The sequence below is a fragment of the Barbus barbus genome (genome assembly GCF_936440315.1).
Source record: "Barbus barbus genome assembly, chromosome: 13".
Classification (NCBI taxonomy): Eukaryota; Metazoa; Chordata; class Actinopteri; order Cypriniformes; family Cyprinidae; genus Barbus; species Barbus barbus.
Window position 1 is genome coordinate 11742311 of NC_136741.1, and position 72089 is coordinate 11814399.

At 39.0% G+C, this 72089-nt stretch overlaps 2 protein-coding genes across 3 annotated transcripts in view; one reads left to right on the plus strand and one right to left on the minus strand.

Annotated features, from left to right (window-relative positions):
* Positions 1-37884: 37884 nt before the first annotated feature.
* LOC306878983 (neuronal pentraxin-1-like) lies at positions 37885-41598 on the minus strand. Its single transcript, XM_079431628.1, has 5 exons — positions 41116-41598; positions 40575-40782; positions 39551-39795; positions 39174-39353; positions 37885-39022 (listed from the first exon to the last, which is right to left on the minus strand). Exons 1-5 carry the CDS (start codon positions 41530-41532, stop codon positions 38801-38803), a joined length of 1272 nt encoding a protein of 423 aa, XP_079287754.1. The 5' UTR covers positions 41533-41598; the 3' UTR covers positions 37885-38800.
* A 12904-nt stretch (positions 41599-54502) lies between these two features.
* Positions 54503-72089, plus strand: part of LOC306878679 (regulatory-associated protein of mTOR-like) — a 273686-nt gene continuing 256099 nt past the window's right edge. The window contains exon 1 of one of the 2 annotated variants that reach the window (XM_079431159.1): positions 54503-54911. The gene's annotated coding sequence lies outside the window, so the exon portion shown is untranslated. The remainder of the gene's footprint in view (positions 54912-72089) is intronic. The other variant, XM_079431160.1, reaches the window with a different exon arrangement.

Genomic DNA, 72089 nt, shown 5'->3' on the forward strand with positions numbered 1-72089 from the left:
ACAATAAAAGATGTGACTTTGGGTTTTTGAAAATATGGTTAACCTACGGTAGTCAATTTTGTTCATATCTTTGCTGATAATTATGCTTTTCCTGTTTGTGTCCCTTGAAAAGGTAATCAGTCCAGAAATTCTCAGAAAATAGAAGTGGAGGCTGAACCTGCAAATTGTGGATGGCAGTGATGTGAATGATGGAGCATCTACCCAGAAAAGGTTACATATTTTACTGAAACCAAAACTAACATCTGCAATATACTGTACATGTAAACAAATCAACTACCCTTTTTAATTTCTTTTCTCCAGGCCAAAACGATGTCCTCATTAGTTATTATAAAACGTCTACTGTTTATTTCATTGATGCTAAATAGCAAACAAAATTGTAACCTTAGTTGTGAACTCTGTCATTGAAAACTGAAAAATGTCTCTAGAGGCATTTTATTTGCATGGGCATGTAGGCTGTGCTTTGTTGCTGTTCTGTCTTGTCCTTAAGAAGGTGGAGCTCAGATCAAGTGGTATCTGGGAATATTTTACAACTACAACTTATAATTATTGCATAATTAGTATTATACAGTCTTTTAAATAAAAACTTTTTGAATCTTTTAAATTTTGTTTTAATACTCAATATACACTACTCACACAAAGTTATTTATGGAAAATGTAAAACGTTCACGCTACAGTGAAATTATATCATGAAAGTAGGGCATTTAAGTAGAAGCATGCAGTGGTAATTTCTTCATCTCAAACAAATGGTGGTGGCTATACCACAACAAACATATCAATGTCTCAATATCTTGTCATGTGTCCTTGAGCATCAATTACAGCTTGACAACGATGTCTCATGCTGTTCACAAGTCGACTTATTGTATGCTGAGGCATGGCATCCCACTCTTCTTGAAGGGCTGCCCTCAGGTCACTGAGGTTCTGGGGTGCAGGGCGCCCTCTGCATGACGACTCAGCTGATCCCACAGGTTTTTTATGGGATTCAGGTCTGGAGAAAGTGCAGTCCACTTGAGGTACCCCAGCCTCCAGCAGCCGTTCCCTGATGATGTGACCTCAATGAGCTGGGGCATTGTCATACAGAATACAGAACTGCCCTACACCTTGTGAATGGTAGTGTGACAAGCCAATACTACCTAAATAACATCATTAATCCAGTCATTGTGCCTCTGCATGAGCAACACAGGCCTGATTTCAACTTCATGGACGACAATGCCCCAGCTCATCGAGGTTGCATCATCAGGGAACGGCTGCTGGAGGCTGGGGTACCTCAAATGGAGTGGCCTGCACGTTTTCTACACCTGAATCCCATAGAAAACCTCGTAGAAGTCGTTGTGCAGAGGGTCGTAACCCTGCACCCCAGAACCTCAGTGACCTGAGGGCAGCCCTTCAAGAAGAGTGGGATGCCATGCCTCATGCCACATTTTTTGTTGTGGTATACCCACCACTGTTTTTAGCTTTTGTTTCAATAAATTCTTTGAGATTAAAAAAATTACCACTCCATGCTTCTTCTTAAATGCCCTACTTTTATATAATATCACTGTAGCATGAACTTTTTACATTTTTCATAAATTTCAGCTGAAAGTCAAATATCTCTAATTTAAGTCAAATACTCTTTTTGTGAGTAGTGTATTTCTCATATGTAGTTAACACTTTAAGACATAGGCACAGTTCTAATTTAAAAGCAAAATTAAACTGGTACAGTGTTGGATTGCAAGACTTAAACAGATTAAATGTATATATTTTAACACCATATTGACTAAAGTCAAATTTAGTTTACTGTACGACCCAACACTACCAATGTTAAAAATTGTTTTTAAATGTTGAGCACTTCCTGAAATACATATAGGGTTCAGACAATTAGATTTTTAATATTATACATTTAAGTGTAAATGTAATTCTGGGCCTAGTAAATCAATTTATTGTTATTATATTATAAAAACCTAACTTTTACTAATTTCTTCCAGATGCAGTGATCCAGAAATTTCTTCACCGGGGGCCTCTTTGGGATGGCAATAAACCAAAAACTACCCAAGCTGTGGGAATACAAATCTGTAGACCTTTAGCTGAACCACTACAATTGGTTGATGTTCTGTTTCTTATGCCTGTTCAGTGTTTTGATCAGTTATATATGTAAATGTTTCTTTTTTTTTTTTTTTTTTTTTTGATTGTGCTGCTCAATAAGATTGTTTAATTTGTTAAAGATTGTTCTAATTAAATAAAGACTTGAAATAGATGTTACTTTTTGTATCTTATTGCACCATTTAACATTTTAGGCTTAAGGCATGAAATGTGCAATGCACTGCAACTTTGTAGATGCATACAACCTGTATTAAAATATAATTTTAAAGATCACATATTAAAAGATCAAATATGAAACCATATATTTCATAATTAAAAGATTGTCATATATAAGTGACACGTCACATATGTAAATAATTTGTATGCATATGTCCAATTTGTATATAACGCATAATTACAAAAGACATATATCTCACATATATTAATAATTTTATACATTCCATATATGGCAATAAATATATTATACATAAACATATATTTTTGTATGGGGTAGACTTATATGTCAATATATGAAATTGTCCCATTTTCTAATATGATTCATATATGAATAGGGCATATATAACGCATGTATTGCTTATAAGGGAATTTCGTATATGCACATATATTACATTTCCGTATGGGACTTCATAACACATGGTAAAACAAAATGGCCGAACCACATCCTGATCACAATATGGCCACTGCCACAAACAGGGTGTCATAAACATCAGGAACAGGAGGTCAGAGGTGTCAATTTTGACAGATAGTCCCTTATATTTTCTTCTGGCGGGCTCCCATACCCAGAGAGCGGGCGCTGGATCTGATGGGAAAGGAAGAAGATAGGGGCTCGCCCGTCTTCATTCCCTCCACCTGATCCATCTGTGATTCCCACGAGTGCAGCCGCCGCTCGCCTCGGCAGTAGGCAGTAGGCCACCGCGAGGAACGCTGGTGAAAGCTCCCTCCTCAAAGAGAGCCTTCCGAGAGCAAGCAGACGCAGTGAAAAACGCTCACAAAGTGGGCAGTCAGGTCCCTCAAGAACTGACTCTGCGTGCTGTGCTCTCAAGCAGACCACACACAGTCCATGTGTATTCCCAGCAGTGATATTTTGCAGGGAGGAACACACAGCCTGTAATGCGATCTGCTCTCGCCCCAAGTGCTTAGTTTTTTCTGCACTTTTAGACATTATGGAGCTTATTCAAGTGATTGTGAGGGACAAACAACATTAAATAAGACTCACAACACAGATCGACAGACACACACACAGAGTAGTGGTTGCTGAATGACAAAAAGCTGACGCCGGCTCCACCGCATGTGCTTTTATGCTTCCTGGTCGATTACGTCACCCGCCCGTGACGTCTCGCCCTTCCATTGGACAGATTACACGTGATTCAGAGCACGGTCACGCTGGAGGCGTTCCCCTAGCGTTTTCGACGCAGCTCGAGTTTCTGAAGGGGAACTGAGAAATATTTAGTGTTCAGACGCCTTTTGATCCTGTTCATGTTCACATATGTATTTGTGCTTGCAAATACACTGCTCAAAAAATTAAAGGAACACTTAAATCACAGATCTCAATGAATGAAAAATTTTAAATAAAAATGTTTAATTATATAGACGTTTTTCCTGAACGCGGAAGTCACACCTGACTCTTAACCGGAAGGATGCTTTGCATTTCTGGTCTCCAGTGTTTCTAGTCAAATTAGCTTATATTCCGAGCTGATAATCTAATTTTAAACCCATTAAAATGTTTTTAAAAAGCACATAGTGCTATCACTTTACAGTGTTGCAATGACCGTCATTTCTCAGTGCCTCACACCTCAAGTATAATGAGTGTGTAGATGACACGAATCTGCCGACGTTAGCTACATTAAAAACAAATGGGCACTATTTGAATGGATTCCTATGGAGACCTGAACAGAAGAGCATCCAATCGGAAGTTAGAATTTTTAATGGCGGCACTCCTCATTTACTCAGGAAAAAGGTCTATACAGTCTATATGTGACAACAGTCAAAAATCAATCACACCAAAAATCAATGTAAAAAATTAAAGTTACAGGCTGATCCAACTAGCATAACGTTCATCACAGCAGCATTGGATGCTCTGATATATTAAGCGTAGCGTTAGTTCTGGCAGGTCACGTGAGTCAAGCTTGCATCAGCTGACCCTCAGCTGATCACATCTACCTATAGCAATACGACACCTATCGCGGCATTCCTATATAAGCGCTATTCAGTATTATTCAGCAGCTTGCTTGCTCGGGAGCAAATTACCCTCCTCCATCCACAACTCCTCCTTTCGCCACAGTCAGAACTTGGCTTCTGACATTTATGTGGAAGCATACTCCCTAATCTTGGAATAATGTGTTACACTAAATGTAATTAAGTACATTAATGATATCTGCTTGGTTCTGTTCTGTTAACCCTTGGGGGGGGTTATTATTGCTGCTCTCCCTGCTCATTCATGACAGGCTGCATGGATGGGCAGGGAGTTTTTGCCCAGAACAGAACCATACCGCCAAACCAAACTGTATGGCAAGTGTCTATCATTGACTATAGTGGTCCTGATAGAAATAATATCTAAGAGGTTCTCAATTGGATTCAAGTCTGGGGAACGTGAGGACCAGTCAATGGCATCAATAGCCACTGAGACCGGGCATTATCATGCACCAGGAGGAACTCAGGGCCCACTGCAGCAGCGTAACGTCTGACAGCGGCTCTGATTATTTCATCCCGGTACCTAACAGCAGTAAGGGAACCATTGGCTAACATGAGGAGGTCTGTGCCATCCTCCACAGATATTCCTTCCCAGACCATTACTGACCCAAACCAGTCATGCTGGATGATGTTGCACGCAACATAATGTTCCCCACGGCATCTCCAGACTCTTTCACATCTGACACATCTGCTCAGTGTGAACCTGCTCTCATCAGTGAAGAGAACAGGATACCAATAGCGAACCTACCAATTCTGGTGTTCTCTGGCAAATGCCAATCGAGCTGTATGGTGCTGAGCTGTAAGCACAGGTCCCACTACAGGCCATTGGGCCCTTATACCACCCTAATAAAGTCTGATTCTGACAGTTTGGCCTGAAACATGCACACCTATAGTCTGCTGGAGATCATTCTGTAGGGCTCTGGCAGTGCTCCTCCTATTCCTCCCCATACAAAGTTGCAGATACTGGTCCTGCTGCTGGGTTGTTGCCCTTCTACTTGCCTGTCCAGCTCTCCTCATGTAATGGCCAGTCTCCTGGTATCTCCTGCATGCTCTTGAAACTGTGCTGGGAGACACAACAAACTTTCTTGTGATGGCACGTATGGATGTGCCATCCTGGAGGAGCTGGACTACCTGTGCAACCTGACTGGGTTACAGGTACTGCCTCATGCTACAAGAACCCTAACCCTAGGCTCAGATCTATGAGGCCTGCAATAAATCAGTTCCAAAAATAAACACAAAACCAGTCCTAATTGAAAGAAATGAAGCTGACAAAAATATAGATAACAATATTAGGTGATAATATAGCATAACAAGAGATTTTTAAGATATTTTTGTAGGCCAGTCCGTTTTTGCTATTTGTTTGCAATTTTGTACAAAATAAAAGCTTTTCCAAAAAATGTTTTTACACATTTACACACATTTACACTTAAACATTAGAGAATGCTAGTATGATAAACAGTACATTTTTTTCATAGTTTACTTAACCCCCCTGTTACCGTAAAATCTGTAATCCTGTAATCCTAAAACCAACACCTTTTCCCCATTGGGTCTTGATTTGACCCCAGCAATTTAAACCTCCAGAATATATATGTGTGTGTATATATATATATATATATATATATATTTATAATGAATTGTTATTCTTTCCTAATGTTATAAATAAATAAAAAATGATATATATATATATATATATATATATATATATATATATATATATACTAGTGGTGTCAAAATTAGCGTGTTAACGCAGGCGATTAATTTTTTCAGATTAACGCGTTAAAAATATTTAACGCAATTAACGCAGGGGCGGGGCTAGGGTTGGCTACCCCATTCACAACTGCTGCCTCTGTCACTTTTTTCTTGAAAATTATTGAGTTTATTTAGATGCAGAACGTCTTTATGACCACACCAAACAGGAGACGTTTCAGACGCGTGCTCTAATGTCGCCTCCGAGTCAAACGAGCGCGTAAAAGATACTGTGCTCGTAGTGCGCTCTTCAAATACACGCACAAAGGTGCTGGCGCGGTGTAGCCTGTATCATTTCATATTAAACAGCAAAAGAAACTATGTGCATGCAATGTCGTAGTGATGCCGTCAGTTAAAGACACATTTCTTTAACCTGGCTTACACATAACACACTAATACACTTCTATTATTCAAATCCGTTAAAGGATTGTGTTATGTCTTGAGACGTATTGTGTATATGTCTTGCTTTGCTGGTCCTTTCTCTCTCTCTCTCTTTCTCTCTCTCTCTTTTTCTCTTTTGTCCCACCCTTTCCTTCATAGGATTGGATCCTACCAAAGTGATCTCCAGATCTGATTGGTGCTAATGGGACCAAGGAGAGGCAATAAAAGGATCTGCAGTTACTGAGGGGGGAGCTCTGCTCAACTTGTGATTTCCTGTTGTTGTATTGTACATGTGCTTTTGTGTGTTTGCTACAGTGTGTTGTTGCTGTTAGCTTGTCTGTTGATCTGCCTGTTGTGTGCAGTGTGAATTTTGGTTTTGAGTCGATGAGTGGTTGTCAATCTCATTTCTATTTTTGTATATTTTGTAAAGTATTGTAGATACTCTTAATCACACTTGGAAGCTGTAGGGGTTGAGTGCCATTTTCTTTGTAAATGTTTTCTCCTGTTTTTCATTAGATAGGGAGTAAGGGTAACATTGTATTTTTATTTAGTTTTCCTTTTGTTAGGGAATTTAGTCTTTTCTGTTAGGAGCTAGCTTGGTGTTTGTTTGTTGTTTTGGCCTTTGCTCACCCCTGAAGTTGTGCTTTCACTTGTAGTTCTGTAAATAAATGTATAAAGGATCTTTGATTGTTGATTCCAGTTTACCTACAGCTCAACCTGGCAAAGACGGAGCTTCTGGTCTTCCCTGCCACTCCGACTCTACAGCATGACTTCACGATTCAGTTAGGCTCATCAATGATTACCCCATCAACTTCGGTCAGAAATCTTGGTGTAATCTTTGACCTTCAAAGCTGACCAGCTGACCTTCAAAGAGCACATTGCAAAGACTGCTCGATCCTGCAGGTTTGCACTACACAACATCAGAAAGATCAGGACCTTTCTGACAAAGCATGCTGCACAACTTCTTGTCCAGGCCCTTGTCATTTCTAGGCTGGAGTACTGCAATGCTCTTCTGGCTGGTCTGCCATCAAACACAATCTAACCTCTACAAATGATTCAGAATGCAGTGGCACGACTGATCTTCAACGAGCCCAAAAGAGCGCATGTTACACCTCTCTTCATCTCCTTGCATTGGCTACCAGTGGCAGCTCGCATCAAGTTCAAGACACTGATGCTTGCATACAGAACTACCACAGGCTCAGCACCCTCCTACTTCCACTCACTATTACGAACCTACATCACCTCCAGAAGTCTGAGATCTGCTAGTGAGCGACGCCTTGTGGTACCATCACAGAGAGGCTCAAAATCACTCTCCAGAACATTCTCGTTCACCATTCCTGGCTGGTGGAATAATCTTTCCACCCCTATCCGGAATGCTGGATCCCTGTCAATCTTCAAGCAACAACTGAAAACTCATCTCTTTCGGCAGTACTTGACTTCATCCTAAACTCAAAAAAAAAAGAAAGAAAAAACCTTAATCTTTCCCTCTATCCTTCTCTCCCTCCCTTACTAGCTTGTACTTATTTGAACAATGTCTGAGACTTGGTGTTACGAGCACTTCCTCTGTCTGATTGCCTCTTCAAGATGAATCGGTTTTTGTATTCCCCAATTGTAAGTCGCTTTGGATAAAAGCGTCTGCCAAATGACTAAATGTAAATGTAATTGCTCTCTGCCGAGTTCAGGGTCCTAGACGCAAAGGCGATTGGCCTTTCTTCACCAGATGGCATAACGAGCGAAAGTACTGTGCTGACACAATACGGTGAAGCATCACATGCCAGCTGTATCGGTAGTGAAGGGTTGTAATGCGTGAGGAACTTGGGTTGTGTTAATACACATTTCAGATCCCTGAATGCCTTCTCACATCTGTCGGAACATTTCCATTGTTTGGACTTGTTCAGCAGTTCATGTAGGGGACGAAGCCTGCTGGCCAGGTTTGGGATGAACTTTGCATAGTATGTTAGTAGCCCTAGGAATGATCTCAGCTGGCTTACGTTCTTTGGAGATAAATTTAAGCTATTATTTCAGCTTTTAGGGAATCAAGTCTTAAGACTCGGGTGATTTGATTGAATTGATATTAATCCAAAACGTATAATTTATACATTATTAACGACTCATCCAGCGAACGTTAAAATCAGTATATCTTAACAATTTTGTTTATCTTTCTTCGTGGCCACCTATAAAACAAACAAAATAGTACTTTATCAAATTTTGAGCGAGGTAACACGATCTTTGGCAAATGGTTTAGATTTGAAAATCACACAGCCCAAGACACCATTCTTTATCAATGAAACAAGAGTTTATTTGCTAATCTACGCTAAAATACTAAACAAAACAACACATACACACACATTCAGGAAATGAGTTATTGCGATTTGAAGAAAGTTTAAATCTAGCACTCTTTTGCTATTGCGTAAATTCTACCAGAAGCAGATCATAAGCAGAGATTCGGCTATCTGGATTGTATAAAGATCATTTCACCAGGTTCAGCAAAATAATGGAGATAATTGTCTACTTGCTTTTGTCCAAGTTGAGTTTGAAAGCTGATCTGTTGTTTTCCGCGTGGTCGAGGGGAACCTCCGGGGCTGCTGAAGTAGTCGTTGCGTGACGCATTTCGAGGGATGCCCTTCGGTGGTCGGTTGCCTTCGCTGTAACGTGATGAACTCTTAGTTCTGGAAACTCTTAGGAAGTCGGTTTGCCACGACACAGCTTTGAAAGTCTCTTCAGTCAGAACTTTGACGCCATGTGTGGATTCTTTGTGTTCGCAATCAATGACGAAGCCAAAGTTTTTCAGCAAGCAAGCACCGAGCAGAGATGGGTGTCCGTTTTTAGCAGGCTGATTTCAGTCCATCCCATTCGCTGTTTGATCCAATCAAATTGTCCCTGTAGGCGGAGCTCCGCCCCAGACGCTCATTATCCGTGCGTACATCACCTGCTTATCAGTTTATCACATGAAGGAAATATCCTAGCAGATTTCTATACGTGTTGTAATCATACATTATGATGCTAAAAGTAAACTTTCATCCACACCAAATTATTGCTAACGCAACTAGCTTTCGTTCAACATCAAACATCAAGTATTTGGCATACACAAAGTACATACACTAATTTAATCTACTACACGGTTAAGGCATAGATTAAAAACATCCTACATTCTAAGTAATCACACTAAGCATATAAGAAACATTAAGCACGTTCTTCGTGGATATATTTGCTCTAATAGCGATGGGAATAAATGAATGTCTTTTCTTAGAAGTTTTCTATGTCAGTTTGAGTTTCTTTGTTCTGCCAAATAAGACGAAAAGTCGCATTTCTTTTTTGGAATGCATGGAGAGAAAGGGGGGTGGGTGTTTTGAGATTATGAGACTGTCAGTTGTGTGGATCTGGTGATTTTCTTAGCTCAGACGTCTCCTCGTAAAACAGTCTTCCCTTGATGATAAAATCTTTGAATTATGTTTAAGTGATAAGGAGCCAGTCCGGACCAACACTGAAGTTCTGTTCTTAAGTACATCCAGATTTTAATCTCCTACAAAAATAAATTGAGAGAACTCAAAAATCTGCTGAAGCTGGTTGCCTTAAAATTTTAAGTTGGCGGTGCGAATGACGCGGCGCGAATTAATTTTGGGTTTTTGACGCACATATCGTACAAATTGAAAAATCTGAACATTGGCGGATATTCACGCCACGTTAACCAATCAGGAGCTTGCTCTAGTAGTGACGTGATTACAACGTAGCGAGCGGATGGAGAAATCCGAAACAACAATGGAGGACAAAATAATCATTGCTGTATGTGGACACCCGGAGCTGTTATATCCTATTGCAAATACACTTACAATAGTATAGTAAAATAATTGTTATTTATATGTCAGCCATTTCACAACGAGACTGGAGCTGCCTGGCAGACAATTTGCATCTGTTGTGAAGTGAATTTCATGCACGAATGAAGCGAGTAAACTAAAATGTTCAAGCGTCCAACTATGCGCGAATAGCGCAATTTATTCACGCAAGTCGCGTCTGGTGTGAACGCACAGTAAGGAATGTGCTGTCCTGCACTTATTTTGTGTGTCCGTTCAATAAGGTTCTACAATCCACAATAGCTTTTACCTTTGATGCTGTGTGGAGACCAGCACTGTCAATTACATGCCCAAGATATTCGATTGTGGATTGGAAGAATTCACACTTGTTTTTCTTTACCCGGAGACCATACTCCTTTAGCCGCTGCAGTGTTGTATTCAAGTATTCTCATTATCTTTTCCTGTGATTAACATATCGAGATAACACTGTACTCCATTCAAGCCAATCAGGATCTGGTCCATGGCATGCTGGAACAATGCTGGAGCCGAAATTATCCCGAAAGGTAGCTGCTGATATCTATATAGGCCCTTGTGGGTCACGATGGTCAACAGCTCTTGGGAAACAGGATCTACCTGCATTTGAAGGCAAGCATGACATAAGTCTATTTTGCTGAATTTCTGGCCGCTTGATAATCCAGCAAAAAGATCTTCGATTAGTGGCAAGGGATACTGTTCCACAGTTAAAATGGGGTTGAAAGTAACCTTGAAATCGCCACAAATTTGGACTTTTCCATCTTTTTTTAATACAGGAACAATGGGCGTGGCCCACTCACTCACACTTACTTTAAGTACTCCAGTTTTCTCCAGGCGGTCTAGTTCTGCTTCCACCTTCGGCTTTATCGCATAAGGAACAGGGCATGCTTTTAGGCACTTAGGTTTACTGTCAGGTTTAATGGCCAGCTTTACCGTAATATCTTTCATGTTCCCCAGTTCGTCTCCGAACACCTCTGCATGTTTCCTCAGGATGTTTTGCAAACTGGTAGACTCTTTTGCTACTAAGTGCACTTCCTGCCAATTTAACAGAATTTTCTCTAGCCACGCTCGGCCCATTAGAGCTGTGTGACTACTACCTTTCACAATATACAGTGGTAATTTTAATTTCTGTTTGTTCAGCTCCACAGTGACATCCACAACCCCTGAAAGAGGTACAAGCTCTCCTGTGTATGATTTCAGGGTCAAGTTCGCTTCCCTGGGACAGAGGTGTGGCCACTTCCCTAGATAAGTTGACTCTGCCTCGAGCAATACAGTTGCGCCTGTGTCCACTTGCATAGGGACGGCCTCTCCATCCAGCAGTGGTGTCACCCAGTAGCCATCAGAATTTGAAGACACAGACATAACATGTGAGAACTCATTTTCATCAGATTCATCGTCTTGTTTCCCTGCATATTCCACTTGATTTACACGTTTCTTTAGTTTTCGTGACATTACTGTCAGCTTTTTGTTTTGACATGCACGTTCAATGTGCCCTTTTCTTCCACAGTTTCTGCAGTCTTTGTCTTTACCAGCATTCCTGTGCCGGATGACCACTCTTTCCACAGCGGTAACATGCTTTACATGCTTATCCTGTTTCATTTTCTCACTGTATACTTTGTGAACTTGACTGGATACGCTTAACTCTTGCACCTCATTCGCAGCCATTTCCATGGATACACTGATTTCTATTGCTCGCTCTAAGGTAGGATTACTTTCGCATAGGAGTTGTTTCTGACTTGTCTCACTACGCAGTCCACAGACGAATCTGTCTCTTATTGTGTCGTTCAACGCTGTGCCAAATTCACAGTGTTCCGACAGACACTTCAATACAGCAACAAACTATGCAATCGATTCTCCCTCTACCTGATTGTGTTTATGAAAGCGAAATCTTTTAGCAATGATGAGGGGTTTTGGTGCATAACGTTCTTGGAGCAATGTTACAATGTCCTTAAACAAGCAATCACCAGGGGCCTCATTTATAAAATGCTGTGCAGAAACCATCCTAAATTTGATCTTACAATCATTTCTAAGATATGCGTACGTGCGATTCATAGAATGAACATACGAACAAAAAACGTGCGTACTCTTTCAGATGTGAAATCTATGAATCGCAAATGATCTTGAGCTTGCGCGCAATTGACTGGTTTCAGCTCTCTGCCTTGTAAACAACTCCTGATTAATATCATTAACATATAAAAGATCACCAATCATCATAGTTTAGAACAGCGAGCTGCAAAAAGCTTATATTTAAAAAAAACCTGCAATACTCCGACAATAAAAAGTGCGTACGTCGGCTCAGACCCTGACATGACGTTAAGCACTTTTCAACGTCAAAGACCGTTTTTACAAATATGAACGTTGGCATGACGGAATATTCAAACCACTCAGTATATGAGCTCCATTGCTCAACAGTTTCATCATATGGTCCGATTTGCCCCACTAGACCCGCCATTTTGATCCGTTTTCAAGTTTATTTTTCCACTCACTCTTTTGTGGGCAACACTTTCCTCCCACGCCGGATTGTCATCTTCGTGATGTGCAGTCGTTGTCTCTCTTCTGTTTGCACTATTCTATAAGCGCAATTGGCTACGCGCGTTTTGCCTGTTAGCTTCCGACGAACGCGTGCAATCGCGTGCAGCCATTGTAAGCTGAATAACACTACATCCAGAAGTGTCAAGGAAGATAAGAGGCCGTTTATCCTTATCGCCAGTTTTGTTACATCTTCGTTAGATGAACATGTACTGCGTTAAACGATGACACTGACTCGAGCCTTTGTAGAACGCAACTTTTACAATCTGTTCAGTGGTTTACAGGTGACATTCAGTGCATACTGCGCATGTGCCATACGACAGAGCACCGGTACGGGAAGTCGTAAGGACAAAATCCGCAATGCTTAAAATGCAATACACAACGGGGACAGTCGTGGCCTAATGGTTAGAGTCGGAATTGTAACCCGAAGGTTGTTGTCTCAGGTCCTGCAGGGATTGTGGGTGTGGGAAGTGAATGACCAGCGCTTTCTTCCACCCTCAATACTACAACTGAGATGAGACCCTTGAACAAGCCACCGAACCCTCAACTGCTTCTCTGGGCACTGCAGCAAAAATGGCTGTGTACTGCTCCGGGTGTGTATTCACAGTGTTCAGGCACGTGCACACATAGACATCAAAGGGGGCTTGAGCACCTGCCCTATTTCTTGGATGGAGCGCAACTGAAAGAAAACAAAAGTAGAGGTGTTTCATATTGCATGGCAGGAAAGTACATCTGCTTATAGAAAAGCCCCTAAAAACGGCTAGATGTGCTTACTTTTCATCTCTTTTAGAAGAAAACATACACAACCCCAGGCATTTATTCAACACAGTGGCTATATTAAAGAAAAATAAAGGATAAACAGACAGACATTTCCCAACAGCACAGCAGTATTGACTTTATGGACTACTTTACTTCCATGATCTATACTATTAGAAAATTCTAACCATGCAGCCGACAGCTACAGTTTCACTTCAGATAGCAGTATAGATCCTCTGAGGAACAATTCCACTCATTCTCTGCTATAGGAGAGGAAGAATTGTATATAGTGAAAGTGAAGTGTGGCCAAGTATGGTGTCCCATACTCTGAATTTGTGCTCTGTATTTAACCCATCCAAGTGCACACACGCAGTAGTGAACACACACACATCGTGAACACACACCCGGAGAAGTGGGCAGCCAATGCTGCGGGACCTGGGGAAAAGTTGGGGGTTCGGTGTCTTGCTTCGGTGTCTTGGTATTGAAGGTGGAGAGAACACTGGTTATTCACTACCCCCACCTACAACCCCTGCCGGACCTGAAACTCAAACCCACAACCTTCGGGTTAGAAGTTCGACTCTCTATCCATTAGGCCATGACTGCCCCGAAAAAATAATTTGACCCCGGCGTGATTTGAACACGCAACATTCTGATCTGGAGTCAGACGCGCTACCATTGTACCACAAGCTCCCAAAAACTGGTTGAATCATCAAAACCTATGTGTAGGGGTTTATTACATTTTATAATATTAATACGTAATTTAAAGAAATAGTTTAATTTAGCTCAAAGGGAATCATTTATGATTTTATAGGGATTTGAACAGAATCAGTGTTACGGCGATTCACTGAACGAGCCGTATGACAAACTCTGTACTGGATATTAAAATCCAAAATATAGTGAAAACACTATTAAATAGCACAGTAACGAAATCGACAGATTAAGGCATTAACTTGTGAGCAGAAAACACAAGATACTTCTCTTTTAAAATATAAATCAGATTTTATTTATATAAACCTAAGACATAAACTAATCTAACACATGAACACAAGCATTCACACATTCACACGTTGCAGAAAGAGACAGAGTGAGGAAAGGATGAGTTTAAGAGAATGGAAATGTGAAATCCCAAGTTTACAGCAATATGTTCAATTGCATAGACCTGAACAACCATCAATCACTTATTTAACCCTCGCTTTGAGTTTCTCAATGAGGCTAAAATTTACATTAAAGTCACCAATTCAGAACTTGGAGGCGTTGCTTGCTTGCCTGTGTTACGGGGTTTCCTTTGTGTCGTCGTTGCAGACAGGGGGGTTCCCCGAAGTGTCTGATTGGCTGGAAGTTCAGTAGTCTTTGAAGTGACGTCTTTGGGCGTTGGCTTGCTGGACGTTTGAAGAAGTGCAGTCGAAGCTGGACTTTGTATCAAACTTACATTAACACACGAAACTCCACGGAAAGAAAAGATACTAAAGTAAAATAATAAAAATAAAATGATGTAACGAGACTAAGTTGTCTTCCTTCTCATTATGGCACATGAGGCCAGAGCATGCTCAAAGGGCAGCACGCGGTGAGAGGGACAAGGGTACGAGAGTCAGAGAGAGAGAGCGTAAAAAGTAAGAGAGAGAGAATGGAGGAGGGACAACAGTCTTAAACTCGCTTCTGGACACATCCCCTCTGGATGTCTTGACCAATCAGATACTGTCCTTGCTTGGGGTGTTGGTCTGTTTCTCCACCAAATCATAAATCAACTTGTTATTGTTCAGTCAGAGGTCCAAACTTTACAGGCTTTGGCAAAGTATACCTTTTTGAACATGATTTCATAATAAGACTATGATGCATTTGACAAAGAATTGATTGGAAGAAACATTCACAGCATGAATTTTCGAGCTCATACATACTAAATATGCAATATTTATCTTTAAGGCTCGAGCTATTCAATAATGATTAAAAAGACATACATATTATTTGATTAAAACATGATATGTGGGTACAACATAAAAATGTCCTTTTAGGATGATTTTATGTGCATATGGAGAAGAAAGTTTTTGTATAGTTCTAAGGAGGACGAATGCATGTTCTTTAGAGAAGGAATGTTGGTTTGGACGGTCTTTTATGTGGAGACACTCCCCAGAGAGAGTCTGTAGTTCGTGATTTTCTATCATAGGTTTAGATGTGAACATCAGTCTTGATTACTTGCAACAAATTTGACAGTCTCCTTCTTGAATTGGAATTATCAATAAGTGTTCGTTTGTTTCAGTGTTGCAAGTTGTTTGGTGAAAGAGGCTCGCTGGTTAGGAGGCAGGAATCCGATTTATGGCGTCATGTTCCTTAAGGCCTCTCTGCATTCCAGCTCCTCAGGTTTCAGTGTTCTGATGCATCTTAAAATTGTCTGATTCAGTCTCTGATATCCTACATATGTTAGACTCTATTCCATCTAAGCTATTAAAAGAGGTGCTTCCAGAAGTCATAGATCCTTTTCTGAATATTATTAATTCATCATTGTCATTAGGATATGTCCCCAAAACCTTCAAATTGGCTGTTATCAGGCCTCTCATTAAAAACCACAACTTGATCCTAGAGAATTAGTTAATTACAGACCGATCTCAAATCTCCCTTTTCTGTCAAAAATACTAGAAAAGGCAGTATCCTATCAGCTATGTAGAGAGAAATTGTATCTGTGAGGACTTCCAGTCAGGATTTAGACCATTTCATATTACTGAGACTGCTCTCATCAGAGTTACAAATTACCTGCTCTTATCATCCAATCGTGGTTCTATTTCTTTATTAGTGCTACTGGGTCTTAGCACTGCATTTGCCACTATCGACCACAACATTCTTTTGAGTAGAATACAAAATTATATTGGCATTAGTGGAATTGCACTGGCATGGTTCAAATCTTACTTATCTGACCGCCGTCTATTCCCAGTAGTGAATGACGAGGTATCATATCAATCACAAGTACAGTATAGAGTACCTCAAGGCTCAGTACTAGGACTGTTTTTCACGCTTGTTACACTTGTGAGGTATCATCAGGAAATGCTTTCACTGTTAAGCTGATGATACTCAGCTCTATATTTCTTCGCGGCCTGATGAAACATACCAATTCACAATAAAAATGAAATGCATAGTTGAAATAAAAAACTGGATGACGAGTTATTTCTTACTCATAAATTCTGAAAAAAAGAGGTGTTAATTATCGGACATAAAACCTCCGCATAATAACCTAGAACACTGTGTAACACTTGATGGCTGCTTAGTCAATTCTTCATCATCAGTTAGGAACCTAGGTGTGCTATTTGGTAGCAGTCTTTCCTTTGAAAGCCACATTTCTAGCATTTGTAAAACATGCTTGCATTTTTCCATCTCAAAAATAAATCTAAATTACGACCTATGCTCTCAATGTCAAATGCAGAAACGTTAATTAATGCGTTCAGGACCTCAAGGTTAGATTATTGTAATGCTTTATTGGGTGGTTGTTCTGCACGCTTAATAAACAACTCCAGCTGGTCCAAAATACAGCAGCTAAAGTTCTTACTAGCACCAGGAAGTATTACCGTATTAGCCCGATTCTTTCAACACTGCACTGGCTCCCTATTAAACATCATATAGATTTTAAAATCTTGCTAATTACTTATAAAGCCCTGAATGGTTTAGCACCTCAGTACTTGAGTGAGCTCTTATCGCATTATAGTCCTCCACATCCACTGTGTTCTCAAAACTGGCAATTTAATAATATTGGGCGGCAGATACTTTTCCTATTTAGCACCCAAACTCTAGAATAATCTACCAGACATTGTTCGGGAGGCAGACATACTCTGTCAGTTGAAATCTAGATTAAAGACCCATCTCTTTAACCTGGCTTACACATAATACACTAACACATTTCTAATATTCAAATCAGTTAAAGGATTGTTAGGATGCATTAATTAGGTAATGCAGCCTTACTGCTTTGACACACTCTGTATTGTTAAAAGCGTCATATAAATAAAGGTGACTTGACTTGACTTCAGTCACTTGGAACCAGTCCAGATGGTGGCTACAGCCCTGAATGTCAGCGGAGACTGTCTCAACTAGATGAGCCCCAGAGACAGATCCCCAGCTAAGACTGCGTCAACTAGATAGCCATCGGGACAAGACCACGGGAAACAAGCGAATTCTCTGCTCAATCTGACCTGTGTTGCTGCCTGGAATCTAGCCAGAGGAGAACTGGCCCCCCGACTGAGCCTGGTTTCTCCCAAGGTTTTTTCTCCATTTCTGTCACCGATGGAGTTTTGGTTCCTTGCAAGTGTCGCCTTTGGCTTGCTTAGTTGGGGAAGCTTGACTGATTGTACAAACACTATTGGACGAGAGCTAAACTGGATGATGACATCACTGAATCGACTTTAGCTGGAAAAATTACTCTGTTATTGTTCTCTTGCATTACTGACAAACTATTTTCCTGCTTAATACTGTAAAGCTGCTGGGAGTCACGTGACATGCTCATGAACCTAGTCGCACTTGAGTAGAGTACGTTTGGCCTCTTTTTGCAGATTTTTTTTTCGTTTTGTTTTAAGTTTTATTCATTGGTGGTGCTTTACCTGATGGCATGCAGTCGTAAACATCAGGAGTTGTCTACATCGGCTTCTCCAATTAAGAAGAAACCCAAGCCACCGACCGTGAGCGATATGGACAAGATGGCGAACACTGTTACACACCTTGAGGACATTCTAAGAACCGAGTTGACGGATATGTGGAACGAGTTCGCTTCTCACATGTCAGTTGTTCAGTCGCTATGCTCTAAACTGGCTCTTCTTACAGGGGAGATGAGAGAACAAAAAGTCGTCACAGATCACGATAAGACGCGTTGCCGCGCTCGAGCGACAGGTTGTGGTCTTGCAGGATCGCAATAGGTGCAGCAATCTGCAGCAAATCTGGTCGGATTGTCTGAAGGTTCGGAAAAGGACGACCCTATGGGCTTTTTGAAAAGATCGCTACCGACGTGCCTCCCGTCTCTGGCGGGCAAAGAGATTGAAGTGGAGCGCGTGCATCGCATGTACACGAGGCTCTCCTCAGATTTCGCTAAACCACGGGTTTTCATCTTTAAACTGCTGTGGTACACGGACAGGGAGCTCATTCTGCGGGCCGCCAGACTTCATGGCCCGGTGAAAACATTCGACGGAGCAACGCTGTCTTTCTTTCCAGATTTTTCTCCAGTCACCGCAAGTGCATTTGTGCCAATTAGGAAGGAGATGAGAGACGCTGGCATCCAGAATTTTCTCCTTTATCCTGCAACGCTGAAGGTCATTCTCAATCAAGGTTAACCTAAAATGCTATATTCCCCAGAAGAAGCAAGAGATTTTCTCAGATCCCATTCATCCACCAACTCTCAGTGAACTTAAGCTGGACATTTGCTGTCTAATCGGAGAAGAGATGCTCTAAATGGTTAGGTGAGAGATGGCATCGTCCGTAGATCTGTTTGGGCAAACTGAAGAGGGTCCAAAGTATCAGGTATGGAGGAGCAGATGTGGCTCTTTACAAGTCTCTCAAAAACCTTCATGACTATAGATGTGTGGACAACTGGGCGATAGTCATTCAGGCAAGAGGGTTTATTGTTCTTAGACACAGGGATAATGACAGATTTTTTGAATGAGGTGGGAACCACGGAGGTAGCAAGGGACTCATTAAAGATAGACGTGAACAAACCAGCAAGTTGATCGGCGCAGGACCTCAGAACATGGCCGGTTATCCCATCAGGTCCGGCTGCTTTCCTGACGTTCACTTTCTTTAGCGCCCTCCGAACCTCATCCTCTGACACGGTGATTACAGGATCAGCGCTGCTCTGCCTGCTGCATCCTGACGCGCTGGTAGGCAGAGACGCGCCGCCGCTGTTGCAATCGAAGCGGCCGAAGATGTTTAACTCGTCGGCCAGCAGCGGATCTGCTCTCATCTCCGCGGAGGATTTGTTTCCAAAGGCACAGATGGTCCTCAGTCCCTGCCACATGCGTCGAGAGTCATTGAGTTGGAAATGAGACTCAATGTCATCAAGAGCCGCCTGCAGCATAGCCTCTGATTGGGAGGACCACTTCTCTCTGCACCAGAGGTTCCTGAACGAGCCTTTGTTTGTATTCCGGTGTTAGGAAAATGGCGGCATGGTCCGATTTGCCAAAAGCCGGTAGTGAGCGGGCTTTGTAGGCATTCTTGAACTGAGTGTACATTTACATTTATTCATTTAGCTGACGCTTTTATCCAAAGTGACTTACAATTGCTATATATGTCAGAGGTCGCACGCCTCTGGAGCAACTAGGGGTTAAGTGTCTTGCTCAGGGACACATTGGTGTCTCACAGTGGATTCGAACCCGGGTCTCTCACACCAAAGGCATGTGTCTTATCCACTGCGCCATCACCACCCCCGTAGCAATGATCCAGTGTGTTTGGTCCTCTAGTTGGACAGGATACATGTTGGTGAAAGTTCGGCATGACCTGCTTGCGGTTGGCTTTGTTAAAGTCCAATTGTCAATTGTCCGCCTGTGGTGGAATGTACACAGCAGTAACAATGATCGATGAAAACTCCCGGGGCCAATAATGGAAAGATGTTCCAGATGAGGAGAGCAGGAACGCGACAGAATAGAGATATTCCTGGGATCACACCATTTCTTGTTAATCATGAAACACACTCCTCCACCCCTGGATTTACCGGCCTCTGCTGTTCTGTCCATCCGAAAAACAGAGACGTTATCATCATGGGAATGTGTTTATGTTTTTTTGAATGTAATGGGGAGGGTGTGGGTGGTTTAATGGTAGACTCAGCTGTTTTTATTCTCAAACTTGTATTTTGTCTTATTATGCAGTAATTCTGTTTGATACCTATGACTGACCTTAATATTCTAGTTGTAATATTAATGGGCTAAATGGTCCTCACAAACGTACAGGTTTTCTGGATTTTTGGCGAAGAAAGATTGATATAGTGTTAGTTCAAGAATCCCATTTGAAAGAGCAGCATATATGCAGGTGTAATAAGCTTTATGAAGTGGTATCTCACTCATGTTCAGATACTAAAACCAAGGGTGTCCTAATATTGGTCCGGAGGACTTTAAATATTACTATTTTAGATAAAGGCTGTGATACAGATGGTAGAATAACACATAAAAACAATAGTGGAGAACAGGAATATTGTATTTTTCTCAGTTTATGCCCCTTGTACTCCTAACCCTACTTTTTTTATGTTTTGTCAACATATCTCTTGAAGTTTTCAGATTTTTAAATTGTATTGGGTGCAGATATGAATTCTGTAATGTCACATTTCCTAGATAGATCTGGACCAAAGGAATCACACTCTCAAGCTTTGTGTTCTGACAAACTTCGGCAATGTGTAACCTCATCCTCGTTGGTGGATAGTTGGCGTTTATTAAATCCTTCTGCTAAGTCTTTCACTTTCTTTTCTGCTACTCATAAATCCTATTCGTGAATTGACTATATTTTAATTTCCACATCTTTATCTTCAGCTGTTTGTGATGCCGATATCTGTTCCTTATCTTTGTCAGATCATGATGGAAAGACTGAGATTATCTTTGATCCCTCGGCTATCTTGTGCCACTAGATGTCGATTTAACCCTAAATTGTTACAGGATGAAAATTTTTGTAGTCAATTCAGAAATAAATTTGCTGAGTTTATTGAAATTAACCAAGGTTCAGTGGATGATCCTCAAACACTTTGGAATGCAGTTAAAGGATTTATAAGGAATAACTCAATTTTATATGCCTCTTTCTTTCAGAAAAACCGACACAAAAAGATAGTTGAACTGGAATCACAGCTCCAGAATCTGACTAGAGATAATCAGCGTTGTTTCTCAGACAATACACTCAGTAAAATCATGGCGGTTAGGTCCGAACTCAATTCATTAGTGAGATCCAGGGCAGAATTCCTGATCCAAAGATCCAGGCAGAATTATTATTTTTAAGGGAGTAGACCAAGCCACCTTTTAGCCCTAAGATTACGCAACAATGAAAAATTTGCTAATATTTCAGCACTGAAATCCCAATCTACGCTCGTTATGACAGACCCAAAAGACTATTAATATCGCCTTTCACTCTTTTTACTCTAACCTCTATACTACTTCTGCTGATGGTGACCCTGACTCTTTTGCATCTTTTCTGTCCAACCTTGATTTACCTAGGCTGTCACATTCGGATTCAGAATACCTGGCTGAACCGATCTCTCTTCAGGAGCTGGAGTCAACAATTCAATCTATGAACAAGGGGAAATCCCCAGGCATAGATGGCATTCCAATCGAATTGTATATTAGTTTTTGGTCGGATTTAGGCCCCCTCATGTTAGATATGATACATTTTTCAGTTACTCAAGGCTCATTTCACCCATCTATTAATATAGCTGTTATTTCTCTCTTGTTAAAAAAAGATAAAGATCTGACTTCCTGTTCTAGTTACCGGCCACTTTCTTTGATAGGGACTGATGTTAAATTATATGCTAAAGTACTATTTCGTCGTCTAGAGAAATGTATGAATAGGCTAGGTCATCATGACCAAACAGGATTCATTAAATCTCGCTCGCCTTCGGATAATTTATGCAGATTATATCATATTATTAATTCAAAGAATAGTTTGTCCTCTCCTTGCGCAGTATTATCTCTAGATGCGATGAAAGCTTTTGACCAGCTAGAATAGAACTATTTATGGGCGGTTCTACAGCATCTGGGTCTGGGATCGAATTTCATAAATATGATAAAAGTTCTGTATGCCAATCCAGCAGCCACTGTTCTCACAGGTGCTGTCCACTCTAACCCATTCTTTATACATTGAGGTACTCGTCAGGGTTGCCCGCTGTCTCCTCTGTTATTTCCCCTATCCTTGGAACCCTTAGCTCAAGCGGTCCAACAATCTGAAACTATTTCTCCCATAAATATACGGAATACTCATCATCATATTTCTTTGTTTGCTGATGATATCTTATTGTTTGTGGAGAAGCTGTCACAGTCTATTTCTCATGTGTTGAATTTTTTTGACCATTTTGGATCTCTCTCAGGGTTTAAAATTAATTGCAGTAAGTCATGTTTACTTCCCCTCAATTCTAAAATTTATTCCATGTCCCTTTCTATCTATTCCATTGGTTCAAAACTTTTAAGTACTTGGGGATAGATGTTTTTCCTTCCCTACAGGAAATCGTCTCAAAAAACTATAATGGTATTCTAGCCAAAGTATCCTCAGATTTGGAAAATTGGTCTTGTCTTCCTACTTCTTTTCAGGCCTGTATATCGGTGATTAAAATGAATGTTCTCCCACGTATCAATTTCTTTTCTTCCATGATTCCTCTCGCTCCACCGGTTGGCTACTGGAACAACTAGATGCATGTGTTTCATGGTATATATGGGATGGGAAACGTCCTCGTATTAAACTGACTACCTTACAACGATGTAGATTACATGGAGGTCTTTCTTTCCCTAATTGTAGACTGTATGCTCAAGCCTTTTTCCTCTGCCCTTTAGCAGTTTGGTTTGATGGAGGGATGTTGAAAGACGTTCACAACTAGCTACAAAATGGCATAGGCATTCACCTATTTTCTACAATAATAACCTTTTGTCAGGCAGTACTCCATTTCATTGTCCGCAATGGACTCATAATAAAGTAAACACTCTGGAGGATATCTATGATGATAGTGGTTTAAAATCCTTCCAGAATCTTAAAACTCAATATAATCTGCCAGGCACCTCCTTTTTTATGTATTTGCGCATTAGATAGGCCCTACGGGCATATGGGGTGCCTTGGAACTCTCAACTGCCTGTTCACCCTGTAGGGGTTTTATTACATTAATATTAATATAGTTTAATTTAGCTCAAAGGGAATCATTTATGATTTTATAGGGATTTGAACAGAATCAGTGTTACGGCGATTCACTGAATGAGCCGTATGACAAACTCTGTACTGGATATTAAAATCCAAAATATAGTGAAAACACTATTAAATAGCACAGTAACGAAATCGACAGATTAAGGCATTAACTTGTGAGCAGAAAACACAAGATACTTCTCTTTTAAAATATAAATCAGATTTTATTTATATAAACCTAAGACATAAACTAATCTAACACATGAACACAAGCATTCACACATTCACACGTTGCAGAAAGAGAGAGAGTGAGGAAAGGATGAGTTTAAGAGAATGGAAACGTGAAATCCCAAGTTTACAGCAATATGTGCTATTGCATAGACCTGAACAACCATCAATCACTTATTTAACCCTCGCTTTGAGTTTCTCAATGAGGCTAAAATTTATATTAAATACACCAATTAGAACCTGTTAGAATCTGGAGGTGTGTTGCTTGTTTTGCCTGTGTAACGGGGTTGTGTCCTCGTTGCAGACAGGGGGGGGTTCCCCGAAGTGTCTGATTGGCTGGAAGTTCAGTAGTCTTTGAAGTGAGTCTTTTGGGCGTTGGCTGAGGATGCGGAGTTCTTTCTGGTTGAAGTTTGAAGCGGGTCGGAGCTGGACTTTAGCAAACTTACATTAGAACACGAAACTCCACGGAAAGAAAATAAACTAAAGTAAAAGAATAAAAAAAAAGATGTAACGAGACTAAGTTGTTTTCTTTCTCATTATGGCACGTGGGCCAGGGCATGCTCAAAGGGCAGCACGCGGTGAGAGGGACGAGAGTCAGAGAGAGCGTAAAAGGTAAGAGAGGGAGGAGAAAGCGGACAAGAGTTTTAAACTCGCTTCTGGACACATCCCATCTGGAGGTCTTGACCAATCAGAAACTGTCCTTGCTTAGCTAGGGTGTGTTCTTTACATCATAAATCAGCTTGTTATCAGTCACATGGTCCAAACTCTACAGGCTTTGGCAAAGTAAAGCTTTTTGAACATGATTTCATAATAAGACTATGATGCATTTGACAAAGAATTGATTGGAAGAAACATTTACAGCATGAATTTTCGAGCTCATACATACTAAATATGCAATATTTATCTTTAAGGCTCGAGCTATTCAATACTTATTAAAAAGACATACATATTATTTGATTAAAACATGATATGTGGGTACAACATAAAAATGTCCTTTTAGGATGATTTTATGTGCATATGGAGAAGAAAGTTTTTGTATAGTTCTAAGGAGAACGAATGCATGTTCTTTAGAGAAGGAATGTTGGTTTGGACGGTCTTTTATGTGTGGAGACACGCCCGAAAGAGTCTGTAGCTAATGATTTTCTATCACAGGTTTACGTGTGAACATCAGTCTTGATTACTTGCAACAAATTTGACAGTCTCCTTCTTGAATTGGAATTATCAATAAGTGTTTCTTTTTCTTCAGTGTTGCAAGTTGTTTGGTGACAGAGGCTTGCTAGTTGGGATCTGCTTGCTTCCAACTAGATTTATGACGTCCTGTTCCTTAAGGCCTCTCTGCATTCCAGCTCCTCAGGTTTCAATGTTATGCTGCATCTTAAAATTGTCTGATTCAGTCTCTGATATCCTACATCTCCCCCTTTCGATCGGCGAGGTGTTTAGTTGAAGACGTCGTCGAGCGCTGGAAACACAAAGGCAGAAGAAGCAGACAAGAACACAGCAAACAACAAGACAACACCTCCATAACAGTTACTGTATTGGTGCAGGTCCTCAGGTTATTTGAGGTACAGACGGTTATATTCAATTAGTCAATATAGTTTAGTAATTTGAACAGTTCAATTTAGAAATTGTCGTTCTAATTCGGTTCAATACTTTGATTCTTCGATCAAGTTTTGAGATTAGATTTGTTTGTTCCTTCTAAGTTGTCTTAACTTAAGAATGTTCACCTTTAGTTTCTGGTGGCATCATTTGTGGTAAAATGAATTGACCTATTGTGCATGGAGCTCTCTGGCTTCCATTCAGTTTAGAGTGGCTTGCGGATATTAGGTGTGACGAGTCAATCCTAATATCAGACCTTTGACCCTTGTAGGGTGTCTAGGTGTTTCACCTACTAAAGAAAGAGGGGAAGGAAAAGTATAGGTGAAAGAAGAACAAAACAAAACAAAGCTGCTGTGGGTTTTCCTAGCGTGGTTTGCAACTTCTGTTGAGCTAGGATGTCATGTGCAGCTAGGGAGTCATGTACCTTAACTTAGTGTCAGGTGTTCTACCTATTGTGAGGATAGCTGCATGTTTCTTCATGGTGGTGTATGTAACTTCATGTCATGCTCTAATTTGTATATTCTACTTGTGAGAAGAATATGTTTGTGGAATGTGTTATCAGTAGATGTGGTTACCTCTGGGTATAGGTAATGTTATGTGTGTTAGTGGTGTAGTGTAGGTGTGGTCAGATCTGTTTCAGTCTGTGCTGTCTCCCCCCTTTTCTGGTATGTCAGTGAAGACTGGCTCTCTGCATCCTTGGCGTGGATGAGGGCGTGTCCATGATCTAATGGGAGTCAGTCCAGCAAGGCAGGAAGTTCTTAAGCAGACAGTCGGAGGTAGTTTGGCATGGCTGTGTGAAGCTGGGATGCAAACTTCGTCTCCTATGTTGCATTCCTCTTGTGCTGCCTTCTGGATGTGGCAGACGTTCTGACCTTCTGTGCTTTGGTGGTTGCTGTTGCACAGACATGAATGTGGTTCTTGAAGTTGGAGTTCATTTAGCAGGTTGCGAGTGAGTGATGGGTGACTGAGGTGATGTTCTCTGGTACCTCAGTTTTCATCAACGGTTGGCCGTGAGAGACTTGTTCATTCTGGGTGGTTGTTGAACAGGTGCTTGTCATCTCTGATATGGTGTTGTACCATGTGATCACCGGCCTTCCGTTCTGTCGCTGGTCACAGCGAGCATGACTCAATTTTGTAGTCATCCGTGTTCAGCTTATCTTGAAGGAACTCTTTCAGTTGTTTCATGACTTGTTCCATGTCTTCTGATGGTAAGCTGTCTTGTTCTTGTGCATACTCAGCACTGTGCATGTCTGAGTGGTGCTGAGGTGGGTTTCGTTGTCGCTTACCCACACGAGTCGCCCTTGGATGAGTCAGGCGATTACCTTTGGATGTCTGGTTAGGTTTCCAGTTGTTGTGGTTTCTTGAGAGGCGTGGCTGGTCCCATGGATTTCTCCAGCGGTTGGGCTGATAGCTGTCGTGGACATGGGGGTCACGTTCTCTGTGCTCTTGATGGAGGACTCTGGTGTTGTGATGCAACTGGGTGTCGTCCAGTGCAAAGCTTGAGTCTTTGTTGACAGAGTTCAAGAGTGTGGAGGTTGTGTTACCTTTCTTTGAGGCCATCTTCTGCTTGTTGTAGGCCTTCTGTGTTAGGTCACGCAACTGTTGGATGGTCATGGAGCCTGGACAGGCCATGACGCCTACATGGTGGCTGACTCCAGGGTGCAGATTTCTTAGGAAGAGGCTTTTGAAGTTCACATCCTCTTCAAGGTCAGGTCCGTTGTGTGCACCGAAGTAGGCTTGTCGGAGTCGGTTGTAGTAAGCTTGTGGAGCCTCTTGTCGACCTTGTTTGGTTTCTAAGGCAGTTAAAAGTCCATGTTCAGATTCAGAGTCTGTAAACTCTTTAATCAGGACTTCACGAAGTAGCTGGTAGTCTGACTTCGTTCGACTGGGCTGTCGATCTAGAAAGTTTCGTACCTCGGAACTGGACGTGGCTCTAAGGAGGTACAACCTGTCTCTGTCAGTCACATGAGGTCTCATTTCCAGATAGAAGTCGATATCTTGAAGATGGGCCTGGATGGTGTGGCCCTCTGTGGAGTTCGGGTTGAACTTGCTGATGTTTTTAGACAGCTTGTCGAGGTCTTTGATGGTCATCCCATGTGCAGCTCCGAGGTCTGCTTGGATGGGAGGTTTTCTTTCGTTGACAGGAAAGAGTTCTGTGGCGAAGGCAGGTGAGGTTTTGGGTTGTGGCTCTTCGCTTCTTTCGCTGTATACCAGTTCTTGGATGTGGGACTCTGCTCTGCTCAGCAGAGGTGAGGCTGAGAGCTGTTTCTCTCGCCTTGGCTCTTGTTTCTGCTCATCAGCATGTTTAAGTTCTTTTCTGACCATGTAGAGCTGATCGTTGGTATCGTCTAGTTGTTGGGTCAGATTGTCTATTTCAGAACTGTACCTTTCAAGGTGGTCTTTCAAGGCACTGATTTCAGCATTCTTGTCGCTGATATCATGCTTGGCTTTCTCTAGGAGCTGTTCAGCATACTGGAGTCTGTTTACCAGGTCTTTCTGGGCAGCCTTTGCATGTTGTTGGTCGAGCTGAGCTGCTGTCAGGGCTGCTTGGAGCTCCTTAACTTGTTCCGTTGTTTCCTGCTCCCTTTCGTTCGGTGCTTTGTGTTGATCTTGAACTTTCACTTCCAGCTTGTCTATGCGGCGTTGAGCACGTGTCAGCTCCTCTTGAAGGTGGGTGACGTGCTTGTCGCTCAGTTTCAGCTGGGTTGTGAAGGCATAGCTTAGAGAGCTGGAGATTTTGACTAGCTCCTCGTGGTTGTTGTTCTGGCTTGAATCTTGTGTCAGGAATCTTCTCAGGCTTAGGATTATTATTAAAAATAATAACAGTTCAAGGGTCTTGAGGGTGAGGCTGTCTGTCATGCCTCTCAGCCAAGTGTTCCCATCTTCCCCTTGTGCAAAGGGGTTTGCAGTCTGCGGCATGTTGGCACGCAAGGGAGAAGAGAGACTGACACAGATCTGTGTGGAGTAAAAGCCTATGTGTGGTGAGGCCACTAAGTGTTGTGTCAGTGATTTTGAACCACTAGTGTAGCGTGGTGATGACTGTGTTGGTCGCAGTGTGTCTAGGTGGTAGACTAAAGATGTGAAGACTTCGTCACTCTAATGAGGAAGAGGGGAAAGAGAGAAACAGGTGAAAAGCAAATTCAATTAAAATAAACAATTCCCTTTTTTTTAAATGAGAAATTATTTATTAAAAAAATTTTTTTCCAATTAAATGTTATCAAGAGGCAAACAATATTATTAAATCTCTGTTCTCGACAGATGAATATAATAATAATTCTGATATCTCTTTTTAGTCTGACAGGATTGACAACGTACACCTTACAGTTGGACCGCTCACCAGGGAGGCTGCGAAGGCAACGGTTGCTCAAAACTTCTCTATTAAAATTTATCTCAGCGTTGTATGAGATGTTAAAATTTTGATTGCGTTTTTAATGTAGGGAGGTTAGGAAGAACGATTACAATCAAATTCGTAAAGATGATTAGTCCTTTTGACAAGCTTGTGTATCTCATTCACTTAGAATTGATTGATGGTTCTTACAGGTCCCCACAAATGTGAAAAGTGAAGATGAAAGAAAGCAGGAGAGAACAGGAGAGAAGAGAAAGAGACAGTAAATCGAGTGGATGGTGTCCACTAGCAAGCAGTTATGCCGACTACGAGTTGTTGTCAGTTGCTCCACAACTAATCAACAAAAATAAAATTTTGGGTGCAAGAGATGTGTCTCTTTAATTTATTTGAACTCGTAGTGAGGGATAACACTGTCTCCTATTAATGCTCAGGTGAGACAAAGTAAAATTGAAATTAAATAAAGGAGAAAATCAGTAAATAAAAATAGAAAATAGTGGCTAAGTCTATAACCAAAACAGGAAGAATGAGGGAATAAAACGCAATAAAGTAATGAGTGAGTATAAGTCTGAATAGAATCTATGAATATGGGTAATAAATCAATTAGATAGAGTAAGTTTACTTAAACGTTCCAAGTTCAAGACTTATTTGTATCTAAAATGATTAGGCCCAGAAGAGAATAATAGAAGTATTGATCATATGAAATGATCTGAGGAAAATTTGAATGATTCCAAATAAATTTAATGTTTTAATTAAATTTTGAATTTGGCACAATTAATAATTGTGAACTAGTATTTCCCTTTCTAGTAAAATGCAAATAAGTGGTAAGAAGTGAGAATTTAGAGAAATAAGAAAGAGGAAGACCAACAAGTCTATTAGTTGAGAGGTGTTTAAAGGGTTAAATCACTTTAGCTTTCCAAACACACACACTGTATTAAACCACCGGATGTTAACGCTAACTGCTAACCTTTGAGGCTAATAGCTTTAGCATAGACTTCAATGTAAACAACCGTTTCGTTAGCTTAGCAACAGCATGAGTTTGTTTACATCAGCATCGATGTGCTGCGCGTGCGCAGTACAAAGTTGCTCCGGAAGTAGGTTAAGACTTCCGTGTCACGATCGTAACTGTGGAAACCAAAACAAACTGTAGTGGATTAGCACATGAATTGTTGCATTCCAGTACAGTTAAGCAGGTTACATGAAATGTCAGCGCATTTCAACACTGTACAAATAAACAACACCGCTTTTAGTTGTTCTGCGATGTGGCGCTTAAACTCTCAGTTCGTTCAGAGTTAAACTTATTAAAATAGCAGCTTGGTGCTGCAGGGAAACAGTGCTGTATTAGAAGCCCGTGCCAGTTTCTCTGGACACATAAACACAACAGGGTTTCTTCGCTGTTGGTTCAAAGTTAAACTTTACTTGATAAAGCTTTTAAAAACTCCCATTAAAATCTCCCGGACACACGCAGTGTGGAGCGAGATTAACTTCACTTAGTGAACAGTTACACAAACAGACAAGCGTTATTGTCTAATGTTTAACTGAGGGAGTCATAGATGATTTAACAATGGAACACGCACTGCTAATCAAACTATGAATAATAATGGCTCTGATAAATAGGATTGAGGGACACGCTCAAAACTATTCTTTATCCACTGATTTATTTCCCGTTTAAATCACTGCAGTTTAGCTTCGTTCTGCTAACAGACTGAGATTCAGGAGAATAGCTACTGACTGACCTGGAACCCACAGGACATCACTTCAACTATAAATAAAAGGCATTACAGAAAGAGAGGAACACGCTCAATTTCGACCTTATTGTACGATCTCAGATGTTAACTTTAAGTTCACTTACTGCAGTTTGAGAAGCTCTTTTGCTGACTTCATTCATTCAAGCGGGGCGCGCGCAGCTGACGTCACTCACGCGCACACACACACACAAGTCTCGTCTCTCATCCGCGGCAATAGAAAAAGATGAAATAACTTGGTTTATGCTCACAATTTAGATTAATCTGCCCGCATCCTCCACCAATAAAAAATGTAGGGGTTTTATTACATTAATATTAATATAGTTTAATTTAGCTCAAAGGGAATCATTTATGATTTTATAGGGATTTGAACAGAATCAGTGTTACGGCGATTCACTGAATGAGCCGTATGACAAACTCTGTACTGGATATTAAAATCCAAAATATAGTGAAAACACTATTAAATAGCACAGTAACGAAATCGACAGATTAAGGCATTAACTTGTGAGCAGAAAACACAAGATACTTCTCTTTTAAAATATAAATCAGATTTTATTTATATAAACCTAAGACATAAACTAATCTAACACATGAACACAAGCATTCACCCATTCACACGTTGCAGAAAGAGAGAGAGTGAGGAAAGGATGAGTTTAAGAGAATGGAAACGTGAAATCCCAAGTTTACAGCAATATGTGCTATTGCATAGACCTGAACAACCATCAATCACTTATTTAACCCTCGCTTTGAGTTTCTCAATGAGGCTAAAATTTATATTAAATACACCAATTAGAACCTGTTAGAATCTGGAGGTGTGTTGCTTGTTTTGCCTGTGTAACGGGGTTGTGTCCTCGTTGCAGACAGGGGGGGGGGGGGGGGTTCCCCGAAGTGTCTGATTGGCTGGAAGTTCAGTAGTCTTTGAAGTGAGTCTTTTGGGCGTTGGCTGAGGATGCGGAGGTTTTTTTTGGTTGAAGTTTGAAGCGGGTCGGAGCTGGACTTTAGCAAACTTAAATTAGAACACGAAACTCCACGGAAAGAAAATAAACTAAAGTAAAAGAATAAAAAAAAAGATGTAACGAGACTAAGTTGTTTTCTTTCTCATTATGGCACGTGGGCCAGGGCATGCTCAAAGGGCAGCACGCGGTGAGAGGGACGAGAGTCAGAGAGAGCGTAAAAGGTAAGAGAGGGAGGAGAAAGCGGACAAGAGTTTTAAACTCGCTTCTGGACACATCCCATCTGGAGGTCTTGACCAATCAGAAACTGTCCTTGCTTAGCTAGGGTGTGTTCTTTACATCATAAATCAGCTTGTTATCAGTCACATGGTCCAAACTCTACAGGCTTTGGCAAAGTAAAGCTTTTTGAACATGATTTCATAATAAGACTATGATGCATTTGACAAAGAATTGATTGGAAGAAACATTTACAGCATGAATTTTCGAGCTCATACATACTAAATATGCAATATTTATCTTTAAGGCTCGAGCTATTCAATACTTATTAAAAAGACATACATATTATTTGATTAAAACATGATATGTGGGTACAACATAAAAATGTCCTTTTAGGATGATTTTATGTGCATATGGAGAAGAAAGTTTTTGTATAGTTCTAAGGAGAACGAATGCATGTTCTTTAGAGAAGGAATGTTGGTTTGGACGGTCTTTTATGTGTGGAGACACGCCCGAAAGAGTCTGTAGCTAATGATTTTCTATCACAGGTTTACGTGTGAACATCAGTCTTGATTACTTGCAACAAATTTGACAGTCTCCTTCTTGAATTGGAATTATCAATAAGTGTTTCTTTTTCTTCAGTGTTGCAAGTTGTTTGGTGACAGAGGCTTGCTAGTTGGGATCTGCTTGCTTCCAACTAGATTTATGACGTCCTGTTCCTTAAGGCCTCTCTGCATTCCAGCTCCTCAGGTTTCAATGTTATGCTGCATCTTAAAATTGTCTGATTCAGTCTCTGATATCCTACAACACTTTGCACAAACTAATCCTTCCTTCTGAGGAATCTCCCTCCTCTGCTTCAATTATCTATCTCTTTCTTCTTGAGCATTCATACAAACCTTTATCTATCACAAATGTTTGGGCTAAGGATCTTAATGAGGATGTGCATGTTTTATTTTCCGATCAGGTATGGGGTATCTTTAGATTGTTTTCTAAAAACCCTAATCACCAAATGATTCATTGGAAATTGCTGCATAGGGTTTACTTGACTCCAATGAAACGTTTTTATATGAATCTGTCGTCTTCTCCTAAGTGTAATTATAAGTGTAAGTGCACGTTTTTGCTTTTTTTGTTTTTGGGAGTGCCCCTCTCTCTCACCTTTTTGGACTCAGCTCTCACAGGACCTATCATATTTGTTGGGTACTGAGATATGTTTGACTCCGCGCCATTTTTTCATGAATGACTTTTGGGACTTCACCTTATCCGTCCAACAAAGATTTTTACTGTTAGCTGCTCTCAATGAACCTGGACTGTGTATTTGTTGGACATTATCTCGATGGAACTCTCTACTTCTTGTATACATGGATCTACCATGAAAACTGTAAATCCATGGCATTCAGCTTTTAATGTTGTCTTCTTTTCTAAAATCTTTGTAAAAAAAATATTTGATTGTTATTTGTTTATTTATTAATATTAATTTGTCTTTATTATTTATTTTATATTATTATTATTTTTTTTTTTTCGAGTCTACCAAGGGGTGAGGTGGGTTTTAAATCTGTACAGCTGCTTTTTTGTACCGTTCCACAAAATAAAACATCATAAACAGTTGTTGACAAAAAAAAATACTGTAAAGCTGCTTTGATACAATCAGTGTTGTATAAAGCGCTATATAAAATTAGGTGACTTGATGACCTGCAGCTTCATGTCTATGGCTGAATCACAGCCATGCCAATATACAGCCATACCACACAGCTATTTGTGTGATATTGCTCACTTGCAATGGCATATATTGTACATAAGTCTTTTGGTTTTGTGTGATGCTGCATCAAGACCACTAGCTGTCAGTGTGAATCTAAAATGACCTGCATATCAGTCAGCAAAAAATAAACTAAAAGTGTCTGAGTGCACCTTTAATGTTTCTGTTCCTAATTTACTGATGGCATAATATAGGGGCAGTTGTGGCCTAATGGTTAGAGTCGAAATTGTAACCCGAAGGTTGTGGGTTTGAGTCTCAGGTCCTGCAGGGAATGTGGGTGGGGGAAGTGAATGACCAGCGCTTTCTTCCACCCTCAGTACTACAACTGAGGTGAGACTCTTGAACCTGTGCACTGCTCCGGGTGTGTATTCACAGTGTGAAGGCACGTGCACACACAGGCATCAAAGGGGGCTTGAGCACCTGCCCTATTTATTCTTTTAGAGAAAGTTCCCTTTTTAATCTTTTTTTTTTAAATAAATTAAAATATATATATATTAGGGATGGGAAGATTCCCCAATTCACTCGGTGCATGGGCGAAAAAAGTTAACGATGCGATGCATCGGTTTAAAAAGTGTGCATCGGATACAAGTTGGCATTTGTATCACGATCAATGCCAATCCTAGAATTCTGGGGGCCCTACGCAAAACGGTGTTGGGGGTGGGGGGTGGGGTGGTTGTTGGGATGAAAGAATGGATTTTTTTGTCCGTGTTTCACTCCATCTCGAATCGCGCTCACGGAAAGCACTCGGGAAGTAGTATCTCTCGGTATGCTTTCAACTTTTTTTTTTTTTTTTTTTAAGTAAGAGACTGTACGACATTCACATTACATGATTTGGCTGATTTTTACATAGAGAGCGTGATAGCGCACCGCATTAAAAGAAATGACCATTCATGTATTCATAAACGCTGGCCAAATTCAAAAACGAAACTAACATCACAGACAGGCAGAGAGCCCAGAAGTGAAGCCCTCCCTCCCTTTCCAGTTGTGTTTGTATTGTGGGGAGGTGAGTTATGAACAAAAGACTAAGCTACCTGTGCCTCAAATTTACAGCTAATTATTCAAAAGACGAAAGGAAAATATAATTAATTTGTCTTGCTAACATCCTCATGAGCATGTAATAAATTAGCTTAAGTTTAGCTAAGGCAATATACCATGGGCATACAGGCGAACTTAATGGAGAAACGACAGCTGAATATACAGTAAAATGAATAATGTCATCAGAATCGCCACACTGAAATTAAAACAATTTATTGTCTTTTAAAAAATAAACAAATTATTACTGAAAATGTCCCTCTGCTTTGTGTAGTTATTTATTCTTAATTTATACTTGAAACTAGTAGCGTAGAAAACATGCACATTGGGGCTTAATTTCCTTTGTTGTTGCCTGTTCTTGTGATAAAATTAGTGAAGACCATGGTCTCTATGTGAACTTATTTTGTAGACATCTGGAAAAATGAAACAACATGAAACAATTGGGTGAGTGTGAGGGAACTAAAGGGGTCATATGATGCTATTTCAAGTTTTCCTTTCTCTTTGGAGTGTTACAAGCTGATAAGAAAAGATCTGAAGTTGCAAAGACTAAAGTCTCAAAACCAAAGAGATATTTCCCCCTCCCCCCACAAAAATGGCTCATTCAAGTAATTCTGACTTTGCTATGACAATCTGGCGCTTCTGAATCAGCGACTGTATGTTTTGTTATTAGTTTAAGTATTTGCTATTGACTGCTCAAATGCAGAGTTTTGCACGTCATGCGTGCGTGCGTATGGAATTATTTTTGTGTCTTTATTATTCAAACAAAAATTCTGTATTTGAGAGCAAAACTAATTATTTTGCAATTAAAAAATAAAAGTTTGCAAAAAAAAGTCTTCTTAAGGTTCAAAATTAAAGTAATTGAAAACAAAATAATTTGCAGTGCGTGTAAATCTTTGAAAAACATATTTTTTTCTTTGTGCACTTCAAAAACTTTTCTTCACTAATCCACAAATGGTGCTCTCTTTCCTGCCTTCTTTTTTTGCGGGTCTAAAACTTTTGTTTGCGAGTTGAAAAGTTAGTGGGCGTAGTGGGCGTGGTCTATGGAATTATTTTTGTGTCTTTATTATTCAAACAAAAATTCTGTATTTGAGAGCAAAAATAATTATTTTGTAATTAAAAATTAAAAGTTTGCAAAAAAAAGTCTTCTTAAGGTTCAAAATTAAAGTACTTGAAGGAAAAATAATTTGCAGTGCGTGTAAATCTTTAAAAAAAATATATTTTTCTTCGTGCACTTTAAAAACTTTTCATCACTAATCCACAAATGTTGCTCTCTTTCCTGACTTCTTTTTTTGCGGGTCTAAAACTTTTGTTTGCGAGTTGAAAAGTTTTGCTTGCGAGTCAAGCTGTGTGTCAGTGGGCGGTCTCTACGCACCAGGATGAAAGGCCCTTTTCTATTGGCCACTCTCGATTGAAGTGACAGGTTGACCACGCCCACTACGCTTTCACGCCACTGACGCCAGTCTGACAGAAGAGCAGCAATGGTCAGCAACCGCTTCTTTACTGGGTAAGTTAACTAATTTAACATCTTAAATTCAGTGACTAGTGAACTGAATTATTCTCTCTTCTCATGCTCCCCCACCTAAATACATAACGTTAGCTAAGCTTGTCTGTAGTTGGTGATGGCCAATAGAAAAGGGCCTTTCATCCTGGTGCGTAGAGACCGCCCACTGACACAGCTTCACTCGCAAGCAAAATTTTTCAACTCGCAAACAAAAGTTTTAGACCCGCAAAAAAAGAAGGCAGGAAAGAGAGCACCATTTGTGGATTAGTGAAGAAAAGTTTTTGAAGTGCACAAAGAAAAATATATATTTTTCAAAGATTTACACGCACTGCAAATTATTTTGTTTTCAATTACTTTAATTTTGAACCTTAAGAAGACTTTTTTTGCAAACTTTTATTTTTTAATTGCAAAATAATTAGTTTTGCTCTCAAATACAGAATTTTTGTTTGAATAATAAAGACACAAAAATAATTCCATAGTGGTCAACCTGTCACTTCAATCGAGAGTGGCCAATAGAAAAGGGCCTTTCATCCTGGTGCGTAGAGACCGCCCACTGACACACAGCTTGACTCGCAAGCAAAACTTTTCAACTCGCAAACAAAAGTTTTAGACCCGCAAAAAAAGAAGTCAGGAAAGAGAGCAACATTTGTGGATTAGTGATGAAAAGTTTTTAAAGTGCGCGAAGAAAAATATATATTTTTTAAAGATTTACACGCACTGCAAATTATTTTTCCTTCAATTACTTTAATTTTGAACCTTAAGAAGACTTTTTTTTTGCAAACTTTAAATTTTTAATTACAAAATAATTAGTTTTGCTCTCAAATACAGAATTTTTGTTTGAATAATAAAGACACAAAAATAATTCCATACCGTGTGTGTGTGCTCGCATGTGTGAGAGAGGGAGACACAGTCACAAAACCCCGGCTTGTGTACTGCAAACACATACAAGCATCATCACTGTGTCTGTCACGCGACTCTGTTCCCCTTTCTGGCTTGAACTGATGGTAAAACTAAGGACATTATTAACTGTCTTTACATTTATTTTGAAAGCTAATGCTCTCGATTATGGAAAGGGGTGTTACATTTCCAACTAGTACTAGTGGTGTTCGACCAATCACAATGCACTGTGCCAGTTGGCCAATCAGAGCAGACTGCGCTTGTCGGAAGGAGGGAATTTATAGAAAACGAAGTGTTTGAGAGAGGCGGGGCATAGAGGACCTACAATAATGTACAGTATTTGAAAATTAATGTGTTTTTTGAACATTAAAGCATGTAAACATATTCTGTTACACCAAATACACTAAATAATGATCTTTAAAAAAAGCATCATATGACCCCTTTAAAATGAGCTGGCAAGTCAGAGTTGCGTTAATATATTTAACGTTTTGTTCAGAAAAAAAATAAATATGTGACAAAATGTCTTTGCTCGTCACTGAGTGTGTGTGTGTGTGTGTGTGTGTGTGTGTGTGTACTTGAATGGGTTACTTGCAGAGCACAAACTCCGAGTATGGGTCACCATACTTGGTCATTTCACTTCACTCACTTACTCATAAGTGACACTTATTATATACCTATCTCTGTAACGTATTTCAGAAAATATTAAAATTCAACTCCAGTTTGGTTATGTCCAATTTTCATTCTGTGTTTTTGCACTTATCTTTAATTATCTTCATTTCAACTTTCTAAATCATAGTTTTGTCTCTCATATTATGCTTAAACGGTGTCAAATGACTGAACATTGTAAATGCCAACAGTTTATTGGCAGCTACTGGTTATTAATGTCTACAAAAGCACAAAATGCCAAATCATCCTTTTTTTCAGCAGTGCAGTCTGTTACCGTGCACACAAACCAATGATAGAGGGCAGTGTTTGTCAGCAAAAACAAATGCCCCCTGTACACAAACAGACAGAGTGAGTGAGATTTAGAGAATGAGAGATTTTAGGGTGCAATTGTGTACATTTTCATTCAGTTAAACATGTCTGTTACTTAATACTCTCTCCATATCTCTGTAACTAATACTCTCTCTAAATAATTGCAGTGGTAATATAAATGTTATATATATATATATATATATATATATATAATCATAATTTTATTTCAAAAATTAGATCTTCATCATCTCTCAGTAGTGCCATGCTTTCAGCAAATATCAATACAGTAAAAAAAAAAGACCCAAAACAATAGAATAAGCCGATTTTGGTGTTGCAGCATTTGTTAATTCATGCTGTTACTGTATGAATAACATTCCTAGAACAGAGTACAAACACACCAGTTATTGCTAAAACACACCAGAGCCTTAACAATTGCTGTTAAACAGATTTCATAAAAACAATCCATCAACAAAAGCAAAAAGATAAAGCAAAACATGAGTAAGCAAACTAAAAGTATGTGCTGAACTGATACATCAGCTCAAGGCACTCAGGCTGTAAGCATAATATTGGCAACTAAACAACATTCTTACAGAAACATCGGTAAAATCACTGGAAACAAATGAAGGAAGTGCCATCTTCTTAAACAATTCTTTTCTGAATGAATGAATAAATAAACTTTTCCTGTCCTATTTTCAAGTCCATCACAGTGCAAAATCCGGTAAGAGTGGGGGGTACTGTTAAGTGCAGATTACAAATAAACCATCATTCTACAATTTGTGATTGGCTTTGTGAAGTCTTGTTTGGAAACCACAAGAGGGACATTCTTATGCACTGTTGCTTTACTGTCCAAAAGCTGCAAAGAGACAGTTCTTCAGCTGCTGGCCCCTCAAAAAAATATTTGAACAACAAAATAAGCAAAGAACTGTGTCCACTAGCAAATTAATAAAGCAGCAAAAAATTAAATAAAAATCTAATACTAAAAGTAACCTGGCTTGAAACTTTGAGGTTTGAGGTTTGCAAAACAACCAACATGAAACTATTTTATCAAGACAAAAAAATAAAACATTCTTAGTTTTGCACAGAAATATTCAGGTATTCATAGAAACCCAGGTTTACTCTTACAGTTGCTTTACTTTTTTTTTAAATCAAGATTTCTTCTTTTTCGGGAATGTCAAACTGAGGAAAAGAAAGACAAAAACTAGAAACATGGATCTGGGATTGGCTATGGCCCCCACTTTGCAGTTCAGTTGAGCTGACGGCAGGGCTCAAAAGTCCATTTAGTGGCTCCACCGAACACATCAATATTGCTTTCCGACCATGACAACACATTTCCAGCTTGTGCTCTGTTGTTGCAGGTTGCCAGGTTGTAGATTTCTCCAGCTGTTAATTTTCTATCCCATATATTAAAATTTGCCAGTTCACCTACAAAGGCTTGGGTTGCATCGAAACCTCCACCAAGTGTGTCCTGCAAGAACAAAAAAAAAACATTCTAATTCAATATCAGGTTACTGAAAAGCAGGCAAACAAGTTAAGCTATAGATTGCTGTGACTAAGGTCCACTGACCTCTTCAACATAAAGACTACACAAACCTAATAGGCATACTTCTGAGTCTTACCTGCTCCTGACCCAAAACCAGTACACCGCTGGGTTTTATTGGATGGTAGGGTGCCAGATTCTCTCCAGTTCCAAACAGAACACCATCCTGAAATGCCTCCCATACTCCATCACGAGTTGTCCATGTGATGCAGATGTGATGCCATTTACCATCGTTGATGACGAAAGGTAATTTTGCAACCTATAAAGTTACACTGCAAATTATTTTTTATTGCTCTTCTCTTTACAAGTGCCAAAAGGTTGCATTTTATAAATGAACAGACCTCATCATTTACTACAATGCAAACTTACACATTGGGAAATCTCTATAGGCCCTGCTGCTGCCACTTACAATCATTTTATGCATAATTGCATTTTTTTTTTTTTTTTACACTTTACCTTATCATTTATGAGAATCTCCATTGGATTGTTCCCCCATTCTATGAGAACAAGCTCATTAGCTTGTCCAGGAACAGCATAGGAGAAGGGGGTTCCCACTCCGGGTGATGCATTGGACTTTATCCACAAGCAGAAAGAGAAGGCATACATTTCTGGTAGACTTTTCTTCACTTTGGCATACATGTAATTTGTTCTTAAGGGGAATGTTATCTGAAACTTGTCCAATGGCCTGCTACCTTTTGAACCTGAGGAGTAAAAAGTATGGACTGTTAGTGTTTATTACACTCTCTCGTCCTCTAAATGAAATCTCTCTCTACATCTATTTGATAAGGTCTTCTACTAAACCCAAATTATTCAATTGCTTGTATGTACTGCTCTGATGCTTAAGTGACTGTAATTATTATTATTCGACTATTCATTGCACTACTATAAATTACTTTTGTGCCACACCCCCTACGCTATAAATTAACAGCTTTTACTCAGGGATCAAACTGACTACTTAAAGTTAAACCAGCCAAACACGTTCTAATGCAGGCAGAAGTTGACCATTCCTTTATGTTCTTACTTTTTATTCTGTTTTTATGCGTATTTTGTATGAGCATATATGGATAGTGCATTATCTGTATTTATTGTATTTTGTGAAACTGGTGGTTATAGCAAAGAAGAAAAGAAATAACACTGCGTTGATTCTCTCGCATGCTGCGTTGGTTAAACAGGCTGGGCATTGAGCAACAAACTTTAGGCAGCTATGCAGGCAAGACATACTTGCTCTGAGAAGAACGTGGGCTCTAATTATCCTATCACTATTAGGCTACATTGTATTTGTGTTTTATGGGCTCAATATGCTAAGTAATGCAGCTCCCCCTCCCAAACCATCCTCTGCGACATTACACCCCGTAAACATTGGTGTTTTACTGAAACTACCTTCCAGCTTTGCTTCTCAAACGCATCATTACTGTAGTAGTTCATATTTATCATTTACATCCCATATATGTAAAATTTCTCATGGAATGAGATCTCTGACCTTTCTCTAAGTCGTTAATTCTTTGATGTAAGGAGGTGATGGTTGACTCCACTCGATTACGCTGATCCGTGTCATTCTTCTGCCCGGGTTTGCTCTCCTCTAGAGTATTGACCCGGGACAGTACCTGCTTCTCCATATCATCGATCTTATTTTGAAGCAGATCTTTAAGGCTGCTCGCCTGGACAGAGCCGTTGTTCCTGCTGTACTGCTACGGGAAAACAGGAGAGGAGTATTCAAACGAATACTTTAAAACGCACGCATGGTAAATTTATAAGGGACTAAGCCAATTTCAGGATTAGCACAGCCTGCTGTGAACCAGTGACACATTGACTAAATCTGTCAAAGACCTCCAAACAAGTCGTTCGTCCCATTAAGATGCATATAAAACAATGTGTAATTTTAAGTAGACGCAAACTCATGTAATTAAAACTCAAAATCATGATAGAATTAATTGGACTCCAGCATAGGCTACTTATAGGAATAGACCAGATGGAGTTACACGTCTTAAACTGAAAAGTCCAAATCATTAGGTCATAAATACCTCCAGGTTTTCCAATCTCTGTTTAAGTGTGGCTAAAGTCTGCCCGAGTTGGGCTAGAGTATCTGTCGGGCCGCGGGACACGTCTCCCATTGTGTTTTTGCCCGGTTCTTTTCTCCGACCTCCAACCACGGGCTCCAGAACACCCTGACTCTCACAGCGGCTCAACTTCGAAGTTAGTTCCCTGATCGTCTCCTTCTGGTTCATGATAGTTTCCTTCTGCTGTAAGACTGTCTCCCTTAACTGCATTACTGTGGTCTTCAGATCCTCCGCTGGTCCGCTGTTCTGCATGGTGGCTGCGCACAGGTCCATATCCTTGGGCACAGACGTGCAGATAAACTGGGTCTGTCCGAAATCTTGCGAAGATCCCTCCAAATATGTGAGAGAGAGCAGAAAAAGTGTCCATGAGATTCTCTCCATTGCGGGTTGCCTTCTTTGCCAACGTTTGATGTGTGAGTAACGTGTTGTTTCACCACCACGGAGCTGTCCGCTGATCTATGCAGCGCGTATGGGTTTATATAGAGCAGCAGAGGCACAGAGCTGATCCGCTGCAGCTCATTGTGTATTTTTTAAGGTGGAACTGAGAGATAATTCAGATTTATTGTCTTTACAATGGTAATTACTGTGTGAAGCACAGCAAACTATTCAGATTTGGGGAGTTTTAGTTTTAGGCTAATTAATTTTTTTTTATTATTATTTTTTTAGATCTATCATATCAATGTTTGTGTCCAGTAGATGCAGATTAGTTCTATATTTTAAGCACTATCCTACATTTTATTTAAGCACTATCGAAAGTTCCTCTTGCCCTCTCGGATTAAAAAGCGCAGTGACTAGCCTAATTCATTTAATAATCATCCAAGTAGGCTAAATTTACAGCTACTTATTCCTTTTGTTTGGATAATTCCATTGAATGTGGCTGTATAATTAAAATATAGTAAAAAAATACCAAAACAATATTTTACCACCTTAATATTGAACATCTTAAATATTTTATTAACGTTATGAGACATTGCAGTGGAACGTGTATCTGGTTCCTCCTTAAAGGGATAGTTCTGTCATCATTTACTCACCCTCAAGTAGTCCAAACCTGTATGAATTTCTTTGTTCTGCCGAACACAAAGGAAGATATTTTGAAGACGTTTTGGGAAATTTTCGCACGTAAAAAATAAATAAATACGACCTCACGTAGTGTCAATCACGTTTGCACGCTGCCTCCGAAACTTTCGTCCGTCAAAAAAAATTCGGATCAGGTTCGATTTTCTGTGTTTTCGCATCCGTAGCATGCATTTTGATAGGAAAGGATGGGGAATACGAAAATTTCGGACTGAGTGTGCAATGACCTTAAGGGTTGGATTTTACTACCCGCGGATCTGATCTCTTGCCCAGTCAGCATGCATGCATGGACAGAAATTCTTCCACGAGCAAGGATGAATACTCGCGTCTCCAGTCATGACAAGAATCTGTTTGCCATTTAATGTGTGCTTATACCGATAGAGCACTTTCAGGCTTTTAGTTTAGGCAACTCAAGTGTTTAATCTTGACACGTCAAATCCCATTGGACATAAATGCACCATGGGATGACCATGGAGTTTTGAATCACCCTCCTTCTTCATTCAGCACCTTCTTCAGATAACAAACCAACGTGTCATAGCCTATGTAGACAAAAAATATAGCAAAGACTCAAGGAAGGGGCAAATTATGTTTACATACAGTTTAAATCTTAGCTGATAGCCTACCAAAGAAACATGGACTAATAATTTAACAGGTATTGCGTAACATCCTAAAGAACTGGAGCGCATCATTAATTCGATATAAGAGGTGCAGGAGACGCTCATCAACGGAGCTACAAGATGCGCAAATGTAATGGTCGTATGAGAGGTTGCTATATTCGTTGTTCAAGTGAATAACTGATTTAGAGAATAAGATGTAATGTTTGGGTGCTCTCAGCTCACGAGTCACGACTGACTCAATTGCGATCAAGAACTGCTTGTGATTTCTCTGGAATATCCATTACATTCTTTTGTACATCATGATGCTCAAACAGTAATTTTTTTTTACAATTACTTTATTCTTTAATACTTAATTAGCCTATTAGAATAGTCCTATACCAGTGACTCTCAAAAGTATTTAAAATGTCATATTATACATCCGCTGTAGGCTATTAATATCAAGTAGTTGTACAATATCAAGCAGCAACTATAAACATAAACTGTTGTTGTCCTTGATCTCCTAATTTGATTTCATTTTTCATCCGGAATGGTGCAGTGAGCAGTAACCGGGCATGCAGTAGCATTAAGGTAAAATTGACTCATAAATTCTTGATCATTTGTTTAATCATTGATTGCACATTCCAATCAGCACAGTGCCATGCTGAAGGCATAAAGGAGGCAGCAAAACAAATAGTTAATGGCCAAACTTAATTATTGCCTATAGGTTGTTCTTAGAAATATATGACTTCAGCAACCATGCAAAAAGCATCTGAACATGCACTAGTTTATATTCTGGAGAAGGTCAACAATTTATTATTTGTTGGTAGACCTTACATACAACATAAGTTCTTTATCAATAACAAATAGAGCTTTTTTGGGGAAGAAATAAATAAAAAAGGGGCTCCATCTAGGTCACAGGACATTATACAAATCTCAGTTTCAGTACTTACACGGTTCAATAATAATGCATACAGACCACATGGCCAATATTGAAAAAAAAAAAAGTTCTCTCAGAAAACAAATATGAAAATCTAAACATCTTAGATCTTCAAATCTAAAATCTGAGCTTTGTGACAGCAGCCATAGTAGTTTTATTGCAGAGACAGCGAATAATTCAGTGACCATAGCAAAAAAATCATCTTCTTCTACATCCTAAATATATACTGAAACATTCCCCTGAGGAAGAGTTTGTATTTGCTCTGTGGGCTCTGATTTGAGCTTGAATAGTGAGGGTCAAACAGCATGTGTGTTGGAGCAGAAGAGGCAGGGAGTGTAGGGAAAGTATTACTCAGTATGTTCCAATGGCTTGTTATTTCAAACACTGATAGAATTTGGCTGTGGGTCAGAACCTGAACAGAAAGCATCGGTCACAGTGGACTCACGTTAAAAACAAAATGCAACTGCACATTTTCCAGTTTACAAAACCTTTTGAGTCTCAAATAAAAAAAAAATCCTATTTTCTTGAAACTGCATAAAAACCCTTGTCAGACCAACAAAATTACCCCAAATGTCCCAACTAGTCAAGCACAGTTGTCTGAACAAAGAATTTCATATTGTTGAGTTCCCAGCATGCATTGCAGCATGAATAAATTATGTATTTACTGTTATAGGATTTTTGTTTAGCTGTTTGCTAAGTTCATTTAAACTTTTTTGTCGTTGTTTTAACATTATTGTTAGTTATTTGTTGTACTGTGATGTAAAGAGCTCATCTTTTTAACATTTGTTGATTGTCACAGTTCTTGAGGTTTGTATGTCTAGTTTTGAGGCCTAGAGTATGTTCAACCATTTATATCCATTTACTGGATGCTTTAATCTTGTAAATTGTTTTACAAGTAAAGACAATTCTGACTACATATTAGACTACAGCAAGAAGCTGTGGTTAACAGTCAATTTATAACAGGTAAAGGGCGTTGTTAAAACCCCCTTAGCTGCTATAAATTGACAAACTCCTTTACCCCCTTAGCTGTTATAAATTCACTGTAAACCACAGCATCACGGGGCTTATTGCTTTTATAAAACAGTTATTCCATATATGTAGTAAGGTTTCTCAAAATAAAACGGAGCAAATAAAGACATGTAAGAGCAAATAAAAACAGTATTGGTGACCCATACTCGAAATTGGTGTCTGCGTTTAACCCATCCAAGTGCACACACACAGCAGTGAGTAGTGAACAAATGCACACACACACACACACACCGTGAACACACACCCGGAGCAGTGGGCAGCCATGCTGCGGCGCCCGGGGAGCAGTTGGGGGTTCGGTGCCTTGCTCAAGGGCACCTCAGTCGTGGTATTGAGGGTGGAGAGAGCGCTGGACATTCACTCCCAAACTTCACTTACAAACCCAGCCGGCCGGGGACTCGAACCCGCAACCTTTCGATTACGAGTCCGACTCTCTAACCATTAGGCCACGACTTCCCCGTTGTATGTTTATAGAGTAATTTACAACAACTTCGAACTTGGCTCAACCAATTAGAATCAAGGTTGAGGACCTATACGTTTTATAAAAAGTTATATACTAAGGTTTGCCATTTGTAAATAAACAAAATCTATAATGTGGTGACTTCACACATTTTTTTTTCTTCCAGGAAACAGAAAAAATAAATTACCTTGAAGACAGTAATTGTTGTTTCAGTTGCGGTGACAATAATTTTTCTATTAGCAAAATAAGACAATCAGCATTGCACAAACAAACAAACTTACATGGGCTAAACAAAGCATCTTTACTGAGAAGAAATAAAATATTATTGTTGAGAGAACTCAAAAGTCTTACTGCATCAAGTTGCCTTATTTTACGTTTTCGCAACTATTTTTACAGTGCTTAGAGAGAGGACTCGACCCTGATCTCTCTGTAATAATCATTCTGTGCGCTGCTTTGTTGAATAATGTATCAGTCCATAATAGAATACTTTCTTATAATGGCTAAAACAGTGTAACAAGAGTCCACTGAAGGCGAGCGTAGTGAGAACCCAAGTGCAGTTTATTTAAAAAGTGATCCAAAATACAAACATAATCCAGACAGACGAAGACTTGACTTGGCATGAACAGACTTGACTAGAGACAGACTTTACTAGAGACAGACTAGACTCACCGACAGCGGGGTTACAACATCAATACACAACAAGGAACAATGATAAGAAGATGGCTACTTATAGCAGACAAAACAGGACACATGACAAGAATCAACCAATGAGGAAACAGAGCTGAGAGTAGCATGACAGGACAATAACCAATCAGAACATGACACAATGAACAAGAGAACCAATAGCATGAATACATGAGGGCAAGGGAACCATGACACAACAGCATGAATCAAATTACAAAATAAAAGACATGAAAACTTAAACCCAAAAACAAAACCCAAACCCCATATTACAAACAGACTACAATCATTCTGCCTGTGGTACCCTCATCTCTCTCTCCTTTATATCTGCAGCACTGGAGACCATTAAATATTGTAGAGAAAACACTCAAAATTATTGTAGTTATGCAATTTAAAATCTGATTAGTTCAGTTACCCTCATAGTTTTTGAAAATGAGCTTTCACTTGTTTAAGTTGCCTTACTAGATAATTCCGCCATCTTCTATAAATCTTTTGAGAAAACCAAGCATAAAAGATTTGTGTGGACTGGAAGCAAAATAATCTATACTATAGGCTACTCTGTTTTATTACACACAATATGTAAAAAATCAGGTTACACCTGCATCTGTTTAGATCTCCTGATGTCAACATATTACATTTAGCCAATAATGAAACCTGATTAAAATGAAGACCTCGTATAGTTTTTGATTATGAGTAATTATGAGTATATTTGATGTAATGTTAAAGCATTCTGTGAGACACTACTTCAGAAATATGCAAAATGATCACCCTCTGAACTGAGAGCTGAACAATTTTGCTTTCTTAGGTGGTAAAGGGAAGCACGTCCATTCAAAAAGGATTGTATAAATGGCAAGTTTGTGTAAACATCATCTGTCAGGTAAGGTCAACAAAAATTATTGCACAGTATCAGGTACAACTTGGGTACAAAATATTTTAAATAAATAATTCAAACACATCACACAACAGATTCAATTCTGTCAGAGCTGGCCTAACACTTCCAAGTTTGCTGTGCATATGTCCAGTGCTTTTTAGAACACAGATTATGTGTATGCTTCAAAATTCAAAATATATTAAAATCACAGCAAGGTCTTGTTAAGGTTCTTAGGGTATGCTCTGAAACCATTGTGTTTTGTCACAGAATCCCTGTCTGAACATTTCCATTTGATTTTACTGTCATTTTATTTAACAGGTGAACATGCTTTCACTTTAAATTGTGGAAAACCGTGTGTGTGTGTGTGTGTGCATGTTTATGTGGTTTATGAGGACACAAATTTGTATAATGACATGGGTATGACAGAGGTATTACAATATGAAGGTGGTTTATGAAGACACTGCCTATGTCCCCGTAATTCAAAAGGCTTAAAAAACATACTAAATGGTGTTTTTTTGAAAACAGTCTCCTGTGAGGGCTAGGTTTAGGTGTAGGGTTGGTGTAGGGCAATAGCACACACAGTTTGTTCAGTATAAAAACCATTACGCCTATGGAGAGTCCCCATAAACCACAAAAACCAACGTGTGTGTGTGTGTGTGTGTGTGTGTATTTTGCTAGAACTGAAAATAAGATGAGCAACAACAGTAGAACAATACTTTGATTTTCCCTGGCAGTCTGCTTCTGCAATTACTGTTTCTTTGTTCTGAGATCAAAGCCTCTTTGCACAAGGTTTTTGTGAATCAGAGATATGCTCAAACTGAGAGGCATGTGTGATGATTCATTATTAAGAGGAGAAAAAAAGGAAGAGGATGAATCTGAAAATCTCATCTTAGTGTCCTCATGTTGTAGGTGTTTTTTTTTTCTACACAGAGGATTACATAATATAGCCAGAGATTCCTGCCCACTTTAAAGACCCTCTATAGTCTCAATGTCAATGATCCGCTTACTAATCAATGTTAGAATAATTACTTATAATTCATGAATAATAACAAATACTTGATTTTGATTTGTGGTTTTATATTTTTATTTATTCATATATGTTTTGTAATTGTATTTATTTATTTGTTTATTTTTGTAGCCTAGTCTACTGAGACTTGCTAAGCTGACCTTTGTGTCCTCTAAAATAATCAGAACTGGTGTTTAATGTGTGTGTGTGTGTGGGGGGGGGGGGGGGGGGGGGGTTGTGAGATATGAGGACACAAATTTGTATAATATTTTGTGAAACCTTACATATATGGAATAACCGTTTTATAAAAGCAATAAGCCCCGTGAAGCCGTGGTTTACAGTGAATTTAACAACACCCCTTAGCTGTTATAAATTCACTGTAAACTAGGGATGCAACAATACCATTTTTTCAGAACCGATCCAATCCGATACCAGCGCAGTTTTTTTTTTTTTTTAATCAATGTAGAATTTCTATACTTCTCTGTGTTGACCTGATCGTCACTCTGTCTTAAACACAATCTACTACATATAGACAACTTCATTTTAATGAAAAATAACATGTGAAAAAAATATATAATCATAATCTATGACAAAAATACTATTATAAACTAGGTTAGTGGATAATTCGGCAGCAAAAGATACTCTAGAAAAATCACGGGTGCACAATAATTTGATAAAATCTAGAGAAACATTTTTATTTACAAATAAAAGTGAATAAGTGTACAACTAAATCTGGTAAAATGTGTATGACATAAAAACATGGGTATGACATAGGTATTACAAGGAGAAGGTGTGTGTGTGTGTGTTTTCCCTCTCAACGGGGATCTCAATCTAAATCATGCAAATGTTCCATATGCAGCTTCAAGGAAAGAAACTGAAAGTTTTTACAGTTAATAGTTGACTTAATCCATTGAAAATTCATGGCCTGTAGAGAATGTCAAAATAAAGCTTGGACTTTTTAACCAGAAGCACATGCAAGCTTTTTAAAAGGGTCATTGGATGCAAAATTCACTTTTACATGTTTGAACATAAATGTGTGTTGGCAGTGTTTGTACAAATTCACCTTATAATGATAAAAATCCACTCTGTTTTTTTTAATCCCTATAAATAATATCCCCTTTCTCAAATCAAGCCGTTCTCAGCTTGTGTGACGTCACACAGACCCAGGCCCCTCCCACGATTGTTGATTGCCACTCTTGTTTTACCTTAGATCCGCCCTGAGTGAGTTGTCAACAGTCCACCAAGAATGTCTACTAAACGATTGAGGTGTTTTGTTGTTGGATGTAATAACTAACATAGCAGTCATCATTTAGTCTCGACATCTGAGCTGCTGAAGACACAGTGGATTACGTTTGCAGAAGATGCGTGATCCAGCTTCACCTACAGAAGAATTGAGTATAAGGTTCTTTTATGAATCTTTGCAAATCGCCTTTCCTAATAACGTGCTAGTTAGCAAGGTTCGCGGCTAAATGCATCTAAACAGTCTCATGAGAACTGCTCGTCACCCTACGAGCTCATTAGCATTTAAAGAAACATGCACTCTTAAAAAATAGAGGTGCTTCAAAATGTTCTTCAAGCGATGCCATAGAAGAACCATTTTTGGTTCCACAAAGAACCATTCAGTCAAAGGTTCTTTAAAGAACCATCTCTTGCTTACTTTTTTAGTATCCGAAGAACCTTCTTTCACCACAAAGAACCTTTTGTGAAACAGAAAGGTTTTTCAGATGTTAAAGGTTCTTTATGGAACCATTTAGACAAAAAGGTTCTTCTATGGCATCGTGAAGCACCTTTATTTTTAAGAGTGTGCACTAAAACGGGTTGCTGTGTGCAGAGCTTGTCACGGATCGCTGAGAGGAGCGCCGCGAAAAGACGAGGTCAGGGTCCAAATGCAGGTGAGGTGCTTTAATATAAGAAAATAACAAAACCGCCAACACAGCACACTAAACAGATACAAAACATGAACACTAGCAGTACACGGAAACACAAAGTCAGAACATGAACTGATTAGAGCAGAATGCAAATAATGCGACCAGGCCGAGTGGTGGGAGAGGGAAAACTATATAGTCCGTGAAGATAGGGAACAGCTGTGGGTGCAATGAGTGTGACAGGTGTGCGCAATGAGACGAGTGTGTGTAATCAGCTGAGTGGAGTCCGGGAGGAAGGGAGATGGCGACCTCTGGTGGAGAAGGGAAAACCTGCAGCCCGGCCTCATGACAGAGCTGTTTTTGACAGGGTAAAAAGGGTGTTGCTTTACATTTTGTACTACCATTGAGAAATTTTAACCAAAGTATGTTATAGACTTTTCATTAAGACCTTAAAGGTGCCATAGAATGAAAAACTGTCTTTACCCTGGCATATTTAAATAATAACAGTTCTGTACATGGAAATGACATACAGTGAGCCTCAAACACCATAGTTTTCTCCTTCATATGTAAATCTCGTGATTAAAAAAGACCACTGAAAAACAGGCGAATCAGAACATAACACCGACTGTGACGCAACAGTCGGGATCACTACGCCCCCAACATTTGCATAAACCCGTCCTTGTTCTAAGCCAGCCGAACCATCAGAAGCTCTGCAGGTATTGTAAATAAACAAGCGCGGACAACAGCGAAAATAACAAAATAAATGTTATGTTCCAGGCCGTGCAGGGGGTGTGAAGTGCAGGGATGGGTTGGTGTCTGTATTCAGAAAGGCACAGAAAGCAAATAACGCGAGCCACTAAAGGGACATGGTTAGCTCCTTGCTAGCGGTAGCCTGTGACAGTACATATTTCACTCTCAGTAAGGAGAGATGAGGATGATGGCGAATGACTTACAGATCCTGAGCACCACTGACAAGCATCTGATCTTGTGAAATGTGTGGTAAGTACTGTTGCTCCATAATGTAAACATAGTTTGTGTGATCGCGTCTCTTGAAAGGGAAACTATAACGCGATCGATGGATCGTTCAAAAGCAGTTTCAATGCCTCGCATATTAATAACGGCTCCCTGATGCCCGCGTTTTATATACAGTATAATTACCCTACGATATAACTGCGAGAGAAAGTATTTAAATATATATTTTCCTCCCTGTGCTTCCTTCTTGCTGACGAGCCGTACTGTGAAACAGCCAATCAGAGCAGAGCTCATTATTATTCATGACCCTGCCAAATAAGCCAATAACAGACCGTTTCATTCTAGGGAGAAATCCTAGGGTTGTAAATGGACATGTAAAATCGTTTCTGGAGATTTTTTGCCCTTACTTAAGCCACATACCTTCTGTGTAGATATCAGAGAACAATTTAAAAATACTGTATCAATGCATTCTATGGCACCTTTAAAGAATCATATCAACTTGGGCATCAAAAATGGGCATCCGATGACTCCTTTAATGTTATTGTGATTACGAATTACAGTAAATGAAATAATTGCTTGTTGGCAATGAATAATTCAGGTAGCTGAATCAAAATCGGTCTTCATTTCCCAGACTGTTTGCTAAGTTTTGTTTCATTCCCAGCATGTTTGTTCAGATATAATCAGTTTGCTGTTTTCTTCAGTATTTATGTTCCCTGACATTGACATCTTATTTAATGTAATACATCATTCATCAGCTTAACTTTGCTTTCGTCCTGATTTTAATTAGAAAGTATTAAACATTATAACAAAATTATAAAAACATTAGAAATCTAAATTTAAGGTTAAATTAATATAAAATAACCAGAAAAGGGCTCTAAAGTTCTGAAACAATCAGACATTGCTTGTTCGTTACTCATTCTGCCATGCATAGTTAGTCACAAGAACTAATTCATGGCCCTACAAAAGTTTTTTTTCCCCTCCAGGCACGTGTGACTATATTTTTGGTTTTTATGATTGGATCTGTAAAGTATTGATACAAGCATTTGCATTTAGGGAGCTTAATGTGTACTCATCAAAGAGGATTGTTTGTATCTCTTTAAAATCATGCATTTAAAAAAAAAAAAAAAAAATTAGCACAGTGAAGCAAATCTGCTGTGACTCCAAAAAATCGTTTGAGAACAGTTTTCTTAGTTTTGGGTTGACATCCTTCCAACTGAATCAGAAAGTTGTTCTTTTTAAATAGCTGACATGGTTTAATTACAGAGCAATGATTTTAATAATACACCGTAATTGTCACAACCATTAACCACGATCAAATATTTGCTAGTCGGTGCTGGATAATATTAAAAGGAGGGACATTTTATTGGACAGAAGTGTGTAGTGACAGAGTCATCAGTATTGTTTGATTCCAAAGACGAAGATCTGATGGTCGAAACATTGCAATAAAATGTTGTATGGGTCAGTGTGCGGACATTTTGTATTTTGCTTCAGTTTGTCCTTTTTTGTCCTGCACCTGAGCCCTATTTGGGTTTGTGGCATGTGTGCACCTTTTTTGCATTTTTGATTCCAAAGAGAGCATGACCGTTTTAATCTAGAAAGGTTTTTAAAACAAGGGCTGGCTCTCTTCCAAGTTTCTAAAACATGAAACACGTTTTACCATATTTTTTTTCTTCTTCTAATTTTGCAAATTACGAGAATGCTAAATCCATTCAAACATGTGGTTTCTACCTAATATTTGATGACTTATAGATAGAATAAATTGGTTGTTTGATCTTTGTTGCTGAACTAAGATCGCAGTCATTGTAATACCTAATAGGTAAATAAAATAAAATAAAATAAATAAATACAAAAATGCAACCATTAACAATGCTAAGTGGTATAGTGAAGTGACATACGGCCAAGTATGGTGACCCATACTCAGAATTCGTACTCTGCATTTAACCGATCCAACGTGCACACACACAGCAGTGAACACACACACACCGTGAACACACACCCGGAGCAGTGGGCAGCCATTTATGCTGCGGCACCTGGGGAGCAGTTGGGGGTTCGGTGCCTTGCTCAAGGGCACCTCAGTCGTGGTATTGAGGGTGGAGCGAGCGCTCACTCATTCACTCCTCCCACCTACAATCCCTGCCGTCCCGAGACTCGAACCCACAACCTTTGGATTACGAGTCCGACTCTCGAACTATTAGGCCACGAGTGTGCGTATGTCATGTCATGTCATGTCAAGTCACCTTTATTTATATAGCGCTTTTAACAATGTAAATTGTGTCAAAGCAACTGCACAATATCAAAAAATGAAAATAGTGTGTCAATAATGTCAAATGAAATGATTAAAAAAAAGATTTTCAGTTAAAGGCATTTCATTATTGAATTCAGTGATGTCATCATCCAGCTCAGTTCAGTTTAAATAGTGTCTTTGCAATCAGGTCGACGATATCGCTGGAAATGAAGTGTCCCCAACTAAGCAAGCCAGAGGCGACAGCGGCAAGGAACCAAAACTCCATCGGTGACAGAATGGAGAAAAAAAACCTTGGGAGAAACCAGGCTCAGTCGGGGGGCCAGTTCTCCTCTGGCCAAACGAACCAGCAGTTCAATTCCAACTGCAGCAAAGTCAGATTGTAAGGGTTCAACTGGCTCCAGTGGTCTTTCCCGATGGCTGTCCAAGTGGCGGGGTCCTCACTGGGGATCTGTCTCTGGCGCTCATCTCGGTGTCCTGGTCTCCGCTGACGTTCAGGGCTGTAGAGGTCATCTCTGGGTGCTAATCCACCATCTGATCTGGATACGGACTGGATCTGGTGACTGCCGTGACCATCTGGGCTGGATACGGACCGGATCGTGTGGCTACGGTGACTGGGGGTATATCCCCGGGCTCATCCAGGTGTCCGGCCTCCACCGACGATCAGGGCCACATACATCATCTCCCGGCGCCGATCCAATATGTCTAAATTAACTGACTGAAACATATGGATGTTTTGCTCCTGTTTTCTCTTTTGCTTCCAGTATTCCAGAACTACTTCACCTCCTATTATTCAAGACTTTAAAACAGAGACAGGCAGCAGAGTTTTGGAATGAACAGACTTTGCACCTATTAACTGCTCCCCAAATCTGATACAAATGGAAATGTGATCAAATGGGAATATGGATAGCCTTGTAAAAAGATTTGTTGTTTGTTGTCAGTTTATTGGATCTAGGTTTTACCTTTAGTGATTCTATATACTGTAGCCCATACAGTAGTCAACATTTGAAGTGGATCAAAACCTTTCATCAAAGTTATCCTAAAACCAAAATGCATTCTTGTAACTTTGATGAACTTGTTTGATCCACTTCAACTGTTGACTACTATATAGATAGATATATTTACATTTAGTCATTTAACAGACGCTTTTATCCAAAGTGACTTACAAATGAGGACAATGGAAGCAATCAAAATCATCAAAAGAGCAATGATATACAAGTGCTATAACAAGTCTCAGTAAGCTTAACGCAGTACACGTAGCAAGGTTTTTTTATTATTATGTAATAAATAGAAAACATAGAATAGAAAAAGATTAGAAAAGATAGTGTTTTTTTTATTTGAAGAAAACAAGCAGATAGTAAATGAATAGAGTGCAAGTCTAAAAGGGACAAGTTTTTTTTTAAATACAATATATATATGTACTGCGTTAAGCTAATAGCAAATACGTTTGTTAAACATTACTTTTGGAAATACTAATTATATTAGGCTTTTTTATTTAATGCTCAAAAATCAAGAACAGTACACATAAAATAATACATTTATAATAGACCTAGGTAAAGAAAATCGACAAGCGGTGACGTGTTTGTTGATGTCCTCAGAGTAGCATCCGCCCTCAATATGCGCGGTGCATTCTGGGTCCACCTCAAGATGGCGGCGCCCTTGCGCAAGCGTTGAGATACAGTGTCAGCTGAAAGTCTGATTAAAATTAGCCACAGTTCTACAGTGTTGATTCATCATCAAAAAACAATAGAAAGTGCACGGAAAGAGACCGTCGGATTAAAGTATCGAGCGCCTGCCGTGGCTCACGCAGAGTGTGTGTTTAAGGATGATGATGGGCCGCTGCGCCTGACCCAGAACCAAAAGGAGAACAATCGCAGTTTCCCCTGCAAACACCTCTTGATCCAGCGCCTGCAGATCCTATACAGGCTGTGGACGCTGCCATTTAAGCTGCTGACGGGAGTGATCTGTGTGATCGTCCGCGGACGCAGCGGATCTTCAGCTAAAGCTTTGGAGAACCCTGCTGATCAGAGGTGCGAGTACAATTCACAAAACCGCCCAGTTTCTCTTTAACAATTCACCACGGTGCCAAAATACCATATTTGCTTCAGTAAAACTGTTGGCATTAGCCGCCACTGTCATCACTAAAGAATGACACCAGTTCTGAACGCTTCACTGTATAGAAGACTCGTGTTATCCTGTTTTTTTACATTAACATACACATTTGTTACATTTTACATTTGTTACATTAACATTTGTAATTATGGTGTTTAGGCTGAAATTATAGTTACCATGGTATTTTCATTTGAATATGCATGACTACTGGATGAAGCAGCAGATTCTTGCACCGCAAAAAGCACTGCTCCTTCAGTTCTGTTGTAATTTGTTTGAATGTAATTTGACACTGTGTGATAGCTTGATATGCTTACAACATAAGTGGTTGGAGTCTTAGTGCAGAATTGTTTAGTATCACTATGCGAGCTGCAGTTAAAGTCTGTGAGCCTATGCATTTACCAGATACTGCACCACAAGTGGCACCGGATGCTAGTGTAGAAATGATGATTGCAAACTGGTTTCTCTGAAAGGTCCCCCTTGTTCCATTGAATGAGCTACAGACAGGTAGTTTTGTTCTAAATGTACACCGTTGATTGTTTTTTTTCCTCTGTTGGAGTGCTTATCAGTAAAATTTTTTTGAAATGATTTAAAACCAGCTACTAGTCTAAATGTTATGATTTTGAAATGGTTTGAAATTGAATTTAGGACTTGATGAATTTCACTAGCAAAATTTTCTGATATAACCAAGACTGGTCAAGCCAGCCCCTAGCTATATGAATGAATGAATGATGCATTTATATAGCGCTTTATTGTGTATAGCTGTACACCCAAAGCGCTTTACAATCATGTGGGGGTCTCTCCTCAACCACCACCAATGTGCAGCATCCACTTGGATGAAGCGACGGCAGCCACGGTACAATGGCGCCAGTGCACTCACCACCCACCAGCTACAGGTGGAGAGGAGAGAGTCATAGAGCCAATCAAGTGGATGGGGATTATTAGGAGGCCATGATTGACAAGGGCCTGTGGAGGGAATTTGGCCAGGACACCGGAGTTACACCCCCTACTCTTTACGAGAAGTGCAGAGAGTCAGGACCTCGGTTTAACGTCTCATCCAAAAGATGGATAGTCAGCAATAGTTAGGTGCTGTGTAGGGCTGCCACTAACGACTATTTTTATTTCGATTAATCTATCAACTAATTTATCGATTAATCTAAACGATTAATTTCCCACAAAAAAATATGATTTTACTGAAGAATATTTTATTAAACCAAATTAAATCCAAATTTCTATGAAATCCTTTTTTAAAGTAAAAGTAAAGTGCAACACAGAGTGCAAGAAGCAAGTGTCCATCTCATAGTCCAAATCACTGAAATCAAAGTTCAGTAATATAGTGTAACAATGACAACATATCCACGTGTTCTAGTCTAATAATAGAATCATAATCAAAAAATACTTTTTAAAGGCGTATTTACCAGAAATATTATTTACCAGAATTTATTTAGTTGGAAAATGTGCAGTATTTCTGAAAAATAAAAATACTTTTTAAAAATATAAAATCAATTAATTGGAAATCCAGTAAAACTCAAATTAATTAGGCAGGCTTTTTGGTCAATAAAATTTTATTATACCATTAAAACAGAGTATAGAAAACTGAAAATGGAAAAAACTAAATGTAGAAATAAAATGGATTTCATAGGGCCCTATCATTATAATATATATTTTTTTGTGGTAATAAAAATAGATGTAAGTGAACAATAGTTTTTAAAATGACTTAAAATACATATATAATAGCAATGCAGTAATAATTAGTTCAAATAAAGTATTTGAAAGAAAGAAATCATATGGTTTTATTGAACAAAACTGTTAAAATACATAATGTATTATAAATAATAGAGCTAATGTAGATGGTTCTGAAGGTTGACTCTCTTATTATCGTCTTACTCTCGTCCTCCTAAACCATTTTCAAACTTTTTCTCTCAACTTAGTGAACTGTTAACCCTCGCCTGCTCCATGACTTCTCCTTCTTGGTGACTTTAAAGTAAATATACATGTTGATGTTGTTTGCTCTGACACCACTCAGTTACTGTCTGTTTTTGATTGTTTTAATCTGTCTCAGCATGTTCTTTTTCCCACTCATTCTCATGGTCATTTCCTCGATTTGAACTGTACCTCAGGGGTTGGTATTTGCTCCATCTCTTCCTCTGATACTGGCATCTCTGATCAGAAACTCATTGACTTTAATTTTAGTTTGCCTATACATGTGAAATCTTTAAAAACTGTTACATCCTACCGTAATTGTAATAATGTTGACATCTCATCATTTTGTTCCTCTATTGTTTCCTCTAATCTTTCTGATGTATTTGATTTATCTTCTCCTTCACTGATTCTTTCAAAATTTAACTCCGTATTATCTGATATTTTGTCTGAGCATGATCCTGTTAAAGCTAGAATTGTTCCTTCTACTCGCACTTCTCCCTGGTTTACCCCCGACCTTTGTATTCTTAAGAGCTCCGGTCGACGGCTTGAGGGTCTCTATAGGAAAACTGGCCTCACTGTTCATCACTAAGCCTTTCTTGAACATCTCAAAAATTACAAATCTGCCTTACACCTAGCGCGCTCTAGTTTTGTCTTTGCCATGATCAATAAAGCCAGTAACAGGCCAAAAGCATTATTCAATACAGTAAACAAACTTACCAAACTCCCACCTAATGATGCTGTAGGTTCAGATGAATTCTGCTGCTCCTTTCTAAATTATCTTCTGGACAAGACGGCTGCTGTCCACCAGGGCTTTTCAAACAACGCTATCAAGTTTAGCTTTAAACCTAATCTCTCTGGTCATTCCCTGTCTTGCTTTTCTCTTACTAATCCGTCTTCTGTCTCTGAACTTATTTCAAAATCCAACTCTTCTACCTGTCGACTTGACCCAGCTCCTACTTCTCTCTTGAAACAGTGTCATTCGGTCATTTCTGTACCTATCTCTCATTTCATAAATACTTCTCTTGTCACTGCTTCTTTTCCCCAGTCACTTAAAATCGCTGCAGTTACCCCAGTTCTCAAGAAACCCAATCTCGGTCCTTCAGTTTTATCCAATTACCCATTTCAAATTTACCATTTATTGCTAAATTATTGGAAAGTATTGTAGCATCCCAGCTTCGGTCCTTCCTAGTAGTAATTTATTTGACCCATTTCAGTCCGGCTTCCGTTCACAACATAGTACTGAAACTGCCCTTGTAAAGGTAGTTAATGATTTATTACTCTCTTGCGACACTGGTTCTTTATCTTTACTTCTGTTATTAGACCTCAGTTCTGCCTTTGACACTATCTCTCATGATTTACTCATCACTTGACTTTCGGCTGTGGGTATATCTGGTACTGCTCTTTTCTGGCTCTCTTCATACCTATATGACAGACAGTTTTACATCTCTGCTCAGGATTTTAGATCCCCTACTGCCCCCCCTGAAACAAGGTGTCCCCCAAGGTTCCGTTTTTGGGCCTTTGTTGTTTATTTATATTTTACCACTGGGTCAGATACTACAGAGTCATGGCTTTAGCTATAATTTTTATGCTGATGACATTCAAATTTACACGTCATGCAGGCCTTACCTATCCACTCAAATTGACAATTTCTGTTTGCGTGCAGGAGATAAAAACATGGCTTAACTCAAATTTTCTGAAACTAAATATGGATAAAACTGAGATCATCATTATTGGTACTCCATCACTTACCACCAAAGTTCCCGCTGACTTTACTTGTGATATTGCTGGCGCTTTAACTGCTCCATCTAGTATAGTTAGAAATATTGGTGTTATGTTTGACCCCTCTCTTTCATTTCAGTCTCACATTAACTTTCTCTCTAAATTAGCATTCTTTCACTTACGACAAATTGTCCAGCTCCGTCCTTTCATTAGTACTAATGATGCAGAAACTCTCATTCATGCTTTTTTCATCCCGTCTCGATTACTGTAATGCCCTTTTCATTGGCTTGCCAGCTACCTCTATTGCTAGATTACAGTATATTCAAAACTCAGCTGCTCGTATTCTCACTCGCACTAAGCGTAAGCGTTCAGTCCACATCATCCCTATTTTGGCTGATCTGCATTGGCTACCAGTGGCCTATCGTATCAAGTTTAAAATTCTCCTGCTTTCTTTTAAAGCTTTGAATGATCTGGCTCCTTACTATTTTTGTAATCTGCTCCTCCCCTATTCTCCACCTCATTCATTGCGGTCCTCTGATTATCGCCGTCCCTTGGTATCGCCACTCTTCCATGGGTGGCAGATCATTCAGTGTTGTTGCCCCTAAATGATGGAACTCTCTACCAAGATCACTCTGCCTTGCCAGTAGCCTGTCGGAATTCAAATCGATGCTCAAAACTCACTCGTTTTCAGAATGTTATCTTTCTTAGTTAACCTCTGTTTATTTTGTCTTATGTTGTATATTCTTGATGTTTTTTTTCCCCCCTATATCACTGTTTGATGTTTTCCTCACATTTCTGATGTTTATTGTAAAGTGTCCTTGAGCTCTGGAAAGGCGCTATATAAATAAAACTTCTTCTTTTTATTATTATTAGATTACAACAAAGGCCTGCAGGGGGCGCCGACGGCCTAACGATTAATTTGACATATTACTGCGCGATCTAATCCTTGCTTAATATTGACCAAGCACCATTTAATTCAAATGTCCACTTAATCTTTAATATTTGGCCATTTCTTTAGGACAGAAATGCTATAGCCACTGTAATTAAATGAATATATGGACATCAAACCGTGTAAACTCTTTATTTTGAAACCGCGATGTATTCTCCTGTTTGCACGTAGGTTTATAAATGATTTACTTCACAAATCTGATGAAATGGCGCACGTTGCGTTCCCAGATGAACGTTATAAACACAAACTCACAACAACATGCAGAGATGGAGTTTGAGACGCTCCACACATGTAAATGATAACAGTTTCTGCTGAACTACTGTGAACGGAGCCGCTGTGAGACACACGCACTTAACCTACACGCATGCAATTAAAGCGCATATACTAACTGCATTGCATATAATTATTTAATTAAATCATAGCGTTTGTGAGTTCACAATTATGCAAAATTATGATTTTTGAATGGGTTTAATATATCATACAGCCTTGGAAAATAGTCTAAAAATGTGTTTTATGGATTCTCGTCCGTGAAATGCGCCACTTCCGGTATTTTGCCGGTTAGTCGGCGTGAGCAAAATGAAGTCGATGATTTTAAAAAATCGACTAGTCGACTAAAATCGACGAATCGCGACAGCCCTAGTGCTGTGTAGATCGATCGACATCTGATTTGAAGCTGTGCAGGTTAGAAATTTTGCCCGACTTGAGACAGTGGCAGCAGCACATCACTGTGATTCTTGACAGCAAAGTACTGCACAAGATTTTTGAGAGCAGCCAACTTGCTTCATCAGTGCAGCTTTTAGATGGCTTCATAAGTTTGGGTGCCAGCACAGCTATTTGACAACTGGCCAGACTCACCGATAATAACTGTTTTATGTTTATTGTGACACCTTCAATTCTGCTAATGGGTCATTCCGTGTCAACTCAACCAGAGGTCCCCGGCTCAAATTTTTGATCTTGCTAATATTTATTCTGAACAGTTGAATTTTATTTGGGGTTAATCAGAGGTGCTGACTCCTGTTTAACCTGAGTTTGAATGTGATTGCTTGATTCTGAACACAGCCACATGCTAGGATTGTAATGATATACAGGTATGACAGTCTATCACAGTTTGAACGTGCACGGTTATTATACCGTAAACATTTGCATATCTATGTTTTTGTTTTTGTTTTTTGTAAATGAATGAAAAAGAAAAAATCTCACCCGCACATATGCAACTTATTTACGCTCGGCTGCTTCACTCTGCATTCCCTTGGCTGCTTACTAGTGGTGCAACGGATCACAAAACTCACGGTTCGGATCATACTACGGATTTTGAGTAACGGATCGGTTCATTTTTCGGATCAGCAAAAAAAGTTAGCTTTTAATTTATTACTAAAAGCTTACTTTAAGTACTTCTATACCCCAGCAGAAACTACTGGCTTAACTATTAAAGTCAGTAATACAACAAGAACAATTGCACAAATTACAAGCATAGATGAACAGCCTTCAACATAAAATTATAGGCTATAGCCTATAAAGACAGTAACAGTAGTATTCAGGTGCAGAAATGTAATTAAGTGTAAAACAACACAATAATGCTTACTGCACAAGTTAAATACAGATTCATCTTTGTTAAAGCTGTGGTGGTGTTTGTTTGATTAGCGGTTGCTGTCTCTTTAAGACTAAATGCACGCACCTAATTCTGACACGCATCCGGTTTCTTTCTCAGCTGTATACCTTAACTTAAGACATAACCAACTGTGTTTACCAGAAAATCTGCCAAAACGAGTATTTTAACATAACTGTGTGTGTATGTATCATCTGTTGAGGGTTTGTCTGAAACGCGGTGTGTGAATCGTGCTGCTCTCTCTCTGCGTGTGCGCAGCGGCTGAGCGCAGAAAACCGCGAGTCCTGATTCGACTTCTCCTTCATCAAAATGGTATGAAATTGCCTGAATGTTTAAATTGGCAAGACAAAACACGTGCAAATGATAACTTTCAGTCTATGATGGTTGAATTTAACAGTTAATCCGCAAATCACATGCGTGCCGAACTGTAGCGATTAGTCCATACGGATCATCTACGATCCGTTGCACCCCTACTGCTTACACTCACGTACAGTGGAGAAAATGACCGAGACAGAGATTAAATCTAATCTCCATCCCCGCCGAAAAAAAGTTAAAATCTGCAGTGTGGGAATATTTTGGATATAAAAAAACGAATGCGGGGTTGTCCTTGAGGACGGATCCAATTTGCAAAAAATGTTGACGCAAAGTGGCTGCAAAAGCAGGCAGTACATCCAACATGTTCCCTCATATTCACGGACACCATCCCTCCGTGCAGATAATCAATTAGGTCATTTAAATCTAAAGTACATAATCATGCAAAGAGTCTTGGAGTCATTTTTGACGCAGAGTTAAAGTTTGATAAGCACATTAATTCTGTGGTTAGAGGTGTTTTTTACCAATTAAGGAATATAGCAAAATTGAAACCTTTTCTGTCTTTTAGTGATTTGGAAGTTGTTGTCCATGCTTTTATCATGTCCAGATTGGACTATTGTAATTCCTTATACTATGGTGTTTCTCGTGCATCAATTTCACGCCTGATGAATGCAGCTGCTAGGCTTTTGACTGGGACTAGGAAATTTGTAAATGATTAACACCATGATTAGCATCCGTTCATTGGCTTCCAGTAAAATTTAGGATTCCGTGTAAGTTATTATTATTTGTTTTTAAAGGTTTAAATGGACTGGAACCAAGTTATATTAGTGAACAACTTCAGCAGCATATATCATCCAGGCCCTTACTATCTGCACAAAGATTCCAGCTAGTTGTTCCCAACTCTCGATTAAAATCAAAAGGAGACAGGGCCTTTTCTGTTGCAGCTCGTTATGGAATAGTTTACCTCTCTATGTTAGATCTTGTGCAACTCTTGATGTTTTTAAGTCTCATTTAAAGATCTCTTCGCTCTTGCATTTGATTGTAATTAAAGGGGTCATATGATGCTTTTTTTAAAGATCATTATTTTGTGTATTTGGTGTAACAGAATATGTTGACATGCTTTAATGATCAAAAAACACATTATTCTTCAAATACTGTACATTATTGTAAGTCCGTTATGCCCCGCCTCTCTCAAACGCTTAATTTTCTACAAAGTCCCTCCACCTCCACAGGTGTGGCATATCAAGATGCTGATTAGACAGCATGATTATTGCACAGGTGTGCCTTAGGCTGGCCACAATAAAAGGCCACTCTAAAATGTGTAGTTTTATCACACAGCACAATGCCTCAGATGTCGCAAGTTTTGAGCGAGCGTGCAATTGGCATGCTGACTGCAGGAATGTCCACCAGAGCTGTTGCCCGTGAATTGAATGTTCATTTCTCTACCATAAGCCATCTCCAAAGGCGTTTCAGAGAATTTGGCAGTACATCCAACCGGCCTCACAACCGCAGACCATGTGTAACCACACCAACCCAGGACCTCCACCTCCAGCATCTTCACCTCCAAGATCGTCTGAGACCAACCACCCGGACAGCTGCAACAATCGGTTTGTATAACCAAAGAATTTCTGCACAAACTGTCAGAAACCGTCTCAGGGAAGCTCATCTGCATGCTCGTCGTCCTCATCGGGGTCTCGACCTGACTGCAGTTCGTCGTCATAACCGACTTGAGTGGGCAAATGCTCACATTCGATGGCATCAGGTACTTTGGAGAGGTGTTCTCTTCACAGATGAATCTCGGTTTTCACTGTAAAGGGCAAATGGCAGACAGCGTGTATGGCATCGTGTGGGTGAGCGGTTTGCTGATGTCAACATTGTGGATCGAGTGGCCCATGGTGGCGGTGGGGTTATGGTATGGGCAGGCGTTTGTTATGGACAACGAACACAGGTGCATTTTATTGATGGCATTTTGAATGCACAGAGGTACCGTGATGAGATACTGAGGCCCATTGTTGTGCCATTCATCCACGACCATCACCTCATGTTGCAGCATGATAATGCACGGCCCCATGTTGCAAGGATCTGTACACAATTCCTGGAAGCTGAAAACATCCCAGTCCTTGCATGGCCAGCATACTCACCGGACATGTCAACCATTGAGCATGTTTGGGATGCTCTGGATCAGCGTATATGACCGCGTGTTCCAGTTCCTGCCAATATCCAGTAACTTCGCACAGCCATTGAAGAGGACTGGCCAACCTGATCAACTCTATGCGAAGGAGATGTGTTGCACTGCGTGAGGAAAATGGTGGTCACACCAGTTACTGACTGGTTTTCGGACCCCCCCCCCCCAATACAGTAAAACTGCACATTTTATTGTGGCCAGCCTAAGGCACACCTGTGCAAATATCATGCTGTCTAATCAGCATCTTGATATGCCACACCTGTGAGGTGGATGGATTATCTCGGCAAAGAAGTGCTCACTAACACAGATTTAAACAGATTTGTGAACAATATTTGAGAGAAACAGGCCTTTTGTGTACATAGAAAAAGTCTTAGATCTTTGAGTTCAGCTCATGAAAAATGGGGGCAAAAACAAAAGTGTTGCGTTTATAATTTTGTTCAGTGTATGTACAATCAGCTTGTAACACTCCCAAAGAGAAAGGAAAACTTGAAATCACATCATATGACCCCTTTAATTTGATCTAATTTTGTCATTTGTTACTATGTTTTATAGTTTTAGTAGTGTTTTCTGATTTGTAAAGCACTTTGGCCAACGTCTGTTGTTTTTAAGCATGCTATGTAAATAAAATATAACCGAACAGAACAGAGCAGATGAAGGTGTGCCGCATTTATAAAAAGTTATAAATTAAGGCCGTATGATGCAGAGGGAATCCTGGTGCCGTGAACATCTTATGGCTATAAGACGATGTCACGTAAAACACGCAATCTGTTGGATGGATAAATCAAAAGTAGATATGATATGTGTCTGTGAAGCTCGGAAGAGACAGCTATATAAATGTTCTGCTTGTTTCTGAATGTCTCTGAGTGGCGCCGTTTTATCTACTACACATTGAAGTATACATGACACTAATGGTGTTTTCAGCCTCTACATCAGTGCTTCTCAAAGTCCGGACTCCGGTCCGGATCCGGACCCGGAGGGAATTCAATCCGGACCCGCTTCTATTTCATATTTCAAGAACACTAATTATATTTCCTACTTTGATAAACGCACGTAAAAAACAAACTACAGCACATTAAACTTATTTTTTTATGTCTTTTTGGAGAAGGTCCGAAATTGCAGGCGAGATATTGAAACTTTTCCTTCATGACATTTGTTGTCATGACATCCAGTGAGCGTATGACGTTTGACGTAATCGGGCGACATTTCACCGCTAATATTTTTATTTTTTTGTTTTGTTTTGCTATCACTTATATTATGGCAATTTGTCTTATAGCAGTGCCCAGTGTATACATTTATTTGTGGCGGCTTGTCACAATATCAAAACTGACCGCTACAAATTGATTTTCCAAAAGGCTTATACTTCGTTGAATAAAATGCTGCGCGGGTGTTTTTATATGAATGTATCTTTTAAAAGAACCGTCCGTTTTCTTCAGAAAAGCTTTGATGTCAATTTTCATTTGGTCTTTCCTGTAATGGCTGATAAAGTAGCGCTTATTTGATTACAGTCGTTACCGGGTAAACAGCTATATATCACGCTCCAACAGCGCCTCCTGCTGGCAGAGAATCAACTTGCATTTGCTAGTCTGCGGGAAACACTGGTGTCTGTCAGCAAACATAAACAAAAAAGCATGCTTCAGAACTGTTTTGAGAAGGTGCTTAAGTTTTGAGCCATGTATTATTACTATGAATTAGGCTACTACTACTACTATTACTATCTTGTGCCCTGCAATAACCATTTACGCAAACTCTCTTTTGATATAAAGGGAAAAAAAGAGAAAATCGGCCCAAAAAATCAGCATCATATATCGGCCATAGGCTGCCCTGATTTCTAAATATCGGCATTGGCCAGAGAAAAAACATTATAGGTCGACTTCTACTGCTGATACTTAAATTAATTGTTTTGCCACTTTTGCACTTGTTATTAAAGTATTTTGAATGCAAAGGGAACCTTTTTTCTTTTTTTTTTATTAGTGTTTATTTGTTATATGTTATGTATGTTTATTAAAAACACGTTTTGTAATAACCAATTGTTCCGGACCTTTGACACTGATGAAAATTCAGATTTGGACCTTTGAATGTAGACTTTGAGAACCCCTGCTCTACATAAACATGAACATCACCAGAGCTGCTCTGAGAGAAAACTTAAACATTTCCTAGTTTTATTTGAGAAAAAACATTGTACACAAAACAAAATACACTGAAACTCAAAGATCCGCTACAACCAGTCAAAATAAAATTGAGTTAACTTGAAATTATGACAGAGATAGTATTGTACAATGTACATCAAAGTTATAATATCAACAATAATAATATTCTTTATAATGAATTTATTCAGTTGCAACAGTCAAAACGATGACACTCTCATCAAGAGCGCACAGTAACTGAGGTTTAAAACTGTTAAAAGAAAAGGCTCAATAAACTAACGCACAGATTTAATACTCTAGCGTTACGTATCAATTTCTCTTCCCCCTTTGAAGTTTTCTATGTGGACTCGGAGGGCTGCGCAGCCTACGCACTGTGACTCCTTGTTTCAAGTGATCATTCTGCGCACGGGATGCACATAAGCGCTTTGTGCCGCTCTGTATTGGAGCCTTTCGTATTATAATATTTTTCTGCGCAATGAGAGATTATTAAGTCTTTCTTGTTTTGTCCTATCTATCATATGTTGCTGCCTTCATTACTGTGCTACACATTGAAAAGAAATGTCTTTTAATTTTATAGTATATATTTAAATGTATTTACTTGTTTTTTCATGAATGTATTTTACAACAGTACAAAGAACAATGTGTAACATTTGACCAGATTTAGTCGGACACTTATTCACTTTTATTTGTAAATAAAAAATGTTTCACTAGACTTTATAAAATTATTGCGCACCCGTATCTTTTGCTGCTGAATTATCCACTAACCTAGTTTTTAATAGTATTTTTGTCATAGATTATGATTATATATTTTTTTCATTTGTTATTTTTCATTAAAATGAAGTTGTCTATATGTAGTAGATTGTGTTTAAGACAGAGTAACGGTCAGTTCAACACAGAGAAGTATAGAAATTCTACATTGATTAAAAAAAAAAAAAAAAAACTGCGCTGGTATCGGATTGGATCGGTTCTGAAAAAATGGTATTGTTGCTTCCCTAGTTTAAGGTGAATTTATAACAGCTAAAGCCTGGCTCACACTACAGGATTTTTAGCCCGATTTAGCGACCGATTTCCGAATCGGAGGAAAAATCTTGTTGAGCACCTCGATCGGTCCCGATGTTTGGAGCGGATTATCTGGTAATGTGAGGCATTCACAGATCGACCCTTGCACCTCCCGATCTGCTCGCACACAAATCGGGGCCACCACCGATCATCTTAAACATGTTTGATATTTAGGATTTAAATCGGGATGATAACGGCTGATTACGTCATGTACTTCCACAATAGCCAATGCGTGACCACAAAACAGCTGCTGCACAGGTCCATTGGATAGTGGAGGAGGAGGAAACGGCTTCTTGAAGTTTTGTAGTATCACAACCGTAGGAGAAAGAGAAGCACTGGGGTGATATCGCCTCATTTTTGAAAGTACTGGGTGAGTGCAGAAAGCTGCTAGCACACTAGCTAACATGTAAACATTGCTGACGAGCTGCTGCGTGAGATCACGTGAGGCGCTCCATCTGGTATGATAATCTTAATAATATCTTGTAGTGTGTGATGCTCCACAATATTCAAATCTTGTAGTGTGCATGTTTAAGATTTGAGGGAAGAAAATCTGCGAAGATTCTCCTTATGTGTGTGCTGCAGCCAGATTTCATATTCGGTTAGAATTTTAAAACTCCTGTAGTGTGAGCCTGGCTTTAGCTTTTATAAATTCACTGTAAACCACGGCTTCACGGGACTTATTGCTTTTAAAAAACGGTTATTCCATATACGTTGTAAGGTTTCACAAAATAAAACAGAGTAAATAAAATGTAATGATATTAATAAAAACATTATTCTTCCACCAAACAATTAGCCTTTTTCACAAGAATCGGAAATTACATCAGCATGGTAAAATTTGTTCAGTTACAGATCTGCGCCTATTATATCAGTGTGCCCTTTTCTCAAATAATGCTTCTTACCTTTTCTTTTTTGTCTTTTTTCCTAGTTGTTGTTATATAATCTATAAAGAAATAACATTTTACTTGTTTGTAACTTATATGGCCACTCAGACCGGCTAACTCGTGAGATAATGCACTTAACACAGCGCTGGATGGTTTCTATTCTCCATCTAAATAGTCTTTGATCTCCTGTACATTTGAGCGTATTATCTCAGTTTACTCGAATCACCACATCATGATAAATTACTTCAAAATGACAACATTAATGACCAGATGTACATTTTTCCAAGAATACATTAAACAATTCTCAGTCCGGTTGAAGCATATTAAACTCAACACAAAAACGTAATCCCGATAGAATAGGAAAAAAGCCATGAATCTGAGTCATCTCTTGTTTAATATGTATTTCCCAGGGCACATTATACAATTATAACATTATACAACGTACATTTACTCCATCACATTAATGCAAAGGAGAGCAAGTAGAAAATACAACATTACTTTAATAATAATAATAATAGCAAAAAAAAATCACGTGGAGAGTCATAATGCACAGGCAGCACCAAACAGACAGAATGACAAAGCTAACTTTAACTGAATTATAACTGCCATCATTTAGAATTAAACAAACTTGTATTTGTGATGATCCGATCTGACCAAACAGTTAATTGGGAAATGTTTGCACTTTGCAGAGTACAGTACCGGCAGTTCAAGCATTTTCATAGGATCTTCTAATTTGTAAAAATTAAAAACGACTTTGATTCTCGAATTCATTCTTGTTCAGTATGGCTGCTGTTGTCACCCGAAAAACTTTTACCCAGCAAGCGCCAGTCCGGAAGCCAGAAACGCGGAAGTGTGAAAAAGGTTCCTCAGAAACGGTTGTGGTTCCGAGCAACACACAAATGTAACCAGAATCACTACTATCCGTTTTATAAATATACATAATGTGTATAGCTTTTTAAAAAAAATGAAATTAAATGAAATTTATTTTTTTTTTTTCAGAAGGGAGACTTCAATACTGTTTTTGTTTCAATATTAATTAAAATAATTAATTTAAAATAATTTCCCTCGTAAAAGAATTCAGTATGTTTTTCAATTGAGTTGTACAGGTTATACTATAGGTCACATTAAAGTAGGGCTGGACAATAATTCAATAGCCTATCAATATGTATCGCTATATAATTATTTTTCAATAGCGGTGAAATTATTTTTAAACACATTTCCGATATTTCGATATACATTATCAGTGTTTCCCATATTGATTTATTTGTGGCGTTTGACTTCGTTACATAACATAAGCACTGCACGTTTCAAAATCAAAACGCGAAATTAAAGAAATTAATACTTTTATTTAGCAAGGATGCTTTAAATTGATATAAAGTGGTGATAAAGACATTTTATAATGTTACAAAAGATTTTTTATTTCAGATAGATGCTGTTCTTCTGAACTTTCTATTCACCAAAGAAACCTGGAAAATTTCTACTCCGCTGTTTTCAACATAAATGTTTTTTGAGCTGCAAATCAGAATATTTCTGAAGGATCATGTGACTGGATTTTCAAATAGAAAAGTTATTTTAAGTGGTAAAAATATTTCAAAATGTTACTGTTTTTGCTGTATTTTGGATCAAATAAATGCAGGCTTGGTGAGCAGAAGTAATTCTTTAAAAAACTAAAATCTTGCTGTTCAAAAACGTTTGACTGGAAGCGTATGTTAGCCTATATTTTGAAATTAAAGATATTAATATTAATAAGGTGAGTCTGAGATGTTTATTTGACAGTGATTTCACATTTCTTGTTTGTATGAAGGCTAAATACAAATAAAAGGTGAACATTAATTTATTTGTGCTGCCCCCCAAAAAAAAATATTATTTAGTTTTATAGGAGGAGTTCATTGACTTGGCAAATTCATTTCTCATAAGTTTGTTGGTACAGACATCTGTTGTGGGCATTCTTGGCAGTTTTTATGAGGCCGTTTTTAATAGTGTTCATATCGATTTCGGAATTATATTGTGTTGACCAAAATGAAGAAATATATCATGATATAAATTTTGCCCGCATCGTCCAGCCCTACATTAAAGGTGGAAAAAGTTGAAATTATCTAACTTGGTCTCATTTTTTTACACCACAGAAACCTGCCATTTTAACAGGGGTGTGTAGACTTATACCACTGTAGGTATTTCCATGAATGTTGTGCATTACCTTTCTTCTGCAGGGCATATTTAGAGTTTCAGTGCGAGAGCGCCCTCTGGCTTATAAGAATTCTCAGCCCAAGTCTGACCCGAGCCCATCTTTTTTCCCCTTCTACCAAAACAGCTTATACTACAGTTCCAGCTATTAAAATACTTCAGTTTTGTATGAAATGGCAAAGTTATTGTATTTCGTTTCATTATTTTATTAAGTTAATTTAGAAAAAACTTTGGAGCATTTTTTTTGTTAAATATAAGTTTTTGTTTTTTAAAGTAACGACCAAGTGGCAGACAGAGTTGATCATAGCCTTTTTGATCAATTAAGCCTTCTCAAATCATCACGACTTGTCTACAATTAAATCTATAGTTATGAAACAGCTCCACAATGATAGTTTAAATGCTTAACCTAGATAAATGTGCACTGACGCATATCCAGTCATTTGTGCAGAGAGTGGAAGCTGAAGCGTGCATTACAAAATGCGCCAGAGCGTTCATTTGTATTGGAAACATTTCAAAATACGCTGTCATTTTTGCTCATAAAGGTAAGAGTAATAGGCTACATTGTTCGGAACTGTAAAGGGTCTACTTTTATTTGTGTGCACTCAAAATATCAACAAAACGTGCTTTTTATAAATTAAGGGGAAAAAAAGCAGTTTCGGTTTTGAGCAGGAGCGCTAGGGCTGGGTATCGAGTTCGATACTTTTTAGGCACCGACCGAATTGCCTCGATACCACCGAAAAACGTCTTGTCGTTCGGTACCAAATTTCGATACCTAAGGGGTTAATCTCATCACCGTCAGTGAGCCAATAATCCTGCAGCACTAGGTGTGTTTGACTAGAAACGGCGACGTGCTGATTGATCAGTGTTTGACCTCCACGAGAGCGTTTCGAAAGTGCACGGTGCAGTCCGCTCTTTATATCGCGCGGTTTGTTTATTATACACAGACTGAAGCTCGCGTGACGCTCGCGGTCATTTCAGCATCTGCCGCCTCACTAAATGAGGACATAAACACATGAACAACATCTCCAGACCTGCTCTGAAAGTCACTTCATGAGCATTTTACTGTTTGATTCGAGTAAAACTAGCGTCATATCATATACACACAGAACTGTAAAGGTATTCCAGGCAACCCGTCAAAATAAAAGTTCGGTTTAACAGAAATATATTAATATTGTTCAGCATAGTACATACTGCTACTACTAGGCTACTATTAAAATTATTGAAACTTTTTTTTTTTTTTTTTTTTTTTAGTAATGATCACACAACAGTTATTCCATGTTTTAATTTTAAACCCCCCCTTTGTTTGCCAAAATAAATACACTTTGATTTTCAATAATTTAAAGATAAATTAATGTTTTATGTCTTCATTTCAAAACCAGATACAGAACACAGAATTTCTGAGGAAAAATAAAACATTTCATAAGGCTATTTTAAGTATAAATTTAAATAAACTAAGTTGTTTTTATGCATTCAAATAATTAGACATAATTATTATGAATATAAGCTAGACATCTTGCTTGTTTGTAGGTGACCAAATACTTATTTTACTGAGGAATTTACCAATTAATTCATTACAAATCCTACAATGTGATTTCCTGGATTCTTTCCCCCCATTCTGTCTCTCATAGTTGAAGTGTACCTATGATGAAAATTACAGGCCTCTCATCTTTTTAAATGGGAGAACTTGCACAATTGGTGGCTGACTAAATACTTTTTTGCCCAACTGTATATAATGTGACGTTGAGAAACCAATATCGAAAGGGGACATCTCCAGTTACTGATGCATCCTCGGTTCCCTGAAATGAGGGAACGCGATGTTGTGTTCATGTCGTGCTACTTCTGCTCAGGGTTTTTCATAACTTTTTTATTCATTCAGAAGGTTTTAAGGAAATGAAGTTAAGCATCACCTTATGTGGGAGGGCGTGGCTGCCATAAATTCGCACACTTGATCTCCATTGACTATTGCAAGGCAAAAGTGTCTCATTCCACCATTTCAGGGAACTGAGGTTACATGAGTAACTGGAGACATTATAGTTTGATAGAACATTTATTATTGTTTAATAAATTATTTCGTACGTTTGGAAAATTACTAGCTTCTCCTATAGTCTGGTGAAGCTCCAACCAATATTAACTTTTG

Bases quoted from the DNA above. Each gene is read 5' to 3' on its own strand.
- LOC306878983 (XM_079431628.1), bottom strand. From the start codon at position 41,532: ATGGAGAGAATCTCATGGACACTTTTTCTGCTCTCTCTCACATATTTG. The intron at 40,783-41,115 runs GTATTTATGACC...GTTTTCCCGTAG, and splicing joins AGAGATTGGAAAACCTGGAG to CAGTACAGCAGGAACAACGG. The intron at 39,354-39,550 runs GTAAAGTGTAAA...GTAACTTTATAG, and splicing joins AGATTCTCATAAATGATAAG to GTTGCAAAATTACCTTTCGT.